Source organism: Ambystoma mexicanum, chromosome 2p (genome assembly GCF_040938575.1).
Source record: "Ambystoma mexicanum isolate Mex_15411 chromosome 2p, UKY_AmexF1_1, whole genome shotgun sequence".
Taxonomy (NCBI): Eukaryota; Metazoa; Chordata; class Amphibia; order Caudata; family Ambystomatidae; genus Ambystoma; species Ambystoma mexicanum.
Genome location: NC_090923.1, coordinates 1312712520 through 1312784608, shown reverse-complemented (window position 1 = coordinate 1312784608; position 72089 = coordinate 1312712520).

Here is a 72089-nt window from a genome sequence, read left to right as displayed (position 1 = left end):
GGGCATCACAATTGTAAAGGACATGACTATTAGACTCCAAGAGAGGATTAGCCCAGGCTGCTGCTGTGCCCCCCAAATGTGACAGCACAAAAGCCGCCTTGGTTGTGGATGTAGGGAAAGAGGAAGGCCGACAGAAGAAATGTAACTTGCACTGGTTAATGAATGTGCGGTATTGTTTAGGATCCCTTGTGAAGCGCTCTGGAGGAGCAAGAGGAAATTGGGCAGAAACCACTACGGGAAGAGGGTCTGGGTTAGGAGGGGGAAAACCCGAGCCGGAAGCAGAGGCACCACTTGCTCCAGCTCCAGGCGAGGCAGAGGACAATACCATGCCCTGAAATTCATCCACCCTCTGACGAAGAGAGCCCTGAGCTGCAACCATATCGGTCCTTAGATCAGTGATCATCTGCATCAATTGGGCTAAGGTCTCCGAAGGTTCCATTGGTACCCGTTATTTTTAAGGCTTCTAATTCTGTAACTCACCACCAGATGGACTGGCCGGGGTGTTGAGAAGACGGAGTACCAACTGGACTGGGAAACTTCTGTCACTGCTGAGAATAGCCCAAAAGGACCTCTCAGACCGGACTACCTCACTTGAGGCAGCTGTTTACGATAATGGACCCCCTTTGGCTGTACAAATAGAACAGGCAGGTTGGTGTATTACCCAAAAGAGCGGGGAGAACCGCACCGCCACACCAAGCTGCAAGAAACAAGAATACAGGCTATGCTGGAATAAGAATCAGAACTATAAGAGGTCTAGGAAGTAGGAAGTACCTGAAAAGGATTGGCAGCTAGTTGAATAGAAGAGATCTTAAAGAACGAAAAGAAGAAGAGGTCACACAATTGAAATTCTGTTAAATGGGTAGATTAAATAGGAGAATATGGAGAAGCCTTACCCCCCCAGGTTGATGGGAATGTCCAGAAAGAAGACAACGGAGGTATAAAATAATAAACAGGAAGGGTTAGTAGAGGGTGACTTCCCCAACGGCACGAGGGTCGCAGCTAGAGTTGGGATGGTGCAAGGAATACAGCAGAGCATCCAACTTGCACTAGTGGTAGGAACCAGAAAGTCCAATTAACTCAAACAGGTTGCTGTCATAGATGACTGAACGTAGAGAAACATAAAAGTCACAGTTGCCTGACTGTTCTTACCGTGGAAGTTTTCTTGCTGCTATCAGGAAGATGGCCAGTTGAAGCGAAACTTCAAGGAAGTATATGTGGAGCACCACCAGGAGTCTGGGAATGCACAGCCACACAGAAGAATAGTAGCAGAGTAGCGAGTTCAGGAATCTTCGCGGATTGGAATCCGCTAACCGAGAGGGAACAAACAAAGGCAGGTCAGAACGTTCCAGAGTCGAGGCACAGCCGGTGGATCCAAATGGCAGGTAAGGGACGCGCGGTAGCCAGGTCAGTAAACAATTCCAGGATCAAAAATACAGGAGAGAGTTCCGTTCAGCACAAAGGGAAGATGGTGAAATGCAAATGCTAATTAGAAGCACTGAGCTTCGTGTCACGTGGTTATTTATGCGGAAGAGGGCGTGAGCTGCCTACGCGCGGAATGCTTCTGAATGTTAGAAAAAGTGATACGTGATACATAGATGCACCCCGAAACCAAGAATTGAATACGCAACACACCGTAGGCCTCAACATGGACCAAAATACATGTGCATATGCACAGAGGTAATCCCCAAAAAGAAAAATATGGTACAAGTTACCTGAAGGGAACAGATTGCGTAGCACTCCCAAATACGTGTAAATGTTAGTCATCCGTCTTCATTCCTTCACACGCACAACTAGTGTTGCACATCCAAACTCTGAAATATCCCTGTCAATGCTGTGAGCCGGGTAGGCACGCTGCATGTCATGTAACTTATGCGCTAAGGGCCTTTACTCTGTTTATGGCTGCTTTCATAGCTAGACAAAGAAGAAACCCCTCTCCTGCCTCTGTGCCAATTTTACTGTCTCCTTCTACCCTGTGCTGCCTCCCACCTTGCATCTGCTGCTGCTTGCCCAGTGTGAGTGCCTGCTGCCCACCTGCACTGTGGTGTTGGGAGTGCCTGCTGACCTGCCATTGCCTGTGCTCCTGTGTCCAGCCATGTGACACCTCAGCTGCCGTGTCAGACTCTCACCTCTCCATTTCACCACAACTGCTCCACAGCCCACCTCCAGGACCACTTTAACCACCCACACCTACCTTGGGGGTTGCCATATCTGCACTATCATCCTCTGAACAGAGTGGCAACTCCACACAGTGAGGCAGAGGGATGCCAGCTTCAGCTCCAGGAAAGTTGGCATCCTGGTGGATCAGGTCCTGGATAACTGTTATGCCCTCTTCGTCCCAAAAAAGCAATAGGGGAAAGAAGGACGCAAGCAGATATGGGAGGACATAACAGCTGCCATCAACACGGAGGGGGTGGCAGTCCGCTGCCCCAAGAGCATCCATAAGCGATTGGAGGACCTGAAATCCAGGACCAACACCAAGGCATTGCGCGCACTGAAGGCCAGTGCAACCATGGTGGAGCAATGTGCGGGGAGATGCATGTTTTCCAACACAAACATGCAGGTGCTGGCGAAGTTCTACCCAAAGCTTTATCCCCATATGTGCATGTGGAAACAGTGTCTGGAGGCTACGGGTGAGTAGCCGTGTGGTGCATTGCTGTACAGTGCATGTGTATTGTGCATGGGCCTGCATGTTTGTAGTTACACCCTTATGTATGCGGCATGTGTGTTTCACTGATCCACAGCGGCATGCAGCCCCCAGACAATGCTCCTCAAGTTGACATCTGTTGATTGGACATGCTCTGGTATTTGCAGTGTGTGTAGTTGTACAGTTAGGCAAACTGTGCCCATGCAATGTCACTTGACGCTTAGACGTGCTTGGACAGCAAGGGTGCTAGATGAGGATGTTGTGCCCATGTGAGGGGCATGCATGATGGACATGATGCTGTGTTAACCATTGCAATGTGTGTCTATCCACCCACATCTGGTATGGATGTTTGCCGATGTCAAGTTGTGATATTGATATTTCTGGGACATTGATGTGATCTGTTATGCCGATGCATGTGTACTCGGAGTTCATGTTAGATTATATTATGTTGATTTGTACCGTGCACCGCTACCACCCAGGGGTAGTGTCCAGGCACTCGCGTGACTCTGCAACAAAGGGGGTGGAGGGGATTAGTGGGGAGAAGGGTGAGAGGATAGATTCAGAACCAGGAGGAACTGGCGTCTGTGGATGTTGTTTTGCATGTGGTAGTTTGTGCGAGGTCTCATGCGTTACGTTTGTATGACTAAGATTATTTGCTGCGGTCGCATGGTGTTTTGTGTTGGTGTTAGTGTCTCATGTGCAATGGTTAAATAGTGTCCAAAAGTGATCCAGAGTCACAGGTTGTTGTAGCTGCAAGATAGTCCGGCATCTTGGTGTGTAGTTGCAATGTTGATGGTTTCTGGACTATGTGGGTGGTTCACTCTAGGTGTACGTAGTAAAGGTTTCTGTTTGTTTATGTGGGGTGTATCTAGTCCTGGATCTGGTATAGTGGTGTCAGTTATGTACAAGCAGCAGGAAGGGGAAGGGTTAATAAGGTCGGTCATTTTGTTAGGGATTCTGGCGCAGCCCTTTGGATGCCACTTGACGGTCTCTAGACAGGTTCTTGTTTGTGGGTCTTTTGGCTCATCTCGTCTCCTCTTTAGCTGTTTGTCTGTGGTGTTGTTGCTGCCGGTGTCCCTTCTAGGTTGTCATTGTTTGTTGAATAGCCAGGTTTTGAGCAGTTTCCTGAAGGTGATGTGGTCTTCTGCGGTTCTAATTACTTTGGGCATGTTGTTCCATATTTTAGCAATTAGACGTGAGAACGCTCTTCTGTTGAATTTCCTTTTTTCGTAATGTTTTGCCTCTATTTGTAGGTCGTTGCTGGATCTTAGTCCCCTTCCCGGGCGATATCGGCTTATCTTGTCATGGAGGAATTCTGCTACTTGTCTGTGCAGGGCTTTGTGGGTGATGCAGAGTGCTTTGAATTTGATGCGCTTTTTTGCTGGTACCCAGTGTAGGCTTTTCAGTGTTGGAGTGATGTGATCTCTTCTGTTTAGTCTTAATAGGATCCTGTCTGCTGTAGTTTGTACCCTTTGGAGTTTCTTGGTAAGTCTTTCCGGCATTCTTAGGTAGAGGCTGTTTGCGTAGTCAATTCTTGTGAGTATCAGGGATATTATTGTGAGAGTTATGTGGGGGAAGGAGAGGTAGGTGAGTAATCCTTTGAGTAGATGTAGGAGGAAGAAGCATTTTTTGGCGATTCTGTTGACTTGCGGTTCAAGCGTTGTCTGCGTTTATTTTCAGGTTGTCCCATATCGATAGGTGTGCTGATTCTGTTCCTCTCATTGGTCTGAATTCAACTTGTGATCGTTCGAATATTCTGCTTGCTTTGACATGTTTAAGGAGGATTTTGTAAGCATAGTTCTCCACGATTTTTGCTGGGTAGGGCAGGTTGGGTATCAGTCGGTAGTTGCTTGGGTCTTCTGTGCTTTCTGATTCCTTTTTTATCAGTGGTTTAATGTATGCTGATTTGAATGAGGATGGTATGATTCCTGATTTGAGTGATAGGTTCATTAGGTTCTGGAAGTGTATCGCCGGGGTTCTGTGGTTGAGGATTCCTTTGAAGATGTACGGGGGCCGGGGTCCCTTGGGGATCCTGAGAGGTTGGTGTCCATGATTAGTGTGGCAAAGGTTTCTTCTGTGATTGGGTCTAGGCAGGTGAGTTTCACTGTAATCTGTGTTTCGGCCCGATGTCTGTGGTCTGGCAATCGTGGTTGTATTTGCCCGGGCTTGGTTGATGGTCTCCTGGATTGTGTCGATTTTTGCTCTCAGGTGGTTGGTGATGTTGTCAAGAGTGTTTGTGTCAGGGTGATGGAGTTTTTGCAGGAAGAAGTTTTTTTTATCTCGTTGATGATTTTGAAGAGTTCTTTCTGTGGATTGTTTGCCGATACGATTCTTGTGACGTAGTGGAAAATGTTTGCTTTGAAGACTGTTGATTTGTATAGTTGAGCTGTCTATGGTATTTTATTTTGTCTTGTTGGGTGTATTGTTCTCTACATCCGTTTTCTAATTTGCTGCAGGTATTTTGAGTTCTTTCAGTTCTTCTGTCAACCATTAGCTGCCAGTTCTTTTGGTGTTGCTTTGAATGTTTTAGCTGGTCTTAATTGGTCAAGGGCCCTGGTGATCCAGTTGTTGAGGTTGTCTTCTGATGTGTCTATGTTTATTTCAGTGGGTTCCCGTTCGTTTGGGACGGTTGAGTCTAAAAGGTTTGTTAGGGCCTCTAGGTCCAGGTTCTTCCAGTTTCTTTTCTTTTTTTTTGTTATTTATTTAGGTGAGTCATATTGGTTATACATTTTTGACAACCTTTGACCACCATGGTCTCCATCATTAAACAAACAAATAGAGGCAAGTTTCAACTTTCAAAACGAAGCGTAAAAATAAAAAGAAAAGAAGTATGATTAAAAGAAGTAAAACAAAATAATATAAAAAACAGGCAAATCATCATATCTCGTGTACCGTGTATACACCAAACCTGTATTAATAAACCACTTTCGCAGTTCCTCTTTTACTCTTCAAGTTTTTTTTTCATTACTATTAAAAATTTAACCAGGGCCAAAATTATGGTTGTCTTCTCTCACGCTAGCAGGATTTTCCACCAAGCATCTCTGGTTCTATGACCATATTTGGTGATTACCTCCTGCATTAATTTTCTTCTTTGTTGGTCTAAGGCCTTACAGTTCATTACTAGGTGTTCAGTTGTTTCCTGTGAGTCTTCAGCCTTACACAATCGACAGATTAATGGGTTACCATCTAATTTACCACAGTTTTTTGTCGTCTTGTTCGTAAACAGGTTCAAGCGAAATCAAAAAAAATGATCTCTAAAGAAGAAATGTGGGAAGATCAGCAGATATTTTGGTAGGGTATTCAGTTTCCTGCACTTGTCTATTGGTCTTCCATAAATTTTGTATTTCTGTCTTTCAGCCTGTGTCTGAATCCAATCCAGAGTGAACAGTTTCTTTTTGGTTTTATCTGGGTTATCAACAAGGGATTGTGGCAATTCCTCAATGTTAACCAGGAGCATCTTGCATCTCATCTCCCATTTTTGCAGAAGGGGCTCATTCTGTTCCGCTAAGGCTTTTTTTAGACATATAAATCTCCATTTTGCCTCCACTTGGATGCATTTCCTAAAGAAGGACAATGTTTTCCACTCTGCTATTGCCTTTAGTGAGGTTCCAAGTAAAACCGAAAAACCCTTGAAATTCGCCAGTTATGGTAAGCTAAGCAACCATAACTCGCGCCACCACCGTGCACTGCTAAGACTAACACCCAGGACATCAAAGATGACATCACAAATGTCATTGATGACATCACTGATGACATCACATGTGTATGTACTTTTCATGAAATATGTGTACAAGGGATTCTTGTTAAAATGTTGCGAAACAAGTGTCAAGGATCATTGCAATAAATATCATATCCTAATTAGTGCATTGAACGATGCATTGATATAAATAGCATTCTATTATGGGGTTCTATCTAGTATTCTAAGCTACTGATACAGAAACATAACATGGTGTGCAGTGTACAAGATGAAGGTATAATATTCGTAATGTTAATATGTTGAATAATGAAATGATAATTGTTTTCTTAATAGATTTTTGTGTACTGTGAAATATGTAATACGTAGCTAATAAAACATTACTATAGACAAAACACAAAGACACAAGAACACATACCAATATGGGTATATACAGGGAAAGTGAAGTTAGCAAAAAAGCACAAGTAGTAGCAGAAACAATTCATAACTTAACTGATTATTTTCATGCAAATAAATGATTGCTCTGTTTCAAAGCTGCTATTCACCCTATGTATATGTATCACTTGATGTGATTGGACCCACAGGGAAAGTACAGCCATAAAAAAAAACAACAGAACTATCAGAAAGTGCTCATAAGTCTATTGATTATCTTTATGCACAAAAAGGATTGCTGTCTTTCAAGCTTGTGTCTTCCCGTATGTATATGTTTCATATGATGTGACTGGACTCATTTTAAAAAACAGAATTACTGTAAGAACCTACTTGAAGGATACGTCTACAAATAAAATAAAATGTTTAGTTTCTGACTGTTACTGAAGAAAACCATGTGGCCTAGATATGTCAGCAAAAGAAAAAAGAGTGAGCCAGACATGTGATGTCATCAGTGATGTCATCAATGATATTTGTGATGTCATCTTTGATGTCCTGGGTGTTAGTCTTAGCAGTGCACGGTGGTGGCGCGAGTTATGGTTGCTTAGCTTACCATAACTGGCGAATTTCAAGGGTTTTTCGGTTTTACTTGGAACCATAACGTTCCTTTGACAAAGTTTTTTCACTGAATTTCATAGGTTTTTAGTAGCGCAACTCTACCATAACGTCCCTTTAACAAAGTGTTTTCACTGAATTTCATAGGTTTTTAGTAGCGCAACTTAACCATAACGTCCCTTTAACAAAGTTTTTTCATTGAATTTCATAGGTTTTTATTAGTGCAACTTAACCCTAACGTCCCTGTAACATTTTTTTTACTAAATTTTAAAGGTTTTTATTAGTACAACGTGACCATAACATCCTTTTCAATAGATGAAGACCACTAACATCTTATGTCCTCAAAGTGGGAATGCCGGGTGGTAAAAAAAACAAAAAGATTTTCCTTCCTACGCCGGGACGCCTGCGGCGTCTCGGTGTAGGAAGGAAAATCTTTTACCAAGATGGCCACCATGGAAAGGGAAGGCGGGGTGTATAAAGAACACAACAGCGCATGAGCGGGGTTGGGGGGGCACAGGGGAGACACATGGGCATGAGCGGGGGGTGAGAGGGAACAGGGTACAAACGGGGCATGAGCAGGGGGTGGGGGGAAAAGGAAGGAAACACAGGGCATGAGCGGTGGTGGGGGGAACACGAGAGAGACACGGGGCATAAGCAGCGGGAGGGGAGGAACATGAGGGAGACACGGGGTATGAGCAGGGGGTGGGGAGGAACACGAGGGAGACACAGGGCATGAGCGGGGGGTACAGGGCACATATGGGACATGAGCGGGGGTGGGGAGGAAAGGAGAGAGACAAGGGGCATGAGCAGGGGGTGGGGGGAACACGAGGGAGACACGGAGCATGAGCGGGGACGGGGGGTAACACGAGGGAAACACGGGGCATGAGCGGGGGGTGGGGGGAACACGAGGGAGACACGGGCCATGAGCGGGGGGTGAGCGGGGGTGAGGGCAACAGGAGACAGACACGGGGCATGAGCAGGGGGTGGGAGGGAACAGGAGACAGACACGGAGCATGAGCGGGGGGTGGGGAGAACAGGAGACAGACACGGGGCATGAGAGGGTTGTGGGGGGCAACAGGAGACAGACACGGGGCATGAGCGGGGGTGGGGGGCAACAGGAGAGAGACACGGGACATGAGCTGGTGGGGGGAACCGGAGACAGACACGGGGCATGAGCGGGGGGGCAACAGGAGACAGACACGGGGCATGAGCGGGCGGTGGGGGGTACAGGAGACAGACACGGGGCATGAGCGTGGGGGGTACAGGAGACAGACACGGGGCATGAGCGGGGGGTGGGGAGAACAGGAGACAGACACGGGGCATGAGCGGGGGGTGGGGGGCAACAGGAGACAGACACAAGGCATGAGCAGGTTGTGGGGGGCAACAGGAGACAGACACGGGGCATGAGCAGGGGGTGGGGGGCAACAGGAGACAGACACGGGGCATGAGCGGGGGGTCGGGGGAACAGGAGACAGACACGGAGCATGAGCGGGGGTGGGGAGAACAGGAGACAGACACGGGGCATGAGCGGGGGGTGGGGGGCAACAGGAGACAGACACAGGGCACGAGCGGGGGTGGGAGGAATAGGAGACAGACACGGGGCATGAGCGGGGGGTGGGGAGAACAGGAGACAGACACGGGGCATGAGCGAGGGGGTGGGGGGCAACAGGAGACAGACATGGGGCATGAGCGGGGGAGTGGGGGGCAACAGGAGAGAGACACTGGCATGAGCGTGGAGTGGGGGGTACAGGAGACAGACACAGGGCATGGGTGGGAGCAAGAGGAGACACACGGGGGCAACAGGAGAGAGATACGGGACATGAGCGGGTGGGGGAACAGAAGACAGACACGGGGCATGAGCGGGGGATGGGGGGAACAGGAGACAGATACGGGCATGAGCGGGGGTGAGGGCAACAGGAGACAGACACGGGGCATGAGCAGGGGGTGGGGGGGAACAGGAGACAGACACAAGGCATGAGCAGGTTGTGGGGGGCAACAGGAGACAGACACGGGGCATGAGCAGGGGGTGGGGGGCAACAGGAGACAGACACGGGGCATGAGCGGGGGGTCGGGGGAACAGGAGACAGACACGGAGCATGAGCGGGGGTGGGGAGAACAGGAGAGAGACACGGGGCATGAGCGGGGGGTGGGGGGCAACAGGAGACAGACACAGGGCATGAGCGGGGGTGGGAGGAATAGGAGACAGACACGGGGCATGAGCGGGGGGTGGGGAGAACAGGAGACAGACACGGGGCATGAGCGAGGGGGTGGGGGGCAACAGGAGACAGACATGGGGCATGAGCGGGGGAGTGGGGGGCAACAGGAGAGAGACACTGGCATGAGCGTGGAGTGGGGGGTACAGGAGACAGACACGGGGCATGGGTGGGAGCAAGAGGAGACACACGGGGGCAACAGGAGAGAGATACGGGACATGAGCGGGTGGGGGAACAGGAGACAGACACGGGGTATGAGCGGGGGATGGGGGGAACAGGAGACAGATACGGGCATGAGCGGGGGTGAGGGCAACAGGAGACAGACACGGGGCATGAGCAGGGGGTGGGGGGAACAGGAGACAGACACGGAGCATGAGCGGGGGTGGGGAGAACAGGAGACAGACACGGGGCATGAGGGGGGGTGGGGGGCAACAGGAGACAGACACGGGGCATGAACGGGGGTGGTGGGCAACAGGAGAGAGACACGGGACATGAGCGGGTGGGGGAACCAGAGACAGACACGGGGCATGAGCGGGGGGGCAACAGGAGACAGACACGGGGCATGAGCGGGCAGTGGGGGGTACAGGAGACAGACACGGGGCATGAGCGGGCGGTGGGGGGTACAGGAGACAGACACGGGGCATGAGCGGGGGGTGGGGGGCAACAGGAGAGAGACACGGGGCATGAGCGGGGGGTGGGGGGAACAGGAGACAGACACGGGGCATGAGCGGGGGGTGCGGGGAACAACTGAGACAGACACGGGGCAGGAGCGCGGGGTGGAGGGCAACAGGAGACAGACACGGAGCATGAGCGGGGGGTGGGGGAAAACAGGAGACAGACACGGGGCATGAGCGGGGGGTGAGGGGCAACAGGAGACAGACACGGGGCATGAGCGGGGGTGGGGGGCAACAGGAGACAGACACAGGGCATGAGCAGGGTGTGGAGAGAACAGGAGACAGACACGAGGCATGAGCGGGTGGAACAGAAGACAGACATGGGGCATGAGCGGGGAGTGGGGGAAGGGGAGAGAGACACACGGGGCGTGAGCGGGGGGTGGGGGGAGGGAGAGAGACACACGGGGGGTGGGCGGGGTGGGCGGGAGGGAGAGAGACACACGGGGCTTGTGCGGGGGGTCGGCGGGAGGGAGAGAGACACACGGGGCATGAGCGGGGGGTGGGCGGGAGGGGGAGAGACACAAGGGGCATGAGCGGGGGTGGGCGGGAGGGTGAAAGACACAAGGGGCAAGAGCGGGGGTGGTCGGGAGGGGGAAAGACATGCGGGGCAAGAGCGGGGGTGGGCGGGAGGGGGAAAGACACGGGGCAAGATGGGGCAAGAGCGGGGGTGGGCGGGAGCCGGAAAGACACGGGGTAAGACGGGGCAAGAGCGGGGGTGGGCGGGAGGGGGAAAGAGACACGGGGCAAGAGCGGGGGTGGGCGGGAGGGGGAAAGAGACACGGGGCAAGAGCGGGGGTGGGCGGGAGGGGGAAAGAGACACGGAGCAAGAGCGGGGGTGGGCGGGAGGGGGAAAGAGCGGGGGTGGGCGGGAGGGGGAAAGAGACACGGGGCAAGAGCGGGGGTGGGCGGGAGGGGGAAAGACATGCGGGGCAAGAGCGGGGGTGGGCGGGAGGGGGAAAGACACAGGGCAAGATGGGGCAAGAGCGGGGGTGGGCGGGAGCCGGAAAGACACGGGGTAAGACGGGGCAAGAGCGGGGGTGGGCGGGAGGGGGGAAGAGACACGGGGCAAGAGCGGGGGTGGGCAGGAGGGGGAAAGAGACACGGGGCAAGAGCGGGGGTGGGCGGGAGGGGGAAAGAGACACGGAGCAAGAGCGGGGGTGGGAGGGGGAAAGAGACACGGGGCAAGAGCGGGGGTGGGCTGGAGGGGGAAAGAGACACGGGGCAAGAGCGGGGTGGGCGGGAGGGGGAAAGAGACACGGGGCAAGAGCGGGGGTGGGTGGGAGGATCGAAAGACACACGGGGCAAGAGCGGGGGTGGGTGGGAGGGGGAAAGACACACGGGTCAAGAGCGGGGGTGGGCAGGAGGGTGAAAGACACGCGGGGCAAGAGCGGGGGTGGGTGGGAGGGGGAAAGACACGCGGGGCAAGAGCGGGGGTGGTCGGGAGGGGGAAAGACATGCGGGGCAAGAGCGGGGGTGGGCGAGAGGGGGAAAGACACGGGGCAAGATGGGGCAAGAGCGGGGGTGGGCGGGAGCCGGAAAGACACGGGGTAAGACGGGGCAAGAGCGGGGGTGGGCGGGAGGGGGAAAGAGACACGGGGCAAGAGCGGGGGTGGGCGGGAGGGGGAAAGAGACACGGGGCAAGAGCGGGGGTGGGCGGGAGGGGGAAAGAGACACGGAGCAAGAGCGGGGGTGGGCGGGAGGGGGAAAGAGCGGGGGTGGGCGGGAGGGGGAAAGAGACACGGGGCAAGAGCGGGGGTGGGCGGGAGGGGGAAAGACATGTGGGGCAAGAGCGGGGGTGGGCGGGAGGGGGAAAGACACGGGGCAAGATGGGGCAAGAGCGGGGGTGGGCGGGAGCCGGAAAGACACGGGGTAAGACGGGGCAAGAGCGGGGGTGGGCGGGAGGGGGGAAGAGACACGGGGCAAGAGCGGGGGTGGGCAGGAGGGGGAAAGAGACACGGGGCAAGAGCGGGGGTGGGCGGGAGGGGGAAAGAGACACGGAGCAAGAGCGGGGGTGGGAGGGGGAAAGAGACACGGGGCAAGAGCGGGGGTGGGCGGGAGGGGGAAAGAGACACGGGGCAAGAGCGGGGTGGGCGGGAGGGGGAAAGAGACACGGGGCAAGAGCGGGGGTGGGTGGGAGGATCGAAAGACACACGGGGCAAGAGCGGGGGTGGGCGGGAGGGGGAAAGACACACGGGTCAAGAGCGGGGGTGGGCAGGAGGGGGAAAGACACACGGGGCAAGAGCGGGGGTTGGCAGGAGGGGGAAAGACACACGGGGCAAGAGCAGGGGTGGGCGGGAGGGGGAAAGACACACGGGGCAAGAGGGTGGGTGGGCGGGAGGGGGAAAGACACACGGGGCAAGAGCGGGGGTGGGGGGGAGGGAGACAGACACACGGGGCAAGAGCGGGGGTGGGGGGTAGGGAGACAGACACACGAGGCATGAGCGGGGGGTGGGGGAAGGGGAGAGACGCGGAGCATGAGCGGGGGGTGGGCGGGAGTTCGAGAGACACACGGGGCATGAGCGGGGCGTGGGCAGGAGGGGGAGAGACACACGGGGCATGGGTGGGGGGAGGGAGAGAGAGACACACGGGGCATGAGTGGGGGGTGGGGGGAAGGAGAGAGAGACACATGGGGCATGAGCGGGGGGTGGGCGGGAGGGGGAGAGACACACGGTGCATTAGCGGGGGTGGGGGGGAGGGAGAGAGACACACGGGACATGAGTGGGGGGTGGGCGGCGGGTGGGGAGAGACACACGGACATGAGCGGGGGTGGGCGGGAGGGGGAGACACACACAGGGCATAAGCGGGGGGGTGGGCGGCGGGTGGGGAGAGACACACGGACATGAGCGGGGGTGGGGAGAGACACACGGACATGAGCGGGGGGTGGGCGGCAGGTGGTGAGAGACATACGGACATGAGCGGGGGGTGGGCGGCGGGTGGGGAGAGAAAAAACGGACATGAGCGGGGGGTGGGTGGGAGGGGGAGAGACACACGGGGCATGAGCGGGGGGTGGGCGGGAGGGGGAGAGACACACGGGGCATGGGTGGGGGGAGGGAGAGAGACACACGGGGCATGAGTGGGGGGTGGGGGGAAGGAGAGAGAGACACATGGGGCATGAGCGGGGGGTGGGCGGGAGGGGGAGAGACACACGGGGCATGAGTGGGGGTGGGGGGGAGGGAGAGAGACACACGGGACATGAGTGGGGGGTGGGCGGCGGGTGGGGAGAGACACACGGACATGAGCGGGGGTGGGCGGGAGGGCGAGACACACACGGGGCATGAGCGGGGGGTGGGCGGCGGGTGGGGAGAGACACACGGACATGAGCGGGGGTGGGGAGAGACACACGGACATGAGCGGGGGGTGGGCGGCGGGTGGGGAGAGACACACGGACATGAGCGGGGGTGAGGGGCAACAGGAGACAGACACGGGGCATGAGCGGGGGGTGGGGGGCAACAGGAAACAGACACGGGGCATGAGCGGGGTGTGGAGAGAACAGGAGACAGACACGGGGCATGAGCGGGGGGAACAGAAGACAGACATGGGGCATGAGCGGGGAGTGGGGGAAGGGGAGAGAGACACACGGGGCATGAGCGGGGGGTGGTGGGAGGGAGAGAGACACACGGTGGGTGGGCGGGGTGGGCGGGAGGGAGAGAGACACACGGGGCTTGTGCGGGGGGCGGGAGGGAGAGAGACACACGGGGCATGAGCGGGGGGTGGGCGGGAGGGGGAGAGACACAAGGGGCATGAGCAGTTGAAAGGCACAAGGGGCATGAGCGGGGGTGGGCGGGAGGGTGAAAAACACAAGGGGCATGAGCGGGGGTGGGCGGGAGGCTGAAAGACACAGGGCATGAGCGGGGGTGGGCGGGAGGGTGAAAGACACGGGGCATGAGCGGGGGTGGGCGGGAGGGAGAAAGACACGGGGCATGAGCGGTGGTGGGCGGGAGGGAGAAAAACACGGGGCATGAGCGGGGGTGGGCGGGAGGGAGAAAGACACGGGGCAAGAATGGGGGTGGGCGGGAGGGAGAAAGACACGGGGCAAGAGCGTGGGTGGGCGGCAGGGGGAAAGACACGGGGCAAGAGCGGGGGTGGGAGGGAGGGGGAAAGACACGGGGCAAGAGCGGGGGTGGGAGGGAGGGGGAAAGACACGGGGCAAGAGCGGGGGTGGGAGGGAGGGGGAAAGACACGGGGCAAGAGCGGGGGTGCGGGGCAAGAGCGGGGGTGGGCGGGAGGGTGATAGACACGCGGGGCAAGAGCGGGGGTGGGCGGGAGGGTGAAAGACACGGGGCAAGAGCGGGGGTGGGCGGGAGGGAGAAAGACACGGGGCAAGAGCGGGGGTGCGGGGCAAGAGGGTGGGTGGGCGGGAGGGGGAAAGACACACGGGGCAAGAGCGGGGGTGGGGGGGAGGGAGACAGACACACGGGGCAAGAGCGGGGGTGGGGGGTAGGGAGACAGACACACGAGGCATGAGCGGGGGGTGGGGGAAGGGGAGAGACACGCGGGGCATGAGCGGGGGGTGGGCGGGAGTTCGAGAGACACACGGGGCATGAGCGGGGCGTGGGCAGGAGGGGGAGAGACACACGGGGCATGGGTGGGGGGAGGGAGAGAGACACACGGGGCATGAGTGGGGGGTGGGGAGAAGGAGAGAGAGACACATGGGGCATGAGCGGGGGGTGGGCGGGAGGGGGAGAGACACACGGGGCATTAGCGGGGGTGGGGGGAGGTTCGAGAGACACACGGGACATGAGTGGGGGGTGGGCGGCGGGTGGGGAGAGACACACGGACATGAGCGGGGGTGGGCGGGAGGGGAGACACACACGGGGCATAAGCGGGGGGGTGGGCGGCGGGTGGGGAGAGACACACGGACATGAGCGGGGGTGGGGAGAGACACACGGACATGAGCGGGGGGTGGGCGGCAGGTGGTGAGAGACATACGGACATGAGCGGGGGGTGGGCGGCGGGTGGGGAGAGACACACGGACATGAGCGGGGGGTGGGCGGGAGGGGGAGAGACACACGGGGCATGAGCGGGGGGTGGGCGGGAGGGGGAGAGACACACGGGGCATGGGTGGGGGGAGGGAGAGAGACACACGGGGCATGAGTGGGGGGTGGGGGGAAGGAGAGAGAGACACATGGGGCATGAGCGGGGGGTGGGCGGGAGGGGGAGAGACACACGGGGCATGAGTGGGGGTGGGGGGGAGGGAGAGAGACACAAGGGACATGAGTGGGGGGTGGGCAGCGGGTGGGGAGAGACACACGGACATGAGCGGGGGTGGGCGGGAGGGGGAGACACACACGGGGCATGAGCGGGGGGTGGGCGGCGGGTGGGGAGAGACACACGGACATGAGCGGGGGTGGGGAGAGACACACGGACATGAGCGGGGGGTGGGCGGCGGGTGGGGAGAGACACACGGACATGAGCGGGGGTGAGGGGCAACAGGAGACAGACACGGGGCATGAGCGGGGTGTGGAGAGAACAGGAGACAGACACGGGGCATGAGCGGGGGGAACAGAAGACAGACATGGGGCATGAGCGGGGAGTGGGGGAAGGGGAGAGAGACACACGGGGCATGAGCGGGGGGGTGGTGGGAGGGAGAGAGACACACGGTGGGTGGGCGGGGTGGGCGGGAGGGAGAGAGACACACGGGGCTTGTGCGGGGGGCGGGAGGGAGAGAGACACACGGGGCATGAGCGGGGGGGTGGGCGGGAGGGGGAGAGACACAAGGGGCATGAGCGGTTGAAAGGCACAAGGGGCATGAGCGGGGGTGGGCGGGAGGGTGAAAAACACAAGGGGCATGAGCGGGGGTGGGCGGGAGGCTGAAAGACACAGGGCATGAGCGGGGGTGGGCGGGAGGGTGAAAGACACGGGGCATGAGCGGGGGTGGGCGGGAGGGAGAAAGACGGGACATGAGCGGGGGTGGGCGGGAGGGAGAAAGACACGGGGCATGAGCGGGGGGGGCGGGAGGGAGAAAGACACGGGGTAAGAATGGGGGTGGGCGGGAGGGAGAAAGACACGGGGCAAGAGCATGGGTGGGCGGCAGGGGGAAAGACACGGGGCAAGAGCGGGGGTGGGAGGGAGGGGGAAAGACACGGGGCAAGAGCGGGGGTGGGAGGGAGGGGGAAAGACACGGGGCAAGAGCAGGGGTGGGAGGGAGGGGGAAAGACACGGGGCAAGAGCGGGGGTGTGGGGCAAGAGCGGGGGTGGGCGGGAGGGTGATAGACACGCGGGGCAAGAGCGGGGGTGGGCGGGAGGGTGAAAGACACGGGGCAAGAGCGGGGGTGGGCGGGAGGGAGAAAGACATGGGGCAAGAGCGGGGGTGGGCGGGAGGGAGAAAGACACGGGGAAAGAGCGGGGGTGGGCGGCAGGGGGAAAGACACAGGGCAAGAGCGTGGGTGGGAGGCAGGGGGAAAGACACGGGGCAAGAGCGGGGGTGCGGGGCAAGAGCGGGGGTGGGCGGGAGGGTGATAGACATGCGGGGCAAGAGCGGGGGTGGGCGGGAGGGGGAAAGACACGCGGGGCAAGAGCGGGGGTGGGCGGGAGGGGGAAAGACACGCGGGGCAAGAGCGGGGGTGGGCGGGAGGGGGAAAGACATGCGGGGCAAGAGCGGGGGTGGCGGGAGGGGGAAAGACACGGGGCAAGATGGGGCAAGAGCGGGGGTGGGCGGGAGCCGGAAAGACACGGGGTAAAACGGGGCAAGAGCAGGGGTGGGCGGGAGGGGGAAAGAGACACGGGGCAAGAGCGGGGGTGGGCGGGAGGGGGAAAGAGACACGGGGCATGAGTGGGGGTGGGGGGAGGTTCGAGAGACACACGGGACATGAGTGGGGGGTGGGCGGTGGGTGGGGAGAGACACACGGACATGAGCGGGGGTGGGCGGGAGGGGGAGACACACACGGGGCATGAGCGGGGGGTGGGCGGCGGGTGGGGAGAGACACACGGACATGAGCGGGGGTGGGGAGAGACACACGGACATGAGCGGGGGGTGAGGGGCAACAGGAGACAGACACGGGGCATGAGCGGGGGGTGGGGGGCAACAGGAAACAGACACGGGGCATGAGCGGGGTGTGGAGAGAACAGGAGACAGACACGGGGCATGAGCGGGGGGAACAGAAGACAGACATGGGGCATGAGCGGGGAGTGGGGGAAGGGGAGAGACACACACGGGGCATGAGCGGGGGGTGGGGGGAGGGAGAGAGACACACGGGGGGTGGGCGGGAGGGAGAGAGACACACGGGGCTTGTGCGGGGGGCGGGAGGGAGAGAGACACGCGGGGGGTGGGCGGGAGGGGGAGAGACACAAGGGGCATGAGCGGTTGAAAGGCACAAGGGGCATGAGCGGGGGTGGGCGGGAGGGTGAAAAACACAAGGGGCATGAGCGGGGGTGGGCGGGAGGCTGAAAGACACAGGGCATGAGCGGGGGTGGGCGGGAGGGTGAAAGACACGGGGCATGAGTGGGGGGTGGGCGGGAGGGGGAGAGACACACAGGGCATGGGTGGGGGGGAGGGAGAGAGACACACGGGGCATGAGTGAGGGGTGGGGGGAAGGAGAGAGAGACACATGGGGCATGAGCGGCGGGAGGGGGAGAGACACACGGGGCATGAGTTGGGGTGGGGGGGAGGTAGAGAGACACACGGGACATGAGTGGGGGGTGGGCGGCGGGTGGGGAGAGACACACTGACATGAGCGGGGGTGGGCGGGAGGGGGAGACACACACGGGGCATGAGCGGGGGGTGGGCGGCGGGTGGGGAGAGACACACGGACATGAGCGGGGGTGGGCGGGAGGCGGAGACACACACGGGGCATAAGCGGGGGGGTGGGCGGCGGGTGGGGAGAGACACACGGGGCATTAGCGGGGGTGGGGGGGAGGGAGAGAGACACACGGGACATGAGTGGGGGGTGGGCGGCGGGTGGGGAGAGACACACGAACATGAGCGGGGGTGGGCGGGAGGGGGAGACACACACGGGGCATAAGCGGGGGGGTGGGCGGCGGGTGGGGAGAGACACACGGACATGAGCGGGGGTGGGGAGAGACACACGGACATGAGCGGGGGGTGGGCGGCAGGTGGTGAGAGACATACGGACATGAGCGGGGGGTGGGCGGCGGGTGGGGAGAGACACACGGACATGAGCGGGGGGTGGGCGGGAGGGGGAGAGACACACGGGGCATGAGCGGGGGGTGGGCGGGAGGGGGAGAGACACACGGGGCATGGGTGGGGGGAGGGGGAGAGACACACGGGGCATGGGTGGGGGGAGGGAGAGAGACACACGGGGCATGAGTGGGGGGTGGGGGGAAGGAGAGAGAGACACATGGGGCATGAGCGGGGGGTTTGCGGGAGGGGGAGAGACACACGGGGCATGAGTGGGGGTGGGGGGGAGGGAGAGAGACACACGGGACATGAGTGGGGGGTGGGCGGCGGGTGGGGAGAGACACACGGACATGAGCGGGGGTGGGCGGGAGGGGGAGACACACACGGGGCATGAGCGGGGGGTGGGCGGCGGGTGGGGAGAGACATGGACATGAGCGGGGGTGGGGAGAGACACACGGACATGAGCGGGGGTGGGCGGCGGGTGGGGAGAGACACACGGACATGAGCGGGGGGGTGAGGGGCAACAGGAGACAGACACGGGGCATGAGCGGGGGGTGGGGGGCAACAGGAAACAGACACGGGGCATGAGCGGGGTGTGGAGAGAACAGGAGACAGACACGGGGCATGAGCGGGGGGAACAGAAGACAGACATGGGGCATGAGCGGGGAGTGGGGGAAGGGGAGAGAGACACACGGGGCATGAGCGGGGGGTGGGGGGAGGGAGAGAGACACACGGGGGTTGGGCGAGGTGGGCGGGAGGGGGAGAGACACACGGGGCTTGTGCGGGGGGCGGGAGGGAGAGAGACACACGGGGCATGAGCGGGGGGTGGGCGGGAGGGGGAGAGACACAAGGGCCATGAGAGGTTGAAAGGCACAAGGGGCATGAGCGGGGGTGGGCGGGAGGGTGAAAAGCACAAGGGGCATGAGCGGGGGTGGGCGGGAGGGTGAAAAACACAAGGGGCATGAGCGGGGGTGGGCGGGAGGGTGAAAGACACAGGGCATGAGCGGGGGTGGGCGGGAGGGTGAAAGACACGGGGCATGAGCGGGGGTGGGCGGGAGGGAGAAAGATACGGGGCATGAGCGGGGGTGGGCGGGAGGGAGAAAGACACGGGGCATGAACGGGGGTGGGCGGGAGGGAGAAAGACACGGGGCAAGAATGGGGGTGGGCGGGAGGGAGAAAGACACGGGGCAAGAGCGTGGGTGGGCGGCAGGGGGAAAGACACGGGGCAAGAGCGGGGGTGGGAGGGAGGGGGAAAGACACTGGGCAAGAGCGGGTGTGGGAGGGAGGGGGAAAGTCACGGGGCAAGAGCGGGGGTGGGAGGGAGGGGGAAAGACACGGGGCAAGAGCGGGGGTGCGGGGCAAGAGCGGGGGTGGGCGGGAGGGTGATAGACACGCGGGGCAAGAGCCGGGGTGGGCGGGAGGGTGAAAGACACGGGGCAAGAGCGGGGGTGGGCGGGAGGGAGAAAGACACGGGGCAAGAGCGGGGGTGGGCGGGAGGGAGAAAGACACGGGGCAAGAGCGGGGGTGGGCAGCAGGGGGAAAGACACAGGGCAAGAGCGTGGGTGGGAGGCAGGGGGAAAGACACGGGGCAAGAGCGGGGGTGCGGGGCAAGAGCGGGGGTGGGCGGGAGGGTGATAGACACGCGGGGCAAGAGCGGGGGTGGGCGGGAGGGGGAAAGACACGCGGGGCAAGAGCGGGGGTGGGTGGGAGGGGGAAAGACACGCGGGGCAAGAGCGGGGGTGGGCGGGAGGGGGAAAGACACGGGGCAAGATGGGGCAAGAGCGGGGGTGGGCGGGAGCCGGATAGACACGGGGTAAAACGGGGCAAGAGCGGGGGTGGGCGGGAGGGGGAGAGAGACACGGGGCAAGAGCGGGGGTGGGGGGAGGGAGACAGACACACGGGGCAAGAGCGGGGGTGGGGGGTAGGGAGACAGACACACGAGGCATGAGCGGGGGGTGGGGGAAGGGGAGAGACACGCGGGGCATGAGCAGGGGGTGGGCGGGAGGGGGAGAGACACACGGGGCATGAGCGGGGCGTGGGCAGGAGGGGGAGAGACACACGGGGCATGGGTGGGGGAGGGAGAGAGACACACACGGGGCATGAGTGGGGGGTGGGGGGAAGGAGAGAGACACATGGGGCATGAGCGGAGGGTGGGCGGGAGGGGGAGAGACACACGGACATGAGCAGCGGTGGGCGGGAGGGGGAGACACACGGGGCATGAGCGGGGGGGTGGGCGGCGGGTGGGCAGAGACACACGGACATGAGCGGGGGTGGGGAGAGACACACGGACATGAGCGGGGGGTGGGCGGCAAGTGGTGAGAGACATACGGACATGAGCGGGGGGTGGGCGGCGGGTGGGGAGAGACACGGACATGAGCGGGGGGTGGGCGGGAGGGGGAGAGACACACGGGGCATGAGCGGGGGGGTGGGCGGGAAGGGGAGAGACACACGGGGCATGGGTGGGGGGGAGGGAGAGAGACACACGGGGCATGAGTGGGGGGTGGGGGGAAGGAGAGAGAGACACATGGGGCATGAGGGGGGGTGGGCGGGAGGGGGAGAGACACATGGGGCATGAGTGGGGGTGGGCGGGAGGGAGAGAGACACACGGGACATGAGTGGGGGGTGGGCGGCGGGTGGGGAGAGACACACAGACATGAGCGGGGGTGGGCGGGAGGGGGAGACACACACGGGGCATGAGCGGGGGGTGGGCAGCGTGTGGGGAGAGACACACGGACATGAGCGGGGGTGGGGAGAGACACACGGCCATGAGCGGGGGGTGGGCGGCGGGTGGGGAGAGACACACGGACACGAGCGGGGGGTGGGCGGCGGGTGGGGAGAGACACACGGACATGAGCGGGGGGTAGGCGGCGGGTGGGGAGAGACACACCGACATGAGCGGGCGGCGGGTTGGGAGAAACACACAGACATGAGCAGCGGGTGGTAGAGACACACAGGGTGGGAGAGACACACGGGGCAAGAGCGGGGGGTGGGCGGTTGGGAGAGATGAGCGGGGCACGAGCGGGGCATGAGCGGGGGGGGTGGGCGGGAGGTCGAAAGACACACGGACATGAGCGGGGGTTGGCGGGAGGGAGAAAGACACACGGACATGAGCCGGCGGTGGGCGGAGGGAGAAAGACACACGGACATGAGTGGGGGGTGGGAAGAACAGGAGACAGACACAGGCAAGAGCGGGGGTGGGGGACTTGCAGGCGGGATACAAAGCCTCTCATGCGAGGAACAAAGATGGCGGGCGTCTCTGAAGCCAGACGCACTGCACACTTTCACGCATCCAATGAGAGAGCACGTCAGATGTCCGCGGACATCACGCAAGCTGCTTGCCCAATCACCGTCCTGTCCGCGGAGCGAACAGGGAAGTGTGTCCGCGAAGCGAACACAGAGATCACTAATTTTTTTCACTTACATTTTTGTCATTTTTTAAAAAACTACTGGACGGATTTACACCAAATAAAGCAAAGCATGCTTTCGGGACCAAGCCGCCGCTCCTGCCGCTAATTTGGTGTAAATCCGTCCAGCGGTTTGGGCTGTAGGCGTGAGCAAAGTTTTTTCCCATTATGTCTATGTTTAAAGTTTTGGGACCCCCCCTATGACTTTGCCCCCCCTGGACGAATCCTCACCAAACTTTGCAAAAAAATTCAGAGTGACCCAAATACTTTTTTCCAAAGTTTGGTGAGGATCCGTCCAGGGAGAGCAAAGTTATAAGCCACCCAAAAAGTGCTCTTCCTATGGAAACAGCAACTTAACCATAACTACATGGCCACTACCGTGGCCATGTGATATATATATATATATATATATATATATATATATATATATATATATATATATATATATATATATATATATATATATATATATATATATATTATAAACAAACATACGATTCAGGAACCATGGATTGGCAATCATGTCTGTGATTCAAATAAGAGCAGATAATCCTGCAACAGTGAAGCATTAGAGGTATGCCCAATGCTCTTAAATTCCTCATAATTTATATTTTCGAGACATAACTAATTGGTTTACGCTTTGACTAGGTACTAGGAGATTGATACAAACAGTCATGACATATATCTTTTACCCTTTATCTATAGTTGATTTGCATACCCAACTGGGTTTCCAGCAGGTTATTTAACCTGTCTGGCTTTCATTGTGATTTGAAAAGATTGTCTGCATTTACAAAGGTACCATCTTTTATTTCTGATTTTACCATTGTTCCCATTTATCAAGCAAAAGTATACTAATCAAGGTTTTTTCTCTCTTCTTTCTTTTTTCTCTTCCTTTCAACCATCTTTGTGTTCATTGATTCAACAATATGTTTTGGGATAATTCCCTGTTCTCATTTTTGTTGCACAATGATTTGGTTGTTCTATTGCTATTACCGTGCACAATTGATATCATGATTTTCCTTTGAAACATGTTTCACCTCTGTTTTGTTCCGCCTTATTTGGTTCCTGGGTCATATGTTTGTTTATATTGTTCTGTAAACTGTAATTCTCTCTATGTCTTGTCAGCCTCGGATGAAGAGCACGTTTATGCTCGAAACACGTGTCAGTCTGAACCATCTTCAAATGCAAATGAAGCATATTTGAATTTAAACAATTGGTGCTGTGTTACTGGGCTGTCTCTTGCCCACCTTCTCGGTTCCTGCTGGTTGACGGCTGCCTGCTTCCTCTGCTGACACCTGCAGACACATCCTCCAGCTGCTTCTTTAGGGGCTGCCCTTTGCCTTGGGACCCTTAGCCGAGGGCTACCCAGGGAGGGGCTGCCCTTGGGGATGCACTAACAAGGGTTCTACAGACCAATCAGAGGTTGGGCAGGAAGGTAGAAGGGGGAATGGGAGAGCAGAAAGCAGGTGGGGAGATGGGTAAAAGGCACAGGACACAGAGGGAAAATGAAAAAAGCAGCTAAAACGAAAATGGGGTCGGATGGTAAAGGCCTTCAAGAAATTAACAGTCACCCCAAGTCAGGCAGCCAGCAAGTGGCGAGTGTCGAGCACAGAGGGCCTAGACCCTTGCTGAGCTTCCTTTGCAGGCCTACGGGCCCAATCCAAGATCGGGAGCGGGAAGGGAGGAGGGGGGATGGGAGAGCACAAAGCAGGTGGGGAGTGAAGTGGGGAGATGTGTAAAAGGCACAGGAAGCACATGGAAAATGAAATAAATGCAGCCAAAAACTAAAATGGGGTTGGATGGTAAAGGTCTTCAAGAAAGTATCACTCACCCCAGGTCAAGCAGCCAGCAAGTGGCGATTGTCAAGCACCGATGGCCTAGACCCTTGCTGAGCTTCCTTTCCGGGTCTACGGCCCAATCAGAGGTCGGGGTTGGGAAGGGAGGAGGGGGATGGGAGAGCACAAAGCAGGTGGGGAGATGCGTAAAATGTGCAGGAAGCGTAGCTAAAAACGAAAATGGGGTCAGATGGTAAAGGCCTTCAAGAAAGTAACACTCACCCCAAGTCAAGCAGCCAGCATGATTTGTGGTGAGTGTTGATGCTTTGCTGGATTTCTAGGATTTATTTTTTTCATCTGGTAAGAGTGTGAGCCTTTTATACCACTCTTACATGTATTTTGCTGTGTGTATTTAACATTCTTGTGTTCATAGACTGTGGATCCTCACCTACTCCATAGGCATCATCTTTTTACTGTTTGTTACACAGCACCTTCAGTGCAGTGACACAGGGTTGTCTTTTAGACTTCCCAACTCAGACTCCATTTTCTGGGACTAACTACTGTCTCCCAGAACATGTAAAGTTGCCATTGACTTTATTAGTCTCTTTAAAAATCCACAGACCCTGTACAAACTATCTTACATAGAGTGCTGGAAAGGGTTAATACTTATCACTTTTTGTCTGTTTCTCTTGGAGCATTGTTTCACTCCCTTTTCATCAAGACTTGGCTGGTGGCAGTGGTAACTACCCTATTTTTCCTACCGCAGTTATCTTAAATAACCTTGGTATTGTTTTAGGCTATCTTGGTAGCCTCAAACTTAAACCCGCTGGATCATATACGTTTGTATACGGTTCTGGCTGGGTTTATTCGCCATTTCTTTTTGAAAATGTCTTTCTCGTGTTTTACTCCGCACGCCAAACCAGGTTTGGTTCCTTTGTTCACTGTCTTTTCGCTGGCTTCTCCGCAGAAGCCCTCCTTAGGTGCCTGAAAGTCTGGGTAGGGAGGATGTGAGGGAGGGGTTTTAGGACCCCTGCCATGGGTTCCCTTGGTACCCCCAGTTGCACTCCTGTTTGATTGGCTAGGTGACTGTCCCGCCAGGAGAGCCACCCTACTGTGTGATTGACAGCCAGGCTGTGTGAATGGGGGAAAACTGCATAAAAAGCAGGTCTTTGGGTCTGGAAAGGCAAAGTCGCCACTGGAACGAAAGAACCAACAAGGAGCTGACCGAAGAGGACCCCTACAACGACTGAACCGCCCGGTGAAGCCCTGCTGCAGGTCCGAATCTTCAGACTCCAACGACAGAGAAGATCTACCAGGAATCAGCTTCCCCTGAGCTGGTGGGACCAACCAGTTCACCCAAACTGCAAACCAGGACTCCCTCCTCTGGTCGAATTTGCTGTACAGAGCTACAGTGAACCGGATAGCCAGGAAGGTCAGACCCTGCTTGGGTTTTAAGGAGCGCACCTTTTATTTGTTGCTTTGCTCTGTTGCTGGTTTCTTCCCTGGGCAGTGCAGGACCCTCCAGTCTTCCTACTTTGTGTCAGTCCGACAATCGCTTCAGAAACCGTGAGCCTGCAGGACCTGCCAGGAACATCCGCCTCAGCTACAGCTTCTTCTCCATTTAAAGATACTGTACAAATCTGGTTGTTTGTTTCGTCCAGCCGCGGTGAAGCTGTGTGAAACCTTTCGCCAATCCAAGAGCTTGTCCTTCTCTACTCTTTAAACTAACCTTTCTGCCAACCAACTTCATCTGGAAGTCTTGGCAAAGACTTAATCGCAAACTACCCTGAACTGTGTGATCTTGAGCAAAAGACTTTGTCCTATTGACTTTGGCCCTAAGCCTTTTTGATTTGATTCCATCACTGTAGTTCCTCTTTCTAGATGGCCCTGCTTACTTACCCGTTGGTGCTGTTCAATTTGTATCTACTTTGTCTTTCCCTCCCTTTTAAATTGTTGCAGTGCCATTTTGCTCACACTTCATTTTTTGAGCTTAACTTGTCCCAAATCTATTGGGAGTGGTGTGGTGTATAAAGCGTGCGATTTTTCAACTGCTTTACTTTAGTGAGATGTTATACAACTGATGTGTAAATAAATGTATATTCTTTTACTCAGAAATCTTGAGTCAGTGTTTGTTTGAATCATAGTTATTGCTGTCCTTTGTGTAACTATTTATACTGCTCACTTGCTCTTGAGATAAGTCTGGCTGCTCAGCCATCGCTACCACTTTACTGTGTAGTACAGGCTTGTACCAAAGGTGAATTTGTTCTGTCACTTATAGTCTTAATTGGGCGTGGTGTTCCCAAAGGGTACTGCATATAATTCTGCCTAACAATGTGTGAGCATGCCATGTGTATGTGGTTGGGGCTATAGCATACTCACATGTGCCTCTGCAATTGATGCATGAAAATAACTACGCTCAGTAAATAACCCCAAAAAACTTAGCCCTAGTTATGCCTCCTTCAATATTGACAACAACCCCATCAGGGTGATACCTGTCTTTAAAACTTTAGGTTTCTACCTTGACACCACACTCACTCTTAAGAAACAAGTTAACTCACTTGCATCTACAACAGCCTACACCTGCAAACTCATCCGAGCCTGCAGACCATTTCTCTCTGTAACCAGCTGCAATCTTATAATGTTCAGATTAGATTATTGTAATACCCTGTACTCAGGTGTCAATAAATACGTCACAGATAAAATTCAAAGATTGCAAAATAATGCCCTAAGAGCAGCTTTGAATATTCCTAACGGAGAGCACATCTCTAAATTTAGAAGAGATGTCCACTGATTAAAAATGAATGACAGGATCATCCTTTAAACAGCCTCACTCACCTCTAAGTGCCTGAACAATTTAGCACCTCCATATCTCTCTGAAAGAATAAACAGGAGAATTGCTACCCACCCTATGAGATCTGCCAATGCCTACACCCTTGAGATCGCCAGATTCAAACGAACCACAGCTGGTGGATCCAGTTTCCCAGTCAAAGCAGCGCAATCATGGAACGCTCTCCCTTCAGATCTTAGAATGGAACAACCTTATGCTAAATTTAGACGTAATGTACTCAGATGGCTACGAACTAATGATTCCTAACCTGCTCATCCCATACCTAGACTGTACCCCTTACCCGATACCTGTTACGCTATACCACATTCATTGTATTTGCTACTTACTGCATCAATCGATTGCTACATGTATTACATAATATGTGAACCCTAACGTCCACCACTCTACTGTAACTGGAAGTGGCAGTAATTGTATTTCTCTTGTATGTATGTATGTATGTATGTATGTATGTATGTATGTATGTATGTATGTATATATGCACTTGACATGCTCTGTAACTAAGCTCTAAGTCGACTTGTCCCGTTGCGCCCAGCTACCTAAGGGTTTGGTGCGCATTACCAAATAAACAAACAAACAAACAAACAAGCATGATTGTGCTACATGCCCACAGTTCAGGCTGTCAGGGAGGCATGCTGTTTTATGTGATTGCATGGACAGATGCCTAAGCAGGTGTTGGCATGGCCATGCTGTGAGTAGTGCAATAATGTGTGGGAGATAACCTTCCACTGTGTGTCTTGCCACCAATGTGTACACCGCGGTACCCCGACACAGCTGTGCTTCCATGTATTCCGTGTTTGGCCAACCTACCAGTTGACTCCCTGCCCACCGCTGTGCCATGTTTCCCGTAGCAATGCAGCAGGTTGCAGTTGGGTCATGTTGCCGTTGCCATTGTGTCATGTCATATATCTTGGTGTGTGTCTGCGCCCTGCCATCTTTGTGCTGTGTTTACATGTGAATGTGTCATAACTTTGGTCATCATTGACCCTGGATTGTTGTGTCTGTTCTAATGGGAATTGCATGGCCAAGTATGTCTGAGTGTGGATGTTGCTGGTTGTACCATGGCCATTTCATGTTACTGTAAATGTTGTGTATACCACTCATGCTTCGACACTGTACACTGATGTCTGTCAAAGGTTTCCCCCCGGCTCACCTGAGTTCTCTTCTTGTGGCGTTCCGCGGAGGACTCCTTCTCCCGGCCGGACCGGGACTTGTATAAGTGCGCGCGAATCGAGTCAGACTCCAGCGCGAGCGTTCAAAGTTCCAGGAAGTCGCGTGTTCCAGGACGTCCAGGAAGAGGATCGAAGAAAGGTAAGAGATACTGGAAACAGGGGAAAAGGGAAGAAAGAATAAAGGAGTTGGCCAGGAACTTGGAAGGGTAACGCCGAGCAGCACACACACGTCGAGACACTACCTAGAGATAGCGTTGAGACGCGCGGAGGCGCGGGGGCGTGGCCCATTTATAGAACGTGCCGTGTCCGACGTACAGGCTAGTACGGAACACGGCACTGGGGACGACCATGTTGGAAGTATCAAGGAGAACACTCTACGTCTGGACCAGGACCAGGAAGACCAGAAGGGGCTATGTCCATGGTTCATGACAGCATGCCTCCTCCGAAACCCCGTCCCACCAGGCTTGCCAGGGTGTATGAGATGGAATCTTCTCAGCAATCGAGGGGTGTTTAGGTTGGATAGTGGTTCCCAGGTTCTCTCGCTAGGAGGATAGCCTTTCCACTCGACCAGGTATTGAAGCCGACCCCGTTTGTACATGGAGTCACATATTCTGGATACTTCATATTCCAGCTGATTGTCCACAATCACAGGACTGGGTCTGCCGGTTTTCCGGGTGGAGTGGATGTAGGGTTTGAGTAGAGAAGTGTGAAAAACTGGATGTATTCTCTTCCAGGAGTCTGGTAGCTTGAGCCGATAAGAAACAGGATTGATGATTTCTTTTATGGAAACTGGACCATAATATCGGGGGGCTAACTTGTTAGGGCGTAGATGTCGTGGTAATAGTTTCGAGGACAACCAGACCTGGTCACCAATAGAATAGGAGGGTGCTGGTTTTCTTTTGGAGTCAGCATATCGCTTAGTGTGAATCTGGGCCTTTCCCAATTGTTCCTTGGCTTCCTTGTGGATGTTGAGGAGAGTTTCAATCCAGGAATCAAGTGAAGGTACTGGAGTTGGATGTGGTAGAACTGAAGGTAACACGGAGGGATGAAAACCTTGACTGCAATAGAAGGGGCTAACGTTGATCGCTGAGTGATCTGAATTGTTATAGGCAAATTCGGTCAAGGGTATAAGGAGGGACCAATCATCCTGTACCTTGGTTGCGAAACAACAAAGATATTGCTCCAGGGTTTGATTAACACATTCTGTGGCCCCGTTGGTCTGTGGGTGATATCCAGATGAAAGAGCGCGTTGAATCCCTAGAACACGACAGAGATGTTTCCAGAATTGTGAAATATATTGCGGTCCTCGGTCCGATATGATCTTGGAAGGGAGTCCATGAAGACGGAATATGTGTTCTAGGAAAATTCCTGCGAGCTCTGAAGAGGAAGGAAGTTTATAGAGAGGCGTGAAATGTGCTATATGAGTAAACAAGTCTATGGTTACCATGATGGTCGTGTAACCCCGGGAAGGTGTTAATTCCACGATGAAGTCTGTAGCTATAAATTCCCATGGTCTTGTTGGCAGTGTAGGTTGCAATAGAAGGCCCGCCGGTCTCTTATTGTCGTGCTTATTCTGACTGCAGACAGTACAGGTCTTGATGTACTCTTGTACCTTACATTTCATTTACGGCCACCAAAACTGTCTTTGTATAAGACGGAGCGTGTTGGTTACAACACGATGTCCAGAATGAAAAGTATCATGGCAGAGAGTTATTATTTTATGTTGAAGTTTCGGTGTGGGAATGACCAAGGCATTGTCCTTGAATAAGTATCCTTCCTTGATTCTTAAGTTCCAGGGATTCTTCCTAGAGACGTCCTTCCAGAGGTCAGAGGACTGGGTTTTGGCTCGAATCTCTTCCAAGAGGTTGATCGCTTGAGCTATAAAGATTGTGTTGGGAAACATTGTAGGATAGGTCCTATCTTCAGTGGTTAAATAGTCAGGACGTCGGGACAAGGCGTCCGCAATCACGTTTTGTGATCCAGGAACATGAGTGATTTGGAATTGGTACTGGGCGAAGAAGTAGGCCCAACGCGCCTGACGACTGTTCCTGCACTCCATAGATTGGAGAATTTGTAGATTTCGATGGTCCGTACAGACCTGGACTGGATATCTAGCACCCAGGAGTAAATGTCGCCATTCTGTGAAGGCTTGGTGGATTGCCAACAGCTCCTTTTCCAGGACGGAGTAATGGGTTTCGCTGGTTGTTAGGGTTCTAGAGAGGTAAGCCACTGGGTGGTCCATTTTGTCCTCAAGCACCTGTTTCAAGACTGCTCCTATGGCATGGATGGAGGCATCCGTTTCCACTATGAAAGGGCGATCTAAGTCAGGCTGAGCCAGGACGGGAGCTTGCGTGAATCTTGTCTACAAGCGTTGAAAAGCCTTCTCTTGCGAGGAAGACCAGATGAAGGGAACATCCTTCTTCAGCAGAGCAACGATCGGTTGGACAAGCTCAGAAAAGGTAGGAATGAACTTTCGATAAAAGTTAGCAAGTCCCAAGAAAGACTGAACCTGTTTCACCGATGTAGGAGCAGGCCAGGCCAGTATGGCCTTTACCTTTGAAGGGTCCATTCCAACTCCTTCTGGGCTGAGGATGAATCCAAGGTAATAAACTGAAGTCACGTGAAAAAGACATTTCTCAGGTTTGACCAAGAGCTTGTTTTCACAGAGCCGTTGTAGTACCACCATGACATGTTTTTCATGTTTCAAGGGATCCTTGGAATAAATCAAAATGTCGTCTAGATAGACAATGACAAAGAGAAAAAGCATGTCAGAAAACACCCTATCCATGAAACGTTGAAAAACTGCAGGGGCATTAGCTAATCCAAAGGGCATGACTAGATATTCAAAGTGACCAAAGGGCGTTCTAAAGGCGGTCTTCCATTCTTCTCCTTCCCGGATACGGATTAAGTGATAGGCACCCCGGAGGTCCAACTTCGTGAATATCACGGCGCCTCTGACAGCTTCCAGGATATCTGAAATCAGAGGCAGAGGGTACCGATCTTTGAGGGTGCATTGATTTAGACCACGGTAGTCGAGGCATGGTCTGAGTTCCTTGGAACCCTTCTTAGGAACGAAGAACAATGAGGCACCCACTGGAGATTTTGAGGGTCTTATGGTGCCATTTTCCAAATTGATGTCCAGGTATTCTCGGAGGGCCTTTTTCTCAGGTTCTGAAAGGATAAACATTCTGCCAAAGGGAATTACTGCCGAGGGATCTGTCTCAATGGCACAATCTTCGGGTCTGTGAGGGGGTAAAGCCTGGACTATGGCAGTCAAAAAGACATCAGTATATCCTTGGTAGACCTCTGGGACTTGTACAATGTTGGAAACCATGAGTGAGGTTTTTTGCTCTCCTGAATGTTCAATAGCTGGTGTTAAGGAGAGATCCAGGGATAAACAGTGGGACATACAAAACTCAGAGCCCAGAAACAATGACCCTGCTGTCCAATTAATGTACGGATTATGTCTTTGAAGCCAGGACATACCCAGAACCATAGGGTAATGGGCTGATTTGATGATGTCGAATGTAATCTGCTCTTGGTGGTGGTTTATGGAGAGACGGACCTCTTTTGTCTGTAGGGTTATGGGTCCTGAAGAGAGAGGTCTCCCATCAATTGCTTCTACCGGCTCTTTAATGTTCAGTGACTCATATGGTATTTTATGTCTGATAACGCAGTCTTGATCAATGAAAATTCCCGTAGCTCCACAGTCCACCAGGGCCAGGATGGGATAGGTCTTGTGCTTGGAGGGCGATAGAAAGGCCTGTAGAACCACCAGGTTATTCTGTCCAGGAGAGTTCAAGGATGTGATTGATGTGGAGCAGACATCTTTCTCACGAAACCTCGCTCCATCTAGGGCCGGGAGCTGGCGTTTCCCGAACGCCGTGGAGGGGCTAAATGACATTCTCTAACAAGATGCTTGTCTGAGGCACAATACATACACAGGCTGGTGTGAATTCTTCTCATCCTTTCTTGTGGAGTAATTGGCCCACGAAAGGCGCCTATTTGCATTGGTTCGGAGTCGTTATCAGGGGTTGAGACAGGATCGGATTTCACAGTTGACTCCTGAGGGGTTCGTTGAAAGGCAGTCTTAGCCTTTTTCCTTTCAGCCCTTCTTTCCTGGATACAAAAGTCTATTTGCAAGGCTAGATCTACCAAAGCCTGAAACGAACTGGGGCGAGCCACTCTGGCTAATTCATCCTTGATATCGTCATTTAGACCCCTGCGAAATAAGGTGAAACTCGCTTCAGGGCCCCAATCAGCCTCCTTTACCAGCTGTTTGAATCTGGTAACGAACGTTAGCATATCCTGGGATCCTTGCCGAAAATCAAGTAGGCGTTCCTGGGCGCTGAACACTTGTTCGGGGCGGTCAAACATAGACTTGAGCGCCTGGATAAATGCATCATAATCGTCCAGGAGGACGTCTCCAGAGTTCACTAGGGGAGTGGCCCAAGATAACGCATTCCCTGTAAGGTGGGAGATTATGAAGCCCACCTTGGCCCTGGAAGTTGAAAAATAATAGGGCTTGAATGTAAAATGCACCAAGCAGGAATCCAGAAATCCACGTAAGGATTTTGGCGAGCCATCGTATTTGTCTACCACTCCACCCAGTATCACGCTTTCCTTATTGTGGCAGAGTCACGTGACAGCACTAATTTTTTCAAGGCTGCGTTCTCTGCCTTTAAGTTCTGTACCTCGGTTGTTAGCTCCTGCATGCCGTGCATGAGGTCCTGGACCGCTTTCTCCATAGCGGTATCAGTGTTGATTGTTTGGCGTCTCAATCTGTCAAAGGTTTCCCCCCGGCTCACCTTAGTTCTCTTCTTGTGGCGTTCCGCGGAGGACTCCTTCTCCCGGCCGGACCGGGACTTGTATAAGTGCGCGCGAATCGAGTCAGACTCCAGCGCGAGCGTTCAAAATTCCAGGAAGTCGCGTGTTCCAGGACGTCCAGGAAGAGGATCGAAGAAAGGTAAGAGATACTGGAAACAGGGGAAAAGGGAAGAAAGAATAAAGGAGTTGGCCAGGAACTTGGAAGGGTAACGCCAAGCAGCACACACACGTCGAGACACTACCTAGAGATAGCGTTGAGACGCGCAGAGGCGCGGGGGCGTGGCCCATTTATAGAACGTGCCGTGTCCAACACAGAAGTACGGCTAGTACGGAACACGGCACTGGGCACGGCCATGTTGGAAGTATCTAGGAGCACACTCTCCGTCTGGACCAGGACCAGGAAGACCAGAAGGTGCTATGTCCATGGTTCATGACAGATGTCAGTGTTCTGTGTCACCTTTACTGCAGCTGCTGCAGCTGGAGAAGAGGGCAGAAGCAGTGCCGTGGAGCACAGAAGCGTGGAAGCGAGAACCAATCCACCAGACAAAGGAGCAGCCCCCAGCCACTCCCCTGTGACAGCTCATCTTTGGGGAGAAGTGGGACAGGGTGATGCCACACAGGGGCCATCCAGGGAGGAAGACACCCTGAAGACATCCAAGTTGACGGAGTTGGAGGTGTAGGAGGTGGCCGCTGCAGCCCAGCCCATAAGGTCAGAGGGAGATGTCGAGGTGGGTGTTAATGCTGCAACCCTGTCCCAGGGGCATGAGGCTGTGCAGGCCACCGTGGAGGTGCCTGTGCAAAATATTGGCCCTGGGCCATCGGATGCCGCAGTGTACACCTTCTGTGATGCATCCACCCAGGCAACCATCCCCTTGCCAGCTGACATGTCCATCAGGGATCAGGTGCTGCCCCTACTAACTGGCATCATGAGGCGGACCGCATCCATTCCTGATGATGGATAGGCTACTCGTGGTATGCTTGTGCACCATCACAATGAGCTGTGCCACCTCATGGCCTTGCTGGTGACAGGTCTGTTCTCTGGTGGACTCTGTGGGCTGTTCACTGCCGCGACCCCTCCTCGGCTTCCTCCTCTGTGCACTGGTCCTCCTCCAGGGTGCTTCCAGGACACATACCAGCATGGGCCCCTGTGCACCACTCTTCCACAAAGTACCCGTATGGTGGAGCCCGCCCAAGGTAAGAGTCCCATCAACATCAGCTGATGTTGTCACCGTGCCTACCCAGGCATCAACACAGACACAGGCAATGGAGGGTCAGCAGGTACTGCAGAGCAGTGCAGGTGCTGTACGCCTCTGACAAATGCCATCACGTTGGAGGGCGTAACGACAGAGCATGCATTTTCCATTACGTGTGCAGCATCACTATGTGTTTGGCATCAGTGTGGTTGCCATGCAGGCTTCTGTTGTGTGTTTGATGATGTACATATGGGTATGGTTTCAGTGATGTGTGGATGTCTTATGAATGTTGTTTGTTGACTCTCATTGTGGATGGAGTGCCACCTGTTCATGTGTAGTTGCATGATTTTGCATTGGTTTCATTTCAGGTCCACGGTTCATTTGTCCCCTTTGCACATCCTTGGGATTGTCTATGTTAACACACTATATTCACTGTAGTGTGCATTTTGCCTGTGGGTGCTTTGGTGGGAGGTTGGCTCACTTTGGATGGGTGACCTGGACACATCACTTGCACATTTCTTATTTCATTGCTGTGTCACTTCCATGTCATGCTCACACGGTCACCTGCATGTACAGTTACACATTGCCTGCTCTGATGTCATGCTCCACCTCTGTCAATGGAATGCAATTGTGTCCCGTGTTTTCTGTTTCTGTGTGGCAGCACACATTTCCTTTCTCACTGACTCATGCACTCCCTGACTCCCATCACCCATGAACAGGCCTGTCATGTTGTCGTCCCTGACGGGGACATTGCCACCTCACCACCAGGGCTACTTATGCTCAGGCTGTAATGCACCCAGTCATTATTTGTGGATCTGCCCAATGTTTCATTCTGTGTGCTTCTGTCCTGCACATGCATTGACTTGCTGTGCTTTTATGCCTTTGCAATGGCCAATATGCACATGTCACTTTGCATTGCATTCACATGTCACATGTGGATGGGGTGGGCACAGTGGTGTTGGTGCAATATTGTGCTGTCCATTTGAGGGGCATATGCCAGCGGTTCGGGTGCTTTGGGAGTAGGGCGGATGGTTCATAGTTTGGCAGGGGTGCAGCTATTATTTACGAGGGAGCTTGCGTGGTTTCGCAAGGGTGCAGCCTTCACTTACAAGGGAGCTTGCAAGGTTTTGCAGGGGTGCAGCCTTGACTTACGAGGGAGCTTGTGCGGTTTTGCAGTGGTGCAGCCTTGACTTACAAGGGAGCTTGCGCGGTTTCGCAGAGGTGCAGCCTTGACTTACAAGGGAGCTTGCCTGGTTTCGCCAGGGTGCAGCATTGATTTACGAGGGAGCTTGTGTGGTTTTGCAAGGGTGCAGCCTTGATTTACGAGGGAGCTTGCACAATTTTGCAGGGGTGCTGCCTTGAATTACGAGGGAGCTTGTGCAGTTATCGCAGGCACACAGCCTTGACTTACGAGGGAGCTTGCACGGTTTCACAGTGTTGCAGCCTTCACTTACGAGGGAGCATGCGCAGATTTTCAGAGGTGTTGTGGGCATTCCTCGCGCAGCTGGGTTTTCTTTGCAGGGTCAGGTTGCTTTGCGATTTTGAATCCATGAATACGCAGACCGTGCATTGGGAGCGTGCAGCTGTGCAGAGTCATTTTCGGCACATGGACTTTGCAGGTATAATGCAGGCTTTTCTGTGAATCAGCCCCTTTGTCTTCTTGGATGCAGGTAAATATTGAGCAGCCAATCGTGATCAGTTTTGGGTTTTGACTTGGAGCTGCAAATGTGAAGATAACTAAGGCATCTAATTTCAGAGACTGAGAGACAAGAAGTAATTGAAGCCCAGCTTGAGATTCTGCTGGGGTGCACAGCAGCACACCCTCCAACTCACATAAACCCTCGACTTTTGTTTGCCAAGATCCCATATTTTGTGGGTGCTAAAATGTGCTAGTACCCGCCTGAATGCTGGTGGCAGTGGTAATCGGAAAATAGATAAAACCAATAAAGCAGATAATAAGAAGAGTATATTTTAGATCCCAGTAAAATAATTCCTTCAGGTTTAACAAAGTGTGTCTCTGTATTTGTAGTAGTTTTCGTTGAATAGAGAGGAAAGAATGTTTTCCTGTGTATTTTCTAGTTTTTGTTTTTTTATTATTATGTGAGTTGGTTTACTAAATCTTACACATCTAATACAAAATGTAATTCATCACTGTAAAAATTCCTCATACATGTAAAAAAGTTCTGCATAAGGCAGAAAAAAGAAGAGAATTAAAGAAAGATCATCCTTACATAAATTGCATACCAGTTAAGACCCAGTATTGTCATAAACCACATAATAAATGTTGCATCCTGGATTTAAAAAAATGTGTAACCCCTGTATGAATGTTTCGCCTACCATGCTGTACATTTCCTTAATTAAAAGCACACGAGCGTTGATAATAGACTTATATGTAGCGGTTAAGAGTCGGCTCCATTATGTTTCATTATTACTAATGATACACTCGACATATATTTACCCAACCAACGATTTCTGACAAGGGTGGTTGGCCTCAGGAGATTCAAGTAGAATATGTTTCAAATTTTCCTTTTCATTCTTAAAAAGCCGACAAATTCTATGACAGTTGTCTCGGGGGAATAGCTCAGGTGCAACGCACTCGTCTTGGACGCAAGATGACACGGAGCATCACGCCCTTATAAACTTCTGGGTATTAAGCGTGTTATAAATAACCCATTACAATTAACATTTCAATTACATTGTGCGATTCCTTTACGCAGGCCCATGACATCCAATGCACATAAAAGGTTCAACTGACATCTCAGGAAAGTTGTATGAATTGTTTGATCAGGGAAGATGGTCAAATAATGAGGTACGGTGTTAAATTCGCTAAGGATGTGTATGCAGAGGTGGTATACTTTGTATTTCTGTCGTTTTTCATGTTGGGTGATCCAGGCCCATTAGAGTAGCTTTAGAGTTAATCTTGTTCGGACTGGAGATTAGATCTCCAAGATTAGAAGCTACATTTCCTAGTGTACTCAGGCAATCCCTGTATATCTTAGATACTAGGGGTGCTGTGCCAGCCAGGCGGGCAACTTTCAGATCTTTGTACAATATTTTTTTAGGTGGCTCAAGATCTTATGGAATAACATCAAATTTAATGTCCAGGCCTCCCAGGCGGACCAAGGCTGGGGGCACCCGCAGGCACAAGGACTGCAGTCAGGGGAGTTGCTAGGTCTGGAAAAGACCCGGGGCTAAGCTGATGTCGGAACTGTTGGGACTGGGGGCTAGCTAGTCTTTTGGCTGTAGCTCCTGAGATTCTATCCGGGGCTACAACCAAAAGATCAGGGGCTATAGCCCCTTTAGCCCCCCCTAGCAACGCCCCTGACTGCAGTCATGCAGCAGGATTCGAGGCAGCTGTCACCCTGTCTATGTCAGGATCACCCGACATGACACCAATGCTGGCGGCACCCAGCGGACACCTCCAGACTGCGGGCACCCAGTCAGCCCATGAGCACACGGCTCCTCCATGGCCTGGGGGCGCTCAGGCCAACACCAAAAGACGGCGCCAGAGTTGCCTAGCAGGGGCACTGGCGCCTCTCTGCAGTGTTGCCCAACAGGGGCTCTTCAGCATCACGTAGGTAGAGTTGCCAATCGGGGGCTCTACAGACTCATGGACAGCGTTGCCCAGCAGGGGCACTGTCCGGTGGAGGGCCCTGCAGGGCAGGCCCTCACCGAGCTACGCAACGCCAGCATGGCGCTGGTAATAAAGGACACACTACACTGGAGTCAGTTAGTTCCAAGACTGACGAGCGGGAATCCGCTCATTACTTTTATTAGTTTGGTCACGTGGTCACAGACAGCACGAGCCCTGGGAGATACCATGCTCCCAGGAAGGGTGACACACCACACTCCTCCTTTTCCTTAAGGAACAAACAAAGGACAAGCATCACTGGACATCAACACAAAATAAATCACTAACAGCAACACTTGTGATTATGGGTGCAAACGAGACTCGCATACATAAGTACTCAGGTTGGGATACACACTACTTCCGAAACATAACACAACTGCTAAGCCATGGTACACATGTGGGATGACAGTCAGGGTTGGTGGATTGCTGGTGACACATTGGAAATTCCACATTTAAACGAACCCTTTATTAACCTGGGTGAGTGAAACTTAACTACTGAATGCCACCACCGTTAGCACCTGGTACCATTTAAAGCATGTCCACAATACGTATTATCACAGCTTCACATAGCCCATTGACTTTGCCATTTTAAGCAAGTCCAGGGTCTGCAGGCTCCCAGCCTTCATAGGGATGTCTACTGAATCCAGATTACCCAATTGCGGGTCCACAGGAGACCAGTCCGACTTCCGCTGGCATCCATTCATGACAGATCAGTTAATGGTTCAGGGGCCTGCAAAGCCGCACCTGGGGGCACCAGGGGCCACATCGGCCTAGTCCATAAATAGTGGGGGCAACCAGTGGCAGGGTACTGGGGCGGGATGATAGGCCACTCCTTATATGGCCACTCCTCACACGGTCACTCCTTACACTTTCCCCTCCACATGGGGGCAGCTGGCAGTGAGACACTGGTGGCAGGGTGTCTGGTCCACAAGCCTAGGAGGGCGCACAAGCACTCATGAGAGCTACAACACTTCCTTGTTGTTCCTCATTTATTCTTAATCATCTGTCAAGACTTGATGGTCGTGTAGGCGATGATACCTCTGTCCCCAAGTCCCACTCGAGCAAACAATCAATATACTGCTCGAGCAGCCCTTGAGGCCACAGGTGGTGAATGTTGTCAGCCGGAATCAGGAATGCCGGAAGATGTCCCCCCCGGCCACTGTAAGGCCAACACGCGGGTTAGATAACAAAAATATACCCCGTACACAATCCTCAATGTTATCTACAAGGGAGCTTACCCTGAGTGGTTGTTTGGAAACCAGTGTTGATGTGGGGTGTTTGTCTGAGGGAGCCGGCAGGGTTGACGACAAGGTAGCAGCCTGGCAATGCACTTGAAGGATGGAATCACCACCTGATACGGAACTTGGTACTGTGAGCCAAACAATATGGCACGTGATCCAGAGAGCAGAGTCTAAACCAAGGGGCAATCCAATTGCAGTCCAGGAGGAAAGCCGAGGTCGTGTCCAGGGGGAGCGGTCCTAAACAAGGTACCAAACAAGGGAAATCCAAGAAGCAGTCCGTGGGAGGAGCCGAGGTCAAAGCCAGAAGAAGCAGGCCCGGGCGAGGTACAAAAGGGAAAGCGGGTCGGAATCCAAGGGCAAAATCCGAGATCAAGAAAAGCAGCGTCACGTCCGTAGTCCGTAGTCCAACCAAGATCAGCTGTGAAGCGCGGATGGGAGTTCGCGCGTCGTTTTTGAACGCTCGCTCCAGTGACCATGTGACCCACGCACGTGATTGTGATCAGACGCTCCCGCGATCACGTGGCTCACACACGTGATTGGCACACACGCAATTGGACGCGTGGAGGAAGAGCGTCCAAGTGTCGGCAGCAGAGACGCGGAATGCCCGTGGCGCGTCTCCACGGCAACCGCCAATGCAGAAATGGAGAGCGAGGCATTAACCAGCGCCGCTGAGTTCAGCCAACCCCTTGTCGGCAAACCTGAGGGTGAGGATGTGCGATGGTGCGTGTGGGGACTTGCTGTGCTCTATGTCTCTGCCGTGTACTGATGGAATTACGGGGTGGAACAGGAGGGCTTGTGGATGTGGAAGGGGGCGTGACACCATCCCTACCCCTGTTATGGGGCCTGCTCGTGGCCGCACCCCCTCCTTTGAGTGCATTCCGTTTTACTTTTGTCTACCAAATAACTGCCACTAGGCCGAGGATCTTCATTTTGGAAACTCCGAAACTTGGGGCATTTCCATTTTCACCGCCAAAGGCCTGGGATGTGGTCTGTATGATGAGACCCCTATTTTCAAGGACGCGACATGGACCACATGCCGACTTTCGTTGTGCTTTGGCATCAACCACCCAACCAATCTGCTCCGGTTGGCCCAGGAGCTCTACTGGGCAACGGGGCTTCTTCCTCCTGAGCTCCGAAACCAGAGCACTGCGCACCTCACCGGCCATGTGCCGGGTCTGAGGAGGGCCCATGCATTTTCTAGCGTGTTCATTTTTCTTCTTTTTTTTTTACTGCCCGGCCACAGGGCTCCCTGGGGCCCTAATCAGTGAGCCGCAGTCTTCCTTTTCTCTCCTCCGCATTCTTTGCCCACATCTCCGATGTCAGGAGCACTGGGCCCAGGGCGCGGGTTGTCCTTGGAACACTCTGAGGGACCCAGCAGCCTGCTGACAGTGCTGATCGCGGGGGTAGGGGCTCACCAGAGCTTCTGCCTCCTCCACCGATGGCTCACTCAGAGAGCAGTGAGCACCATCTTTCCTTCTTCTTGGTGGCCGATGCCACCTCCTCACACGCGGCTGCCACCTCCTCACATGCGGCCAATGCTGCTTCCACACATTTAAGTAGCCACCCAGCAGCCCGCACCACAAGAGGCACAGGGCCCAGACAGTGGCGTAACACAAGGTCTTGGGCCCCCCCTTCAAGCCATGCTGAAGGGGCGCCCCCCAACTCGGCAACAAATCACGAGTAGCACCACACTCCGGGCCGTCCTAGATCACCACGCTTGCGCAATACGCACAAGCGTGTTGCTGAAGGGGTATGCCACACACTGCACTAGGAGAAAGATATAAATATGTGTTTTAATGCAATATACAGCACACTTTCTGAGAAAAATTGGCTAAAAAGCTGCAGTATTTGCTATTGTTGTGTAGGGTAACAGAATTCCAATACATGCAAGTCACCAACAGTGCACATGAACATTAATGCTTTGCTATTAAAAATGCCATGCCACAATGAAAACATGTCCAACAGGCTGCACAATGTAGACCAGTGTAGACACATAATAACATTAAAGTAAAGCATGCCAGACCACATTAAGACATGCCTAAACTGGTTGTGCCAAAATGCCAGTCGAAGCAACAAGACTCATCAAGAAGAGAGCACACATTCAAGCTTTCGTCTCTGCGGCCTCTAATAACACAGCCAAACTCTTTAAAATCTGCAAGGAACTGGCCAATCCTGTTGCAGTTTCTACCTCTCCTGTTCCCTCAACAGGCCCTCTGTACAGCTTTGCCTCTTGCTTCTCTGCTAAAACTCAGGACATCCTGTCCACTATCTCCTCTTCCTCTCCCTGTTCCTCTCTCGGCCCCCTCTGGGCATCTCTCCCTCTCCTCCTCTTTCTCCTCTTTCTCTCTAACACCTGACGAGGTTTCTAGACAAGTCCCATCTATGGAAGTGTCTGCAAAACAGGTGCTTGCCTGCTCCTCCAAAACCATTAAGGACCTCATTGACACCCTTGATCCAGCCTTGGGCCGATTTCTGTAATCATTCTTTTGCCACTGGAACTTTCCCCTCTCCCAAACTCTTGGACAAGCTGGACAACTGCCAGCTTACTTTCCACACTGAATCTGTTGGTTGTTTCCATGACCATCAGTCTGGCTTAAGAGCTGGCAGAGGCACAGAAACTGCTCTCCTGAACACCTGTGAAGATCTGATCTCTAACCTTGATTTCAGCTTTCCTTCTGTCCTCATCATCCTGGAACTTTCCTCTTGCTTTCGACACGGTCAACCAAGCCATCCTCATCAATTGACTCTGTGAGAACCTGGGCATCATGGATCAGGCCCTGGAGTGGCTGACCTCCTTCCTCTTGGACCGCCCCTCCCAGGTCCAACTTGGTCCCTTCAACTCGGCCACCTCTCTCTACATGTAGCGTTCTCCAGGGCTCTATCCTCTCACCCTGGTTTTTCAACCTCTGCTTGGCCCCTTTGACCCACCTGATCTCTGCCTTTTCCTCTAACTTACAGTGTTATGCGGATGACACTCAGCTTTCCTTCAGGCTCCCCTCAGCCTACTCTCCTCTCTCGCTCATTCCTGGTGCCATCTTCAACTCAACTCTCTCTTTCTCTCCGCGCATCTCCGACGTCGCCAAGAAGTCCCACTGCCAGCTGCACCTCCTCAAAGGGACTCTTCCATTTTTCACTTTCCCGCAGAAGCTCACTGTCTCCAGAGCTCTGGTTCTCTCTAGGGTGGACTACTGCAACAGCCACTTTCTCAAACTGCCTTCCTCTACTCTCCGCCCTCTGTAACTAATCCAGAACAGGACAGTGAGAATTATCCTTGGCCTCAAGCCCAGGGACTGTATCTCTCCAGCCATGAAATCTCTGAACTGGATCTCAGTGGCTGCAAAGATCAAGTTCAAGACCCTTTTCATTGTCCACAAGGCTTTCTGGGGCTGGGATCCGCACTACATCGAGCGCTATCTTCCAAAATACCTTCCTTCTCGAGCCCTAAGGGTTAGATGCTTCTCCAGGCAGAGAGTGGGGGGTGGGTAGATCGTTCTCCCCTGCAGGTGCCTCCCTCTGAAATGGCCTGCCTGACCCTCCTCAACTTGAGCCGGACAACCTGAAGCTCCGCAAGCAGCTCAAAACATTCCTCTTCTCCTCTGCTTTCTCTCGCTCCCTCCCATGCTGACCTACCTGTCCGCTGTACCAACTGGTTGCTTGGCTATCCTCTGTCTCACTGAGTCCAGGCTCTTTTTTTGATAAGTCACCCTTGCACTGCCTCCAGGCCTACCACGCAGTTAGGGGCTGTAACTTTAACCCTACAGTCACTTGTTCTCCTTGCACTACCCAGAGCTGTGCTGCCCTGGCGGCACTTACTCAGAGCATTGCTGCCCGGTTTTCCCCTCCCCTCTCCCTCGCACTTCCACCCTCCCTTTCCCCTTGCACTTCTCGTTCTCGCACTTGCACGACCTAAATGACACAAGGCTTAGTAAAATCATTTGTCTTGTCCTCCCTCAGTTTCCCTTCCCTTATCTTGCCGTGCCTAAAAACACTTGTGTACAGGTGCGTTATATATGACTTATCATCATAACATATAATTTTATCACAGATGCCCAGAAAAATATACAGTGCCGAAGTAATAAACGGCTAGACTGGCAGAACCCAAATGCATAGTGCCTCATACACAAGTACTGCCTCATGCACCAGTACTGGGATGAGGAAGAATATGGCTAGGTGTAAAGAAGATTACCAATAATTAAGGCATTAAACACAAGTAGTGGTGCAACACCATTGAGCTGACTGGGCTTCAGCACTCCCCCCACTGAAATTGTGGGCTATGTTGACTTGACCTGGCTAACCTACAGAGCATTTGCCGGACAGAAAAGGACACAGATGTTAAACGGCACCTGGGTTTTGCCGTTAACAAGGGCCCGGCCCAGCAATTACTAATGTGCAGCATTTCACTGTTAGTACCTGCATTCAAATGCCAAATTTTTTAAGCAATTGAAATTGTGATGTGGGTTTAGTACTTGCCTGCCAGGAAAGTGATTAGAAGGGTAGAGAGGAAACAGGAGACCAGTCATTCTCACAGCAGCCCCTAAGTGGGTGCTTACAGACCTAAAGGAGAGAGTCAACTGCTTGTAACATTGAAGCTGCACTAGAATAGTCTCATTAAAATGCGTAAAGAAGTTAGAAGCCCCCCCACAAATAGGTTTTCTCCTCCCCACCACACGTGAAGTTAGCGACTCTCCCAACATTTGAAGGGTTAGTCCCCCTGAAATGTAGATTTTGTTGCGTCCCTGAACACAAGCACACACACAATTCACCATATATACACACGCACACCCAACCATCCATATATTTAAGAGTGCACTCTTTCACCATACAGACACACCCAGGCAGCCACCCGTACATTTAAGTGTGCAACCTTTCACCACACAGGCACACACACCCACGCACCTACCCACACATTTCAGTGTGCACCCTTTCACCATACAGGCACACCCAGGTAGCCACCCATACATTTAAGTGTGCATCCTTTCACCATACCCGCACACCCAGCCATCCATACATTTGTGTGCACCCTTTCAACATACCCTCACAAAGTCACCTATACATTTAAGTGTGGACACTTTCACCATACAGGCACACCCAGGCAGCCACCCGTACATTTAAGTGTACATCCTTTCACCGTACACACACACACACACACACACACACACACACACACACACACGCATAACCAGCCACCCATACATTTGTGTGCACTCTTTCACCATACACTCACACATGCACACGTCATTGGTTGAGCGGAGCCATAATACTTCAAAAATAAATTGGGCCTCATTAGGACCCTGGCAGTGATGGTATGAACGGTGGCGGTAAGGCACCGGCACTGTTCATACCGGCCCGCCGCATTACCTGACGGGCTGTGCGGCACCAGCAAGCATAACTCGTAATTGCGCCGGCACTGTTAACAATGGTGCCGGCGCAACCATGCTCCCCACCGCCATTCTGCCCTATGGGGCAGAATGGGGATCGGGATCCCAGCAATACCGCCACCCGCAAATGGGCAATTACCGGCCCATTCATCTCGTAATGGGCCGGTTATTGCCCAATCGCGGGAGGCAGTGCCGGTAGCGAGCATGGCGGTAGCCGTGCCTGCCATACAGGCACGGCTACCGCCATGCTCGTAATGAGGCCCATTGTTTCTTTTTGAAATCACTCTGACTTCATAAAGAAATTATTTCTGTTAAGGACAGAACCATAATGGAAATAATTTCTTTATGAAGGCAGAGTGACTTCAAAAATAAACTATTTATTTTTGAAGTCATAGAGCTTCCCCACCCCATGACATGGAGGCCTCCAGCCTAGGGTCTTCATGTCATGGGGTGGGGGTAGCCACCAGAATTTTTGTATTCACTCTGCCTTCATAAAGAAATTATTTCTGTTACAGAAATCATTTCTTTAGAAATGCAGAATGAATTCAAAAAGAAAATGTAAAAAAAAACTTTTTTTTTTTTACTCCAAGTGGGGCCCCCTTCCAGAACATGTGGTCGTGGGGCCCCCCGCACCATGGAGGTTTCGGGGGGGCGGGGGGCCCTGTTACGCCAGTGGGCCCAGACCACCTCCTTTCCTCGTAGTGAACATGCCACCATACTGTATGGTGCACCGGTGCTCTCTCTCCTTGTCGTCAGTGTAATGTCCTGGCCTGTAGGCATGCAGGCTAGGTGGACCGAGGCTGGGGGCACCCAGCAGGCACAAAGACTGCGGTCACGCAGCAGGATTCGAGACAGTGGTCACCCTGCCTATGGTGGGATCACCAGACATGACTCCAATGCTAGGGGCACCCAGCTAACATCTCCGGACCGCGGGCACCTGGTCAGCCCATGAGCACACGTGCTCCTCCATTGCATGGGGGCACCCACACCCACACCAGAAGACTGTGCCGGAGTTGCACAGCAGGTGCACCAGTGCCTCTCTGCAGTGTTGCCCAACAGAGGCTAGGCAGCATCACCTAGGTAGTGTTGCCCAGCAGGGGCTCTACAGACTTAGGGAAAGACCGTCATGGACAGCATTGCCAGCAGGGACACTGTCCCCTTGGAGGGCCCTGCAGGTTAGGCCCATAACCAGCAGCTCATTACTTTTATTAGTTTGGTCACGTGGTCACGGACAGCACAAGCCCTGGGAGACACCATGCTCCCAGAAGGGGTGACGCACCACATCAACCTCTTGTATATTATGATGAATCAAGAGATTGCAGACAGGCTTGGACTCTACTACAGGGCAATAGGGCCATGGCCAAACCGAAAACGCAAAATGCTTGTGTGGCCCCTTTTTTGGCCAATGTGGGTCAGTTTGATGAGTTACTTCACTATGTAGGTAATAGTTTTGACCTGTGGTGCTGGAAAAATATTCTTTAAAATACACAATTTGCATCACATTTTATCAAAACACTCAGCGCCTCAAAAGGAATTAATTCCCATTTGCAACTGTGGGCCACTTTTTTGTTGGTGCCCGAGACAATTGTAGCCCCCAGTCCGAGCCTGCAGACCCAATTCGATTCGAAGTAAGGTCATCGGTAGGCAAAGGGGGAGGTGTGAATTTCTTTTCCTTAAGTAGCCTTCCAATTTGTCTAGGGAAGACTTACACGGGATGTATAGGATCTCAAATATGCACAGTAGGGTGGGTTTCCCCTTATAATATTTTAGCAGCAGTTTAATCGTGAGCACATAATATGCAACATACATTTTTCTCATTTGGGCAACCAAATGGACTTGTTTGGCTTTTAGACTTGCCAAACTTTCAGGGTAATTCATGGAATTAATGTGCGCTGAAAATGGGGGCGCAAGCGAAAGGCACGCAGGCGCCCGTTTGTCGATTCATGGAAGGCGATGCGCGTGGCTTACCTGTGATCTGCGCTGAATCCGCATGTGGCGCACATGTTATTGCGACATCCCGAAGGCTGTGCGCGAGACGGCCAGTGAAGGCGCACACAGGCCAAAGCACACACCTAAATAGGGGGCGGAACACACAGAATGAGGAACAACACGTGAAAATGTGGGGCGTTACGGCGAAAGTACCGCTGCCAAATCCTCGCAACGCCCACACGCGCACTAACAACACGTATTCATGGAATCGAACAGGGGAAGCCCGCGTGCCACAAAAGGGGCGCTAATCCAGAAACACGTACGCCAGGCGTAAGCTGGCATAAGCACCCCCGTTCAGCATAAAAGTGCACGCAAACAACAAACAAGCTCATACCGCTACGATGAATATACCGTTCCTCGCAGCAGTGGTCGTGGGACACCGTAGGAGGAGGAGGATAGCCAGGCCCCGCATTTTTTTATCCAGGACCAGCCTTTTTGGGATGCATGATCACCAGGTCTATGGCAGGTACAGGTTTGCACCCCATATCATCCTAGACCTGGTTGCTGAGTGGAGGATGACCTCACATCACCCACCCTGTGCTCCCAAGCACTGAGCCCCTTGGAAAAGGTGCTCAATGTACTGCATTTCTTGGCCACTGGGTCATTTCAGCGGACAACTGCCATAGTTGGGGGCGTCTCACAGCCCACGGAGTCACGCTGCCTACACCAGGTGTTGGCGATCATGACTGCACGCCCTCAGTCCGCAGGCAGATATCCATGCTCAGAACACCTACAGAAAGGCAAGCCGTGGTCCAGAAATTTTACGGGTTGGCACACTTCCCCAAAGTGCTAGGTGCCATTGATTGCACCCATGTGGCTCTACCTCCTCCTAGGGCTACTGAGCACATCTATGCCAACCGCAAGCACTGTCATTCCATCAACGTGCAAGTTGTATGTGATCCCAAGGGAATCATCACCTCTGTATATGCCAACTATCCGGGGTCCACCCATGATAGTTTAATATTCAAAATGTCACCCCTAAACCGGGACCTGGAAGCTGGGAGGCATGGCGACACATGGCTCATTGGTGAGTACAAATGCCTGTGCACATTCATGCATGTCACACACAGAGAAATGGCAAAACCCAACTAATGACAACCATTATCACCTCCCCAGGGGACAGTGCCTACCCTCTGAGTACATGATGATGCCAATACGGGACCCCACCACACCACCCGAGGTAAGATACAATGCAGCCCATATTGCAACCCGGGGCACAGTGGAGCGCACATTCGGAGTGCTGAAGTCACGTTTCTTCTCCCTTGACCACTCTGGTGGCCAGCTACTACATGCACCCCCAGTAGTCTGCAGGATCATTGTGGCAGCATGTGTCCTGTACATCTTTGCAACCTGGCATGGCGTGCCGGTGGACATGGTGGTGCCCCCACAACCCCAACCACATGCATGGCTGCTGCGCATGGGAGGGGAAAGGGCACTTGGCGAGGCAGCCTGTACCCAGCTTGTGGCAACATCTTTCACCTAAAATCCCACCCCTGCGGAGTGCACACAGGCCTGGCACATACCAGGTGACAATCGATGATGACAAAGGGACAGTCAACTGTCACAACCATACCACCCTGAGATTTTTTCCCTGGAAGATCTACATTGTGTGCATCCCTAGCTACTTAAACAGAGCTAATGCTGTGTCAGTAAATGTCATGGCCATTGGACAAGGGTCCAGGTCTTCCTCACTCCCAAGGTCCAATTGGACCCAGTCCTGACACCTCTGGTGCCAGGCTCATGGAAAGATGTGCTTTTCCGACTCTGTGCCTGGGGCACGTGCATCAGGGCCGGGTGTGGCCATAGAACATCATTGGAAGGCACGTGCAAGAGTCCCTCGGAGAGGCAAGGTGGAGCCACAAGGCGGGGCCAAAGGGAGGGGTCAGGGCCAGCCTATTTAAGGCCAACCCACCCACATGCCTCCGCTTCACGTTATTCTGCTTTCAGCAGCGTAACGCTTACAGCTGTCCTTACCTGCTCTTCATCGCGTCGTGTATCCTGATCCCAGCTTCTGCATTGCTGAAGGCACACCTTACCTGATTCCAGGGACTCCATCGCTGTGCGCACATCTTACCTGCAAACCATTGCTATCGGAGTCAGAGCCTTTTCTCACCTGATCCGGGCATCCAGCAACGCGGTAGCTCCACTTCTTTTCTTCACCTTCACGGTACCTCGATCCCGCATCCGGGGAGCGGCCTCCGAGCATCCAGACTCCGCTCTACGCCTCCAGTCTTTTCCTGCAAGGAGAAAAAGAACACAACAGGTTAGAAGCCATATAAATAAGGAACGCTTGGCCGCGCCGTACCTGAGTCAAGAGTTCCATTATAAAGGCCAATTTACCAGCTAACTCGGGAGCTCCATCATCTTCAGGGAATCCCCAGACTCGCTCCACGACTCCAATCTACCATCTTCACTTCTATTCGGAAGAGATAAGATATTGCAAGAATGCACTATTAATAATCACGGCAAAAGGCATTATAATATAACAAACATTACTCATAACCAAAAGACTTACACTCTAAGTGGATTGGTCGCAGCCGGTCTGGATCACCACTTCCATGGACTAGTGAAGCACGTAGGTCACACTACGCGCCCCTGCTACAAGAAGCAGGACGGAGAGCTCAATGGTACAAAACCATAGGGGCAATACCAGCATACAGAACAGCAGGCTCAGCAGCAGCTGGGGGAGAGAGTCCATCCAGGGGAGCCAAGTCGAGGGAGGGCTCCAACCGTGCCCCAACACCCCTGCAGAGACCAGGTGAGCGTAACAGAATGCAAAGCTTCTCTGAATCTCTGCCTGGGCATTATGGAAACCTCTGAAACCGACCAGTTAGTCCAATTACTGGGGGAACTGTGGGCTGAAGTGCATGCCTCAAGACAAGAGACTAAATTCTCTGAGAGACCTTATTGTAGCCCGAGAACGGACAGATTATTTGGCAAGGCAAATGCTCTAGGCACATGCAGGACAAGTTCCGTTACCCGGGATTGCACCAACTCCTTTGCCTCAAGCATCACCACCAGTGCAAGTGGTACTTCCAGGAGCAGTTCCACTGGCTCCACCAGAACGCTTCTCCGGCGACCCAAACAAGTATGCTGTGTTCATGAACCAGTGTCGTCTCCACTTTTTGCGCTGACCAGGAGCCTTCCCTAATGACAGCACAAGGGTGGCCTTTGTACTTTCCTATTTGGGAGGCTGTGCAGCTGACTGGTCCATACCATTAGTAACCCAGGATGATCCAATATTTCGGAACTTTGGGGGAATTCCAACGAGAATTGGAAAAATTGTTTGCCAGGCACACCCAAGGACAAGCATTAGACAACGAACTACTATCTCTTAGACAAGGAAACCATGACTTATTGACTGACATTGCCACCTTCAACCGCCTCATTGCACAGACTCATTGGCCTGAGGAGAAACGGACCACACTCTTTTACCGGGGCTATGTTGTTATTGTTATTGTTATTTTGCATTTATATAGCGCCTTATATACCATTGGTATGGTCTGAAGGCGCTGGTAGGTTGAACGCCCTTGGGAACCAAAGTTCAGATCAGTAGAGAGAGTAGAGAGAGTCAAAAGGTGCGTGTGAGCACCGGGTATGTGTGCAGCTTGTGCGGTATCCGTGTAATAGCTGCTTCTTAGCGGTAGGTGTGGTGGTTGAGAGATCAGGAGTATGTGTTCGTTCTGGCAGATTTTATCCAGACAGGGTGTGGCTGCGTTAGGCCTGAGGAGAACGCCTGGCTGGGTGGTGTGTAACCAGCAGTGTTTGCTTAGAATGATGTGGAGTGAGCGGCGGATGTTGGTATGAGAACAGTTATACCGAATGGTGTCATAGTATCTCTGTGTTCTAGTTGAGTGGTGATGTAAAGGAGAGAGTATGCGTGGTGGTGAGATATGATGGGTTATATGCTCTTTCAAACGTTCTCTGTGTTCCAAAACCATACTATATACGTCACGTGATTCTATGTGCTCCAGTTCGTTCCGTGGACTCCTATCCACGCCATGCGTACTCCAGTCAGCCCTACACATGCACTCTTGTCTGCCCCACGCATGCACTCTTGTCTGCCCCTCGCATGCACTCTTGTCTGCCTCACACATGCACTCCTGCCTGCCCCACGCATGCACTCCTGCCTGCCCCACGCATGCACTCCTGTCTGCCCCATGCATGCACTCCTGTCTGCTCTATGCTCTATGCATTCTGCAGCTTCTGCAGCTCTACGTATTCATCGATTCTACGCATCATCAGTATTGGATGCAATTGGAAGCCAGTGCAGCGTTTTAAGGGCTGGGGAGATGTGGTCTCTTGGGCCGAGCACAAGTAGCAATTTGGCTGCAGCGTTTTGTGCCCTTTAGAGTTTATTCAGTTGGTACGCGTGGACTCGGAGGTATAGGGGTTTGCGTAGTCCAGTCTTGATATAACGATTAATTGGACCGCAGAGAGTCTGTTGGGAAAGGAGAGATATGGAAAGATGCACCTAAGGGTTTTAAGGTGGTAGTGGCAGGACTTTGAGACTTTGTAGACTTGGCGCGAGAGTGTTAGGTCAGAGTCAAGGGTGCATCCAAGGTTTTTCACTGAGTTGGAGAGGGTTGGTGAGTTGCCCATGGCGGATGGCCAGGGTAGTGGCTGCGGGAGAAGTTCGGATTTGCCACATACCATGATTTCCATTTTGAAGGCCTTTAACAAGAGGTGGCTTTGGGTCATCCAGAGTTCTATGTCAAGGAGGCAGGAGGCGGTCTAGGAGGATTGAGTGATTGATTGTGTCAAAGGCGGCGGATAGGTCAAGAAGGATTAGTGCTGCGCATCCTGCGGAGTCTGTCGTCATTTTAAGGTCATCCCAAATTGAGGTTAGGGTGGTTTCCGTTCCGTGATGGGCTGTGAAACCTGATTGAGCGGGGTATAGGAGATTGTTGGCATTTAGTTGGGAGTAGACGGTTCGGGCAAGGTGTTTGGCAAGGAATCTGGTGTTTGAGATGGGGTGGTAGTTTTTGGGCTCGAGCGGGTCGAGCGAAGGTTTTTAAATTAGAGGTTTGACATGAACCGTTTTGAATGCGTCGGGAAAGATACCAGAGGAAAGGGAGGCATTTATGATGGATCTTGTGTGTTCTCCTGCGCGGGTGAAAGCGAACATTTCTTTGAGGGTTGTGGCTGGGCAAGGGCCCAGCGGCGAGCCAGATGGTTTGCGGGCAGATAGAAGTTTGAGAAATTGCTCTGGTGATATTGGACTAAAGGATCCGAACGTGGTGAGTTAAAAGATGTACTAGCTCAAGTGGTCAATCCACCCGATTGTTGTGCAGAATACATCAACCTAACTGTGCAATTGGACCACTGATTACAAGACCGAAAAATGGACCGCACGAGGGCGGATGGGAGATCAGTTTACATGTGACCTTGGGACAATCAAACCAGGGCTCATGAAACCACTGAACCTATGCAAATTGGAGGATTACGAGCTCCCATTTCTAAGGCTGAGAGGGATAAAAGAAGACAACAACTTTGTTTATATTGCGGAAAGGCTGGACATTTCTTGCGAGATTGCCCTAATAAACCCCCAAGAGAATGGTTGGTGCCACGGACAATGGCAATGAAGAAAAGGAACAGAAGTCGGAAAACTCAGACTCCCGGCAAGTGTAGGGGTCCACTTGTCGAGCGGAATTAAGAAAGCTGTACAGACCTCACACCTGGTCATCCCGGTATTAATAACCCATCACCAACAACCGTCAAGAGTACATGCTCTAGAAGCCTACATTGATAGTGGGGCGGTGGGAAACTACATAGATCAGGATTTGGCCGCACTGATCGGCCTCCCACTTCAGCAAAAATCACACTCAGAAAACATTACTGCCGTAGATGGCTCTCAGCTGTCTTCAGGGCCAGTAACTCAACACACAGATAAGGTGATGCTGACATGTCAGGATGGTCATTGGAAAGCATTTCATTTGATCTTATTGGGGTCCTGCAGTTCCAAATGATCCTCGAAATGCAGTGGCTTGAAACCCATAACCCAAGGATTGACTGGCGCACAAGAAAGCTGACCTTCCCTCAAGAATGTGCAAAGAGCTGCTACCATAGGGATGTGAGGAGTCTACAACTCAAGGAGAAACCCATCCTAGGAATTTCTGATTCATTACCTTCCGAATATCAAGATTTTCTGGACGTGTTCCAAAAGGAACAAGCTAACACCCTGCCTCTACATAGAACTGACGACTGCCAAATCGATCTGGTCCCGGGCACACAGATTCCCTGCAACAGAATCTACTCTCTTACTGAGCAAGAAAATCAACACCTAAGAACATATCTAGATCAGTATCTAGCTAATGGGTTCATCCACCCGTCCAAGTCCCCAGCCTCCTCAGCTCTCTTCTTCGTGCCAAAGTAGGAAGGGGACCTCAGAACTTGTATAGATTATGGGGCATTAAACCAAATTACCGTGAAAAATAGATACCCACTGCCACTCATTCCCGAACTACTTGACCAAGTAAAGAATGCTCAAATCTATACAAAATTGGACCTACGAGGATCTTACCATTTGGTAAGAGTAAACAAAGGCGACGAATGTAAGACAGCATTCTGAACCAAATACAGACTTTTCGAGTACCAGGTCATGCCCTTTGGGTTATGCAATGCACCAGCAGCATTCCAGTTCTTTATGGACTATGTACTCCACAAACTGCTGGACATCTGTGTCCTTGTCTACATCGATGACATCCTCATCTATTCAGCATCCAAGGAAGATCAAGTGGGCCATGTAAGGGCCGTTCTGGAAAAACTCTGTAAGCATCGGCTGTTTGCCAAATTGGAAAAATGTTTTTCCATGTCACGGATGTCGAGTTCTTGAGCTTCATGCGTATCCCACGAGGGGTGCACATGGACACTCGTAAGGTGGAAGCTATTCTTCAGTGGCCATCCCTGACATCGACCAAGGGAGTGCAGAGCGTACTTGGGTTTGCCAATTTCTATCGGCGATTCATCCCGGGATTTTCTCAAATCGTTCATCCTATTACTTCTTTACTAAGAAAAAACAAAAAGTTCTCTTGGACTGCAGATGCCGAAAAGGCCTTCCAGGACTTGAAGTTGGCTTTCACTTCAGCACCCGTTCTTCGGCATCCTCGACCCGATCTGCCTTACGTAGTTGAGACCGATGCCTCCAGTGTGGCCATGGGGGTGGTCTTATCACAAAGGGACCCGGACACAGGGCAGTTACTTCCCATAGCATTTTGGTCCCGTAGGTTTACAGCACCAGAAATGAACTATGCCATAACCGACAAAGAATTATTGGCGCTCAAAGGAGCCCTTAAAACCTGGTGACACTACCTCCTGGGGGCTAGACATACTGTCACCGTTATCACGGATCACCATAATTTGCAATATTTAAAAACTGTCAAGGCCCAATCTTCTCATCAGCTTCGCTGGGCTCTTTTCTTCACGGACTACGATTTTGTGATCACATAACGACCAGGAGTGTGTAACGGAAAAGCAGACGCTCTGTCACGAATGGGAGAAGACAAAGATGCATTTATACCATCAGAACCAGTACCCATCATTCCGGAAGAGCGAATTCGAAATCAGATCGCAGTAACTGTCTGCTGGGAAGATTTGAAGATTGACCCCTACTCTCAAATAGACCAAACCGCCCAACAAGAATGGTTAAACAAGGGAGACCAGTACTCCATTACGGATAATTTACCCTATTTCCAGAGGAGGCTATACATTAAAAACAAAGAAACTCAAAATAAGATTATAGCAAATTACCACGAGTCATTGGTGGAGGGACATCCCAGGATTACTAAAACACGAGCCAAATCAGAAAGAATTATTGGTGGCCAACCTGGAGAAAGGACGTGGCCCAATTTATTACAACCTATAGAGTTTGTGCACAACAGAAATCCCAAAAGTTAAGTCCCGCAGGATTATTGCACCCACTGGCTATACCACCGGTCCCTTGGCATACATTATCCATGGACTTCATTACAGATTTACCTCCCTGCGATGGCTTCATCACAATTTTAGTGTTGGTAGATTTATTCTCCAAGATGGCACACTTTATTCCACTAAAAGGACTTCCTACTGCTGGAACACTGGCTCATGTATTCCTAGAACAAATAATCAAACTACATGGATTCCCTTCAGTATTGATTTCTGGTCGAGGAACTCAATTTGTCTCAGACTTCTGGAGGAGTTGTTGCAAGATAGCGCAGATCGAACTTCGCCTGTCCACCAGTCACCATCCCCAAACTGATGGTCAAACTGAGAGGACTAATCAGATGTTAAAGCATTACCTGAGATGCATACTGCAGCAGACAGAAGGATCCTGGAAGGATGTTCTTTGGTTAACTGAATTTGCATACAATAACTCTATCCACACCAGTACTGGACAAACCCCATTCTATATCATGAATGGTCGGCATCCCCGGACGTCCTCCTTTGATCCGCTTGATGAGCTAGAAATGCTGGCAATCACCTCTCTACATAAAACTATTACTCAAACACTTAAGGAAGCAACCAAGAATTTAAATAAAGCCAAAGAACAACAAAAGAAGTTTGCTGACAGGCATAGAAGGGAAGCTCCACATTACCAAATTGGGGATAAGGTATGGTTGGCTGCCAGAAATATACCATTAAAAGGACCTCAGGTCTTCCGTCCCAGATATCTTGGACCTTATCCCAACAAGGCCATCATCAACCCGGCCGCAGTAAAACTAGATCTACCCACCAATATGTAAATTCATCCAGTGTTTCACGTTTCCCTCTTGAAGCCTGTGAAGCCTCAGACTAGGATCAAAAAACCACCGGAGCCTGAAGTTATTGAAGGAGAACCTGAGCACAAGGTTAAAGACATCCTGGATTCTAAAATAGTACGATCAAAACTGTACTACTTAATTGATTGGGAGGGTTATGGACCTCAAGATCGCACTTGGGAACTTGTGGAATTTGTCCATGAACCTCGCCTAATCAGGCGGTTTCACCATAACAACCCCACCAAACCTGGACCAGGAGAGGAACGCCCATGAGAGGGGCCTTGCGAGGGAGTGCTGTCATGACCATTGGACAAGGGTCCAGGCCTTCTTCACCCCCAAGGTCCAATTGGACCCAGTCCTGGCGCCTCTGGCACCAGGCTCATGGTAAAATGTGCTTTTCCCACTCTGTGCCTAGGGCACGTGCATCAGGGCCGGGTGTGGACATAGAACAAAAGGGAGGGGCCAGGGCCAGCCTATTTAAGGCCAACCCACCCACATGCCTCTGCTTCACGTTATTCTGCTTTCAGCAGCATAACGCTTACTGCTGTCCTTACCTGCTCTTCATCTCGTCGTGTAGCCTGATCCCAGCTACTCCATTGCTGAAGGCGCACCTTACCTGATTCCACCCGCTCCATCGCTGTGCGCGCATTTTACCTGCAACCCATTGCTATCGGAGTCAGAGCCTTTTCTCACCTGATCCGGGCGTCCAGCAACGCGGCAGCTCCACTTCTTTTCTTCACCTTCACGACACCTCCATCCTGCTGCCGTGGAGTGGCCCCCGAGCATCCAGACTCCGCTCTATGGCCCCAACTCCTCCCGCAGTCCCCAATGAGTATGAGACACATGCAAGAGCAAGGCGTTACTGCTGTTTATTAGAAACGGCAGGGACAGGTTCTGGGATCATAGGTCATCCGGGAACACATCTCACAAGAGTTGGGCTTGCAGGCCCTTTTTTAGTATGTGTGACACCTCATAGTGCGTCACCTGGGAAACTTCCCCTAAAACCTAACGCCACCTCGGGTTGGCCCCCCGAGTGATAGGGTTAGGATAGGAACATATGAGTACGTTATTGGTTGGTGGAGAAGAGGTCAGGTGGTACGCTTGGGTCGTCCCTAGAAATGGTTACACCAAAAATGCCACATGGGCGAGGTTAGTGATTGGCTAGGTTGTAGTGTTGTCACTAGTTAGCCCCCGTGCCCTGATTGGTTCATCCGCGAGCCCCCAAGCCTGGGACCATCGTTGTTCCCAGCTCGCAGTGTACCTGGTGTTAGAAACAATGTATAACTATGTGTCAGAAGAGGACAATGGACAGGTCTGCCATTAGCTACAGGAGCACTTCTTCTCACCACCATCAGTGTCCAACTTGTCACTTCATTGTTGCAGTCTGTGTCCCAAACTTGGGATGGGCAGGTGACAAAGACGCAACACGGTCCGGTTTTTGACAGCTGCTAGCAAGAGACGCGTTAAACTACTACAAACATAAAGAAACTACAACAGAAATCATTTCTGTATTGACGCTTCCAACTGTGGGGCCACAGACCATTGATCTCCATAAACGTGAGACTCGCAAAGAAGACACAGACAAAAATGTGTCCTTCCTATACTATCAAATAAATCTTTCCTGTATTGTCGCTCCCATTCGTGGGGCCATACACCGTCGATCTTCACAAGTTTGAGACTCGCACAGAAGACACGGACAAAAACGTGTTCTTCCTGGTTCCTGACACTGGATTTCAATAAATTGTTACACCCAGTAGCTCAAGCTCAGTCACCCTAAATTATAGTTTATGGACCACAGATCATCTAATCTATGTCAATGGGGAACAAAATTGACCTTCAAGAAATAACTAATGTCCTGAAGATGGCCAACATTTATATTATTGACCACCACAGACAAAGGTGGTACACCATCAAGGGCCGAAACATATGTCGACCGAGAAAGGAAAACCCACTGTATTTTTCCTATGTCTTATATGAATATCATCAATAACTGTTATGCTTGAAGAAAATCTAATTTGTAGAACCCCGTTACTGTAGAAGTTGTATGTTGTATGTTGTATGAAAGGTATGATTGACTACAAGATCAAAGTTCGTAATGTTTTTAAAAAAAATGTTTTTATGAAAAATTATTAGAGATTTTTGTTTTGCAATATTTGCTTTCAGCCTAAGTAACTGCCCCTTAGCAAGGTGATAATCCTACTAATTAAAACAGTAGGTGCTGTTCACCCTATCCTGTGTTTCATATAGGGCCTTCAGAGAGGGGTAGTATATCTGTAACGTACTTTATATCCCAAACGTGAGACCCCAGAGTTTCCCTGGTCTCTGGTACTTGGCACCGCATCAGGTCGGCTTGGTCACGTGTGGTGAGACTGTGGCTGGAGCAGAATTATGAGCATTTGATTTGTATTTCGGCTCTTAGGGGCGGTTTGCTGCAGCAGGTGTAACCTTGGCTCGGGGTGCGCAGCGTGCAAGTTGCAATGCCGTGGCCTTGGCTGTGAGGACCCCGTCAGGGTTTGTTCTGCATGATCAGCACCTTTGCTACTCCGTCCGAGCTGCTCTAGGTTTGTGGCTTCTGAGTTTGAGGCCTACTCTGGTGCTGAGGCCTACATTGGCCTGATCCATGGGAGGCGGCATATGGTTCACAACACGGGGGTCGTAGTGAGCGGCAGGTGTCCTCATGCATGAGCGCCTTATATCGTTGTGGTTATAGTATCAATGAAGCATTTGCAAGCATGTACACAAGCTCTTCTTTGCGTCTTGCGTTTCTGCGGTTCTGTAGCTTGGCCTATGTGAAAAATAACAATGATGCATCAGTGTGTGTAAACGGTCCGTTACGTCATGGTAGTGAGTATGTTCTTCGTGTGAGATTGGTGTGGGTCTGACCAGTTGTGCATGGTGGCATGTGTGTTACTGTCCAACGGCTATGTCGTCGTGGCATCTCCAATGATGGTGGCTTTCATTGCTGCTGTGTTAGTCGAGATGATCCGTATGGTCTATGTCAGCTTCGCCGGAGGTCCCAACATTTGGCTTGGCTGATAGGCAGTTTCCCTGGCCACGTGGGGCGTGGCCACGGTAGATGTTGATGTCTGGGGCATCTATGAGTGGGTCAAATTCCTCTCGTGGTGGGTGCTTAGGCCGTGATGATGTAGGCCATGGTCTGGCTGAGAATTGGGGAAAGGGAGCTTCCCATTTTCACTCTTCAGTCCCTCCTAGGGTCGAGTTGTCGACCACAAAATTATCCACTCTCTTGTCTCCTCGTACTCGCCATACCTTCGTTATTCCCGCCAAATGTTCTTATCTGTCCACATTATCTTCAAAAGACCAATACATATAGACACATCCACCACCGGGTTTACAGTAAACCCACTTCCCAACGTAGCTCTTTCGGTTCCTTGGATTTTCAACTTTAATTGATGGGGGGTCCAAGTCTGCTTCTAGTATTTGTTGGTGCAATCGCTCACGTTCCCTGATGATAATGTATGCATTCTTGTCATCTTCAGCTGGCATTAAGACATGCATACCTACCATTTCTTCAGCAGTGTGTTTAGATCTTGTCTTCCATGCCTTCATCCCCATTATAGCAGCCATTCCTAAAATCACACAACCTGCTACTACTTTGAGGCCGTCTGATAGCCAAGATGGCATCCAGGACCAGATGTATGAAAACCAGCTACCGTCCTTCTTCACTCCCTTTGCTTCATTTTCCATCTTGGCGTGCATCTGGGCAAGCTGCGATACCGCCTCTCATAATGTACCGTTTTTCTTCATCATTGGCAGGGGTAATTGTGCAACATGAACTTCCCATTTTTGCACAAACACCTCCTTCCATTGCTGTTAGGAGGTCCAGTACGTATCTATTTTTTAGGGCCACCATTCGTATTCCTCGTAGTTCTTCTTTTATTGCGTTGAATCCGTTCACAGTGGAGTTGATTGTCAGCATGAGCTCCCACCTGGTTATCTGCAACCATTTAGCATTGGCGTATGCTTGTACTCCGGGATGTATGATGGAGGAGAAGAACATTGCTGCTCTGCTGAATAACCTGTGTGCTGGTGGAATGTCACTCGGTGCTGTCTCCGATTTTCCCCACAGGTAGTTTCCTGTCAGTGGTTCTCCTGGCCTCTTCACTCTGGAAAGGCGTACTGTGTCATTCCCTTGTTTCCCAGGTTAACGTGCTTCTGTGGTACCACCAGTTATTGTACGTTGATGTGTACCATAGTGCATACTCCATCCCACATTGGCGGCAGGCTGTGGTATGCTCTTACCCCACAGGCCCAGTAGTGATCCATTAGTACTGCTGTTCCTGCACTCCCTCAGGAAGCTTCACTATTCTCTTGCATCCTTCGTTTGTTCCAACGTCTATCTCTCCGTCATGCTGGTAACATATGGTCGGTGCTGTGGGTGGAAGTATTGTTATTGGTTCCTCTTCTTTATCTAACCACGTCGCCAGTGCAGCACTCCTCGTCCACTCTTTATAGCACTTGTCATTTTCTTCTTGTACTTTCACCACGGGTGACTTTGCCAATGTCAGCATTTTACTTCCTGCAACTCCGTCCATCCATCCATCCTTTGTGAACACCTTTCCATATATCAGTATTAATGGTCTTTCCCAACATCCTGGTTCACCGGCAACCTCTTTTGCATACCACTTGCATGGTAGGTAATCCAGCATTACTTCTTGCGTTTCTCCTTTTTCTGGACCTTCTGCTATATACTTGAGTCCTTTCGTCTGTTGCCAGGAATCATCATACATGGGGAGTGTTTTGATGAAGTTGTTCTCGTATGGGTATGTCGATCTTGATTTCCACCGGAGTGTCGCCCTTTTCCCTTGGAACCTTCCTCTCGTTTGGAATAATTCTAAGTATAGCAAGCATTTAGCAGTAGTTGCAGGCACTTCTGTGGCAACAAATGTTCTGGAAGCGCTCATGGCGTAGGGAATCAATGAACACACATAGCAGTTGTCCTTTGTCGTATCCTTACCAATTTTCAACATGTGTCTATACCACATGTTGTTACAGACATGTGCAGATTCAGTGAGATATGTGTCAACCCCGTTTACATCACTGGATATGCCCTGTTTGTTCCTCTTAACATTTTGCCCTGTGCTAGTTGTACCACCTTCCACAGTGCTCCTTGCGGGCATTGGGGAAATATTAGGTGTTGGGTACTGCAGCCACATAAAAAGCGTAGTATGCCTGCCAGACAGCGGCAGTAATCAGGCCAGTGGTCAGGAATATTGTAAGCATTTTAATTACAGTTGCTAATACCACTGGCATTTCCACTCTTACCTTTGCTGCAGTCCTGCAGCTACTTTAGATGATATAGGTGCCTGCCTGAACATTTCTGAAAATGTGTGTTATTTTATTAGTATTGTTTATTTAAGCCCTGCGTATTGGATTGTCGTTCAATGCCCAGGCGAAAAGCTCTTCCCACGCTTTCCCTACCGTCCTATCTCGTAGGGCTGGTAGTGCTTCATGTAGGTATGGGAATAATTGAAAAATTATCATAAGAAATGTATTATAGTATACACGAATCCTTCTTCTTTTAGGTATTTGGTCCTTTTTTAATATGTACAGACTGATGTGATAGTGCTTCTGGGGTGTTGTTGTCTGCGGGAAGCATTTACCCCTGGGCAGTGACTTTGTTTCTATTTTATATATATATATACTTGCTTTTATTTCAACCACAATAACAATACGCAATTCCTGCATGTGCGAAACAAAAAAGAAGAGAGCATGCACGTGTTTACACAGTGTGGTGTATATTATAGATAATTTTGTCAATGTCCTTTAATGGCTGGTGGCTGGGGAGTGTTTACTTAATGCTAAGTCAATTTGTTTTGTTGGGACCTTGTAATCATGGGGTGGCCTATAGGGCGTTGATCGTTATTGTCATTTGGGGCGTTTTGCTCTTTAGTGGCGGCTATTTCTTGTGTCGTTGCTGAAGAGTTGGCCCTTTCGTTGAGGAGAGGATGGGTCAGTGCTTTGTAGGGCTTGATGTCGTGCAAATGTGTCCAGGTTTCTCTGCCCCTGAGCTTTACCGCTCTGGGGGCTACCTGTTCGACCAGATAGGAGCCAATGAAACGTGGACTGCACCACGCTCGCCGAAAGTTCTTTAATAAAACTGTATCTCCTTCTTTCACTGTCCACTGTGTTGTCTGTTCTTGTTCCTCATTGGCGGCTTCCCCTTGTTGATTGTTCTTCGACCCCCCTTGCGCCCATTTCATCTGTTGAGAGATAAAAGCGACACTAGTAACCAATGAAGATACATATACATGCATTTCATTACCAAAAACATAACTAGTTGATTAGGCAATCAGTTGTGGCCCTTGATGGTGGTGTGAGTGGGAGGTGCATTTGGCACCCAGTCACCACCGCATGGGGTGTGAGGTGGTGGTCTGATGCTGGTCTATTCCTTAGTTCAAACAAAGCCAAGGGAAGGCAATACAGCCAACTCTTCTTGGTTGTTTGCTTAATTTTTGCTATTTCTTCCTTTAGGAGGCCATTGAGACGTTCGCATACCCCATTAGCTTGAGGGTGGTACGCATATGCAAACTTATGTTTGATCCCTAAGAGAGCTGTTATATGTTGGAACAGTTCGTTAGCAAAATGGGGGCCATTGGCTGACCGTAATACTTCGCATACCCCCCACCTTGGGAAAACCTCCCTCACCAAGAAATTTGCTGCTCTAATTGCATCAGCATGAGAGCATGGACCAGCCTCGATCCATCGTGAAAATGGGCACACCACTACAATCATGTATCTGTAGCCTTGACATACATTGATCATGTAAATGTAGTCAATGTGGAGGTGTACAAAAGGTCCTTCAGGCTGGCGTATGCTACCTTTGATCACTTGCAGCGTGTGACCGGCTGTGAATTGCTGGTATATAAGGCAGTTACTGATAAAATTAGTGACATGTGAGTTTAACTCAGGCCAGAATCAGTTTTCCTTTATTTGTGCTGCAGTTACCTCTTTCCCTGTATGCGCGGATGGTGCAATTGTGTCAAGGCTATTTTTAACAGTGCTAGAGGCTTCACTACTTTCCCTGTATTATTCCTGCACCATAGTGCATCTGTGGGAGACATGGTACCCCCTCTTTTTACCCACAGCTCCTTTTCTGCCATTGGTGCTGCTGCCTGCAATTCCATAACCTCTGTCTCTGGGATGTGCGTATACCCATCCTTCATCAGCATTTGTCTTACCCCCCCCTTTTCTTTTTGTTTTTCTGGGAGTGTCCATATTTCACCAAAGTATGCAGCATGTTTAGCATGTGCATCAGCCGCTTCATTACCTCTTGATATTGGGTCGTCACCATTGGTGTGAGCCTGACACTTCACAAGTGCTACCTCCTCTGGGTAATTAATTACTTCAATTAATTTGGCCAGTAGGAGAGCATGTTCTACTGGTGTACCATCAGCCCTCTGAAATCCTCTCCTTTCCCATTTTATTAATCCTGAGTGTACTGTTGATGTTACATATGCACTATCCGAGTATATTGTTATTCTTTTGTCATTACCTTCTTCTAGGGCTAAGATAAGGGCTACCAGCTCTGCTGCTTGGGCTGAGTAGTGTTGGGGCAGTTTAACACATTTTACAGGAACGAATGTCCAATCTTCCCCGAGCCGTATTACGGCTGCACCTGTTCTTCTTATTCCATCACTCTGGTCAATAGTTGATGACCCATCTATATACATAACCTCACCCCCCTCTAATACATTCTCCTCCACTTTCCTTGCTCCTGAGTAATTTTCAATAGCTTTCGCGCAATCATGTGTGTATTCTCTGTTTACTGCTTCCTCCGCTATAAATCGTGCTGGGTTTACATTAGTGCATCTCACTACTGTCATTTCTGGGCTAGATAAAATGATCTCATACCCTGATGCTCTTTGTGTTGTCAGTGTTCATTTTGGTTTTGTCACTATTGCAAAGAGGGTACGTTCTACATACAAAATAGTTTGGCATCCCATTGTAATGGAAGATGATTTTTCCACTGCAAATGCTGCGGTTTGCTAGGCTTTGTTCGCACAGGAAATGCCCTATCATTACAAGGTCTAAATGGCCACTGTAAAAGGCCACTGGCTTGTGTCCCATGCTAGTCTTTTGGGTCAGTACTGCTTTAATTACTGCTGAGTCACAATGTGAAAAGATATAAAATTCCTTTTGATAATTTGGGGTGGCCAGCCAGTACTGGTGCAGTTGAAATAGCGTTTTTCAATTCATTGATTGCATCTGTCATTTCTCGTGTCCATTCCAATTTCCTTTGCCCCCTCTGTGCTTCTCTGAGTGCCTCGAGTAGTGATCCTATGTATGTACTGTAATCGAAGACCCATACCCTGCAGTAGTTGCATAGGCCAAAGAACTGCTGTAGTTCTCTCACTGTTTGCAGCTGTGTTGTGTTTTGTATTGCTAGTGCTCTTTGTGGTGCAATGTTCCTTCCTTTTTGTGAAATGATCTGTCCAATGTAGAGTACTTGCTCTTGGCAGTACTGCAATTTCTCCTTGTCTACCTTGTATCCCTTCTCAGCTAGGACTGTGAGCATTTTTACTGAGTCTCTCCTACAGTTTTCCTCAGTGGTGCTGCATATTATAATATCGTCAACATATTGCAGCACCGTGCTTTCTATCTCTATGTTACCTAAATCCATTTGAATCACTCTGTTAAAGATGGATGGTGATTCACAGTACCGCTCTGGCAGCCTAGTGTGTTTCCACTTTGTGTTGTGGTATGTAAAACTTGTCAGGTCTTGCGAATCAGGGTGCAATGGGATGGAAAATAAGGAGTTTTTGAGGTCGATCACGGTGAACCATGACACCTCCGCTGGAATTCCGCACAGTATTGTTGCTGGGTTGGCTGCAATAGGGTACTCTGCTTCCACAATGTGGTTAAGAGGCCTTAAATCTTGGATAAAACGCCATGACCCCCTTTTGCCTTACGCACAGTGTACACTGCCGTTTTGCATGGTGACTCTGATGGTACTAGTATCCCTCTCTCTACTAGGGTGGATATTGTCTCATATAACCCCTCATCAGCTTCTTTTGATAGTGGGTACTGTTTCACCCTGAGCAGCATTGCTCCTCTCTTTAACTTTGTTTGCACACCTCCAATGCTCTTGATGCAGCCCACATCAATGGGACTAGTTGTCCATAATGATGCAGGTACTGCAGCTAAGTCTTCCTCATAAAATGGTACCTTGGTAGGGCAGGGCACATCCAGTGCCATTGCCATTTTTTGGGCTACGTCTTTGAGTGTTACCTTTAACCAAATATACACACTCATGCCAAACACCATTTCCCCATCTCCTTTGTCATCAGAGAACAGTTCCTCACCTGATACCTGTGTAAGCCTGCATCCTTCTGCCAATGCTATCACTGCTCGCCATGCCTTCCCTTCCCCATCCTGGACATGCACTGCAATGTAATCTGGTTTTGCAACAATACCCTCCACGTCCACTGATATTATTTATCCTTCCTTTTCATCAGAGGGTGTCTCTGGCCTGAAGAGGTATGCTGCAGGTCTCCTCTATGTCTTGCCCTCTATTCCCGGTAGCCACACTATTGCCATGTCTGTCCCGCATTAGAAGAGGTCCCTGTCTACTGGCTCTGCCCTTATCACCTTCTTCCCATAATAGGCCTTTAGGATGTGTCGGACTGTAAGCATGTTTATGCCTGGTGTGGAGCACACAATTCCCTAAAAATTCAGTAAAAGATATTCGGCCTCATTACACGGATGGCGGTAAGGATTTACCGGTACCGGTAAAATACCGGTACCAGTAAATCCTTACCGCCTTACTACGAGGTCCCTTTGCTGGTTTGGGGATTTAACGCCTGCTTTTTGCAGGCGTTAAAATCCAACCCGCAAATCGACCTCGGAGCTAATTACGGCACCGCAAAATTGCGGTGCCATAATTAGCGCCTTCCCCATTCCCATAGAGCCCTATGGGGCAGAAATGGGAATGGGGAAGGGCAATGGTGGAAGGGGGATTTACCGCCCCTCCAATCTTGGAATGGGGCGGTAAATCCCCTTTCCACCAAGGCGGTGCCGGTATTTTACTGGCATGAGCCATGGCGCTAATAGCGCAATGGCTCACCGCCTACCGTGTAATGAGACACATTGTCATATTCAACCTGCTCATGATGTCTCTTCCAAGAATATTTACTTGTGATTGTTTTGGGTACAACAACGGTAGAGATAAGTTGTGCTCCCCAATAGATAAGGAGATGTTATCAGTAAAAGGAACCAGCCCTTTAGCCCCAGAGAATCCTTGAGTGTGCATGGCATCGCTTAACAAGTTAAACATCCCTTCCCTTATGCAAGACCTAGTTGCACCTGTGTCTACTAGAAAGGAGAATGTTTTGTCACATATCGCCACCTTTATGCGTGGTTCCTCCGCAAGGTTAGGTGTTACCGACAGGATGGGACACAGCAAGGATGTCTGTGGGCTCTCCTATTGGGGGTACAGTGATTGTCCGTTCCGTGTGTATGGGTTGTGGCCCAGTATTGTTACCTTCCCTAAATGTGTTTGCTGCATTGGTTCTTCTGCGTGTTGTGTGTTATTGTCCTGTATCTGTGTTAGTTGTTGTGCAGTCTGAACGTGTTGTTGTTGTGTCATTGTCATTTGTTGTTGTGCTTGCTGCTGTGTCGGTTGATGCTGCTGTGTGTATTGGATTTGTGGCCGCACTGGTTGTTGTTGTATTTCACTTTATGCCATCTGTTGTTGTGGTACCTGTTGGTAATACTGTTGTCCCCAATTATATTCTTGTTGTCCCGGCTCCCACCATCCGGCTTGTGCCGGCCTTGCCCTGCATGTGCGTGACACGTGCCCTACCACTCCGCACGTCCAGCATGTTGGAGGCTCTCGTACTTGCCATGGGTACCCCCAATGCCGTCTGAGTACCCGTGATGTCCATATGTGTTGTACCCTCGGAACCCTCCAACTTGTTGTTGTGCTTTTGGTCCGACTCCTCACCCTCATGTTGCCGCACTTGTTCCTCTATAGTTGTTTAGTTGGCCGTTTCCCATTTGGGTGTATCCGCCCCCCACCTGAGGAGCATAGGAGTGTTGTGCTGCATATGGTGGTGGCGGTTGCATTTGTTGTGTAGTTACCTCTGCTGGTTGTATTTGTTGTGCTACTGAGTGCTGTTGTGTCGCGTCTGGTGCTTGTACTGTTTGTGTAAGGCCTGTTATTAGTGCACCCTCCATCGCATATTTGGACAGTTTCTTTTGTACCAATTTCACCTCTTCTGCTTTCCTATCTTCTTCCTTCTGCTTCATCTTCTCCTGCCACAACCTACAATGGTGCATTATTGTTAGCTGAATTTCTAGCAATGCCTTTGCTTCCATTCCCACTAATTTCTTTAATTGTCTTTGTACCGGCTCTGGGAGGCCCTGTATCAGTATGTGGTAAAAGATTGCTAGCGTTTGTCCCACGGCTCTCGCGTTTCCAAGCACCACTTCTCTTGAATTTCTTGGATGCAATTGACAGGGTCCTCATTCTCACGCATTTTTAGTAATGTTATTGCTCCTATGTCTGACGTGTGTGGGTATTGTACTCTCAGTACTTGCCACAATGAGTGTCTGCAGTTTGCAAATGGTGCCCCGTCATGTGATGTGTCGTTAATGGTCACCCCTGGGAAACCCGCTCTTTTCCAGATGTCATCTGCTGCATCACCCAATATAGAAATTAACAACCCCTTTACATCGCCCACTGCTAGCTTGAGTCCAGCAGTTTGTTTCTCCATTTTGTATATCCATTTCCCAGCCGGTCCACTCAATGATGGCAACCTTCATTTAATGTTCTCTTTACCTGCGTGCGTCCATGGAACATATTGCAGCCTTGCCCCCCTCTCTCTAATAATGGCATGTGTGTGTATTCTCTTATCTCCCCCGGTGTGCGTCTGCGCGATGTTATGTGTGCGTATTCTCTATCCTCCTCCATGTCAGAAAGTTCCTCGATAAAGTCAGTACAGTGTTGTGTAAGCCTACTTTCTCCTCCTACCCCAGGCCCTTCCTCTTACCTACCTTGTCCTTGCTATGTTGTGTTGCCAACTCTTCCATTCTTCATCCTGGGAGGTCCCTAAGCCTATTAACACAAGACGTGTGTTGTGCTGGTGGTGTGAGTGGTCACTGTGCCCTTCCTCCTTGTTGTCTCTTGCTCCCCCTTTCTCTCTCTCCCCCTATCTGTATCTTGCATTCCCATGATGACCCACAATCCATGCGTGTTATGTATAGTTTACTCAGCCCTTCTCCGCTCCCCTCACTTGTCCTTCACATCATCCTTCTTCTTCCTCACTGCAGAACCCATCTGAGAATGTCAACCGTGAAGTTATGCTTTTCCCTCCTACTGTTACTGTTTCTAGATCTATGTCAGCATACTCACCTGTCTTCTCTGTGTCCCCTTGTGATTGTGCTATTGACGCTTCCCCTGTGTTATTCTCCTGCATCTTATTCCTGTATGCCTTGTTTTATCCTCCTATTTCTGTGTTTCTGTGCTTGCTTACCTCGCCCTTTACCTCCGCTCCTGCCCTGCTAAGTTTGTTCATTATTGCGTCACTTACCTGCTTGAGTGCCCTGAAGTCTCTGTCCTTTTCATACCATACCCCGCCCTCTTTTCCCAATATACTATTTAATATCCTCCCTTCCACATACTTACGTGCGCTTTCTGCTATAATCTTTCTTTTCCACAGCATCATCTCCCTGTCGTTTTCCTCTCGTTCCTCTTCTTTCCTCCTAAGTTCCCACTGCTTCATGCATGGTACCCTTTCCGCAATTCCCCTTAAGCAGTCCTCCTCCTTCTTCTTCCTCTCTATCTCCTGCTTGTCTAACTCCGCTCTACCGCTCTTTCCTCCTGCCCTCTTCTTCTGTTTCTCATGTTCCTCCTGCTCCAGTTGCCTGATCAGTACAATCCGTGCCTCCCTCAGTTCTGCCAGCTTTTCCTCCAGCAACGCTTCCTCTGTTCTTGTCATTTTCCCCTCTTCTGTAGTACCAACCTCGCACCTTCCATGTGCCCCTCCGTCTGCCTCCTTTTCTACCCTGTTAATTGCCTCTTCCTCCTCTTCTGTTAGTTTCCCCCGTAGTTTCAGCAACACTTGGGCAGCTATCTATTCGTCTGGTCCTACATCAGCAATGTTTACATGCGTCTTTTGTACACGTCCTGTGTTTACCTGTGCATGCGCGGCTGAGGCGCACCCCACACCCCTCCCCTTTGGTAGCTATCTGTTGGTGCGTACGGCAGCAGGCTAAACGTAGGGTTCGAATACCCTTCAGCAGCTGTCAACTGTGACCGCGTCGTCTCTCTAAGTTCTGTTACTGGGTACAGCCCTTCCATTTCATTCTTTACTTCCTTAATTATGGCCGTCTCACCCTCCCCTTCCTTTTTAAGCTCTGTTACTGGGTATAACCCTTCCGATTCTTCCTCACTTTCCTCCGCGCTGGGAGGTGCCGAAGGCACGCTGCACCCACCCTCTTCTTTCACCTTCTCCTCCTTCAGCCCCTGCATTGTCAACATTCCCGTTACCCCAGGTATGCATCCCTGGAACAGCTTCCAGAGATTGAGAACTTCTAGATGATTTGCTAGCTTCTTTCCTTTATATGTGTTATGTAGGTATGCTAGGAGAGAGTGTTGAGTGTAAATATCAAAGCTGCCATTGGGTGGCCATGGTATCCGTATCTTATTATCTGTTCCTTGTGTCCATTCAATACTATACTTTATTATTTTGTCCCTATGTGGAGGTATCATAGCGCATATGTGTTGAAGTGGTGTTGTTAGTGGGTTCCTGTACCCTGTCCCCATTCCATTGTACACAGACATTTGGAAATCCTTACTTTCTCAGTACCGCCGTTACCTGGCCCTGTAAATTGGGGTCTTCCAACTGTCCGCTGCAAAGAAAACAATAGTGTTACAACACTTTGCGCTGGGCGCCTCCGCCCTCTTTTCTTTTGCTACAGTTTTTACGCTCCTTTCCTTAGTGTTAGGGTCCCCTTCGAACTGTGGCGCACGAAGCCCCTTGCGGCTTCGCATCCCACGATGAATACTTTTGCAGATGCCCTGCCTTCCTTGCACCGCCGCTACCTGGCGTGCCTTCAGTCGTTACTTCAGCTCCTCCCCCTTTTCCCTTCTCGTTCTACCACCACCAGTTTCCCTGTTCTCCCGTGTTCCCTCCCACCCTTTCTTTTCCACTACCTTCTGTAGCCACCCCTTGATCGAAGCGGGCCGGCGTTCTCCGTGCGCGGCCGCCTCTCCCTTTCACCCCACCTTTCACTGCGATTCAAAAGGCTCCGAGTAATCCTATGCAACCCTATGGGTGACGTCACCAGCCCTAGGTCAATAAGATACAGGTACATACGAATACACACAAAAGTAATATGCGCGCTCTTTTATACTGTTATTCCCCACAATCCCCACAGCTGTCTTCTCACCATGCCTGGAGTGGAGTATACATCAATCACTTCGTTATTATAGCAAACTGCACCTGCTGCGTCACCTTGCGTGTGAACGCTCCCGCACCGGGGAACTTAACCAGCCCACTATCTTCTGCACCGAGAAACAGTCAAGCTACCTTAGCCAGCAATACATCATCTATTCACTGAGCTAAAACACTCAACCAATAGGAATCCTCATCTACTCACTGACCTAAAATGTCAACTTGTAGGAATGCCACGCCCCCTTTTACACAGGTGCCCACGATCAAAACCAATCAGCGCGATTCACTGGTCACATGTGGGCGCCTTAAGCCCCACCCTACGCACTCTACAATAATATACACGGCGGCCCTCATGCCTGCCCCGCAATACTGTGAAGTCAACCGCCGCTCAATTGTCAAAATATTTCTGAACAACCATTACATCCACCGCCACCATCGTTACAGTTCCTCCCGCCACCCACACAATTTTACGTTGCTGGTTGCGTGTGTCATACTCACATCAGCTTTTGCCTGCCGGTGCCGCTTGGCTGCGGTGTACCCCTCCCAATCTGCTCGTCACCTCCCCTCGTCTGGACCACGTCTGGACACTCGCCAACCGCGGGCGGGATACTTTTCAAGGCGGCTCCCGACAGCTATTCTCCGGATTGCGCTGTCCGGTCTTCTCGCAGTTTCGTGATGGTCCTGTAGTCCTCAAAAGGGGGCAACAGCGGAGGGGGCCGCTGTGCCGGGCCACCTTGGCGCAGGCTGCGTCTCCCTCTTCCCTCATCCTCAGTGCTATATCTCAACAGATCTCAGCAGTGCCTCCAACTTGTCGGGGTGATCTCCCAGGGGTCGGCAGGGCCGTCCGTGGACCTCCAGGGATAGGGAGGCACCAACTCCTCCCGCAGTCCCCAATGAGTATAAGACACACGCAAGAGCAAGGCGTTACTGCTGTTTATAAGAAATGGCAGGGACAGGTTCTGGGATCATAGGTCATCCGGGAACACATCTCACAAGAATGGGGCACGCAGGCCCTTTTTTAACATGTGTGATGCCTCATAGTGCGTCACCTGGGAAACTTCCCCCAAAACCTAACACCACCTCGGGTTGGCTCCCCGAGTGATAAGGTTAGTACAGGAACATATAGGTACGTTATTGGTTGGTGGAGAAGAGGTCAGGTGGTACGCTTGGGTCGTCCCTAGAAATGGTTACACCAAAAATGCTACATGGGAGAGGTTTGTGATTGGCTAGGTTGTATTGTTGTTACTAGTTAGCTCCCCGTGCCCTGATTGGTTCATCCGCGAGCCCCCAAGCCTGGGACCATCGTTGTTCCCAGCTCGCAGTGTACCTGGTGTTAGAAACAATGTATAACTATGGGTCAGGGGAGGACAATGGACAGGTCGGCCATTAGCTGCAGGAGCACTTCTTCTCACCACCGTCAGTGTCCAACTTGTCACTTCATTGTTGCAGTCTGTGTCCCAAACGTGAGACCCCAGAGTTTGCCTGGTCTCTGGTACTTGGCACTGCATCAGGTCTGCTTGGTCATGTGTGGTGAGACTGTGGCTGGAGCAGAATTATGAGCATTTGATTTGTATTTCGGCTCTGAGGGGCGGTTAGCCGCAGCAGGTGTAACCTTGGCTCGGGGCGCATGGCGTGTAAGTTGCAACATCATGGCCTTGGCTGTGAGGCCCCGTCAGGGTTCGTTCTGCATAATCAGCACCTTGCAGCTCCGTCCAAGCTGCTCTGTGTTTGTGGCTTCTGAGTTTGAGGCCTACTCTGGTGCTGAGGCCTACTTTGGCCTGATCCATGAGAGGCGGCATATGGTTCACAACACGGGGGTCGTGGTGAGTGGCAGGGGTCCTTATGCATGAGTGCCTTATGTCGTCGCGGTTATAGTAGCGATCAAGCATTTGCAAGCATGTACACAAGCTTTTCTTTGCGTCTTGTGTTTCTGCAGTGCTGTAGCTTGGCCTATGTGAAAAATAACAACGATGTTTCAGTGTGTGTAAACGGTCTGTTACGTCATGGTAGTGAGTAGTGTTCTTTATGTGAGATTGGTGTGGGTCTGACCAGTTGTGCATGGTGGCACGTGTGGTACCGTCCGTTGGCTATGTCGTTGTGGCATCTCTAACGATGGTGGCTTTCATTGCTGCTGTGTTAGTCGAGTTGATCCATATGGTCTATGTCAGCTTCGCCGGAGCTCCCAACATGTGGCTTGGCTGATGGGCAGTTTTCCTTGCCATGTGGGGCGTGTCCACGGGAAATGTTGACGTCTGGGGCATCTGTGAGTGGGTCGAATTCCTCTCGTGGTGGGTGCTTAGGCAGTGATGATCTAGGCCATGGTCTGGCTGAGAATTGGGGAAAGGGAGCTTCCCATTTTCCCTCTTCAGGCCAACTTACCAGCTAATTCGGGAGCTACATCATCTTCAGGGAATCCCCGGACTCGCTCCACAACTCAAATCTACCATCTTCACTCCCATTCGGAAGAGATAAGACATTGCAAGAATTTACTATTAATAATCAAGGCAAAAGACATTATAATATTACAAACATTAATCATAACCAAAAGACTTACCCTCTAAGTGGATTGGTCACAGCTGTCAAGATCACCACTTCCACGGACTAGTGAAGCAACTAGGTCTACTCTACGTGCCCCTGCTACAAGAAGCAGGACAGACAGCTCAACATTACAAAACCACAGGGGAAATACCAGCATCCATAACAGCAGGCTCAGCAGCAGCTGGGGGAGAGAGTCCATTCAGGGGAGCCAAGTCGAGGCAGGGCTCGAACCGTGCCCCAATGCCCCCGCAGAGACCAGGTGAGCGTAACAGTAAAAGGCACACAATCATGCTGCATAAAGGACTAGCCCCCTGCAAAACAGCACTCCCAAATACTGGAATGTCACTCAACACCTACCAAACCCCATGTCACCCACCAGAGACACCATGGCATGGCATGCAATGTGAAAGCAACCAAATGAATGCACAACACATGACACAACTGTCAAAAAGTGCACCGTCCCAAATGGAAACAGGCCATAGACAATTCCCTCTCACATATGAAAAACAAACTGCACACATGAACATATACTTTCCAGCATGACAAAACATGAATACAGGACCCAACAGTGGCAACGTCTGACAGTGGCCAATCACAATAGTTCAAGTGTGACAACCTGACAAAGCCAGCACATCGACCGCTCCCATATTCAGTG